General features: G+C 36.9%; 2 protein-coding genes across 3 annotated transcripts; both read left to right on the forward strand.

Annotated features, from left to right (window-relative positions):
* The first annotated feature begins 15,357 nt into the window (after positions 1-15,357).
* On the forward strand, positions 15,358-40,110 carry LOC114294287 (pseudouridine-5'-phosphate glycosidase). 2 transcript variants are annotated; one of them, XM_082906922.1, is made up of 13 exons: positions 15,363-15,662; positions 15,913-16,024; positions 18,599-18,709; positions 20,351-20,433; positions 24,179-24,238; positions 24,344-24,404; positions 35,473-35,579; positions 35,666-35,743; positions 36,376-36,421; positions 36,508-36,628; positions 36,720-36,805; positions 36,978-37,061; positions 39,898-40,110. In XM_082906922.1, the coding sequence occupies exons 1-13, from the start codon at positions 15,603-15,605 to the stop codon at positions 39,903-39,905; spliced, it is 1,017 nt and encodes a 338-aa protein (XP_082763048.1). In that variant the 5' UTR covers positions 15,363-15,602; the 3' UTR covers positions 39,906-40,110. The 2 variants fall into 2 exon arrangements, with proteins under 2 accessions (XP_028094211.2, XP_082763048.1); XM_028238410.2 differs by lacking the exon at positions 18,599-18,709 and having other exon boundaries at positions 15,358-15,662.
* Positions 40,111-70,415: 30,305 nt separating this feature from the next.
* LOC145806867 (uncharacterized) lies at positions 70,416-71,082 on the forward strand. The gene is made up of 3 exons (XM_082904701.1): positions 70,416-70,620; positions 70,710-70,798; positions 70,906-71,082. The coding sequence occupies exons 1-3, from the start codon at positions 70,416-70,418 to the stop codon at positions 71,080-71,082; spliced, it is 471 nt and encodes a 156-aa protein (XP_082760827.1).
* The last annotated feature ends 1,007 nt before the right edge of the window (positions 71,083-72,089 follow it).

The raw sequence follows: 72,089 nt of genomic DNA on the forward strand, positions 1-72,089 counted from the left end.
ATCTCTCAAGACCGTAGAGTCGGCCACTGACCCTTCCCACCCGACAACACATATATGAAATTCATGTCTTGGGAGAAAACTAACAAAACATTAGTAGCAATCTCTCCTTTTCTTGTCTCATACCTTGCTTGATGAACCAGAGGTACAAAACTTTAATATGTGCCACCAAGTGCCCCAATACAATTCTAAACAAACCAAATCAATAGACATTATACTAGTTATGATTTGTTTTTTGGTAAAAAAAAAATTTAATAAAAGAAATAAAAAAAAAAGTAATGCAATGTTACCAAATTGTTACAAAATCCATTAATTGGAAGCAATTCCACTTTAGATTGGTGCTTGCTTCAGTTATAGGATCTGGTGTGACGAGTAAGTTGGCTTGTAGGCGTAACATAGCCTTTAAGACATCATTGAAATATCAACTAACAGTCTCTCCAAACTTATAGAAATTGAACTTAACATTTTGTATTTTCAAGTGTTGTCCCAAGATGAAGAGGAAGAAGGCCACTTTCTTTTCTAAAGTGACGTGTTTTGAATGCCCTAACCTGCCTATTGTATGAACCATATTGCACAAGGTCATAAAACAAAGCCAATCCATATGAAGTTATTCAACACATGTTATGTCACTTTCTCTCACTAAACGGTTAATATGGTCCATTTGTTTTTGCAATCAATTGAGCCCTCTAATAAGATTATGGAGATACTTAGATAAATACCTCTTTAAAACAGTCTCAATGACAATAAAAATTATGGTGCATAAGGCATGTAATTCTTGCATTACAGCTTGCAAGTCTACGTATAATTCAAGCTCATCGTTATTCTCATCATCAAAATTATTGATATTCTTATCCATCTCTATATACAAGAAACCATTTAGAATTACAAATAAATTAAAGAAGGGAGAAAACATAACAAAAAATCATAAACAGTTACAGTAAACATGCATATGAAATAAACATGATGTCATTCAAACTACCAAATATTGGTTACTAGTTATTGTTGTTGCATCTATGTTCATTCTCATATAATTGCCATTACATGATCTATCTCTTAATTAATCATGAACTTCCTAATCTTTCTGGATCTACCTTCCCTCCCCTTTTTTTTATTTTTTCTTGGATTTGGGGATGGAATATGTCTATAATTTTCACAAAAGTAATTATACTCAACAAAATGCTCACAATCCACAAAAATTAAAACAATGAACAATAGAATTATGACTTTCAATTTATAATTTTTTACTCTCAACATTCTGCCACTGCTATAACAATTTATACTCAATTTAACCCATCTTCTTACTCAGAAACAATTATGTAAATTTTACTCAGAGATATCACGACATCAAGTAATCAATCCCACATGAAAATTTCTACTATAAGTTGTTCAGAATATATAAAAGCTTTCATGTGATAAGAGCTGTTTTGTATGAGATATTGCCTAATATTTTACTTTCAACATTTAGCCACTACTACTACTACTACTACTACTACTACTACTACAAATAAAATAAAATAACTACTACTACAAATAAAATAAAATAAAAACAGAGCATAAAAGAAGAAATTAGAGCATAAATTTTTCTTTTTGTTAAAAAAAAAAAAGAGCAAAAAAAGGGTTGTAAGAATTTTAAACAATATAATATTTCTTTTTTTCCATCTATCATAGATCCAAGGTATATAAAAAAATAAATAAATAAACAGAATAGTAAAGAAGCAGATGTAAATATATACAAAAAATGAAAAATATAAAAAACATACAGAGCACTAAACGAATATCTCTAAATCCACACAGAGCACTAAACAAAGAGCACTGAGCACAGAGAGCAACAACATACAACATAGCACTATGAAGATCACCCAACGGCCACAGAACATTGATGTAAATATAAAAAAATAAAAACGAATGACCAATAAAAACTAGAAAAAAAAATCTAAGCAAGCAAAAATAATCCTTCATATCAAAATGAAAAAATAATCCCTCATATGAAAAGGAAAAATAATCAGAGGGAAAAATAAACAATATCATACAAGAAAATCTCTAAATCCCTCATATTGAACAATCAAAATCAAAATAAAAAATAAATACCAAACAAAATCAAAGATGTAGAATATGTTTCAAACCTAAATGAAGATCGGAGATCGAAGATCTAAACTTGATGTGAAGGTTCAGTAGAAATTGCCTCTAGGGTTCTACCGTTGTGAAAGAACGAATGTAGAAAAGATTAAGAAAAAAAGATATTAAATAGTAGAGGGTCAAAACTTTAATTTTACTATCTAATTCCATGGGATGAGTTATCCCAAGTTTTGTGTCCCACACCCCTCACTGGATACAACAATCCAATATATTTGGGATTAATAGTCTAGATGGACTATTAGTCCGGTGCAACATTTTTGAACCAACCAATGGACTATTCCATCCACCGAATGGAGAGTTCTATCCCTTCAAACAAACGTGCCCTAACTATATTGTTCTAAGAAAAATAATGAAAACATGTGGAATAAAGCGAACAATCAGATAAAACTAACACCCTATATGATGGAATGATAAACTAACACCCTAGTATGCATGGATACCAAAATAAAAACTAAAAGCAGTACTGAAATTAATAAAAATGAGGAGTTTACTTGTTGGTTTGCTTAAACCAAAGAACGCGCGAAGATATAGTAAGAAAATGCGAGTTTCTTTCTTACAAGCCTCTATCAAGCTTGGATTTTTGAACGTGTTCGAGTTCTTCAAGCCTTAGAATGTTTCTAAGTGTTTTAGAGTTGTTGTGTGTGCTATTTTCGGAGTCAAGGCAAGGAGGGGAAGAGAGGGTGTTTTTGCTCTCAAATGCTCACAAAATGGCTTCAAATTCCTAACCCATTGAAATAGAGGGAGAGAGGCTTTATTTATAGGCTTAAGGAGGCGTGGGGGGAAAGCTAGGGCAACCCCGTTGCTTCCTATACTGCCTGCCATTGAAAATGAACCAAGAGTGAGTTTTCATATCTGTCTCTACTACACTTGAATGTGCACACGTACAACTATTGTGCGCACTTACTATTAACGTGCACACACACATTTTGCCTTGGTATGCATGCCATGCATGCATGCACAAGGACGGGGTCCCATGCCCTTGGCTTGCGTGTGGCTCAAGTAAACCCAAGTTGCTTTATGATTGATGCTTTTGATAAAAACATTCACTAATTTTGAAAAATATATTTAATCAAAGTACAACTGGGTCTATCTGTGTGTCTCTCTTTCTCGGGGTTAAAAAGTTAGTTTTTGACTAAAAAATGGTCTAGAGGTAAAATGGTCATTTTCACAAAAATTTGATTTTTGGCCAAAATAAATTTATATAGCAACACTAAACTACTTTAAATATTCCAAAGATGGAGCAATTAATGTTTCATCATCGGGAGACTTGCAAACGCTTAAAGTGATCCGTCATAATAGGGTGTCTACAGTTGCCCATCTTTGACAGAAATCAAGCAATCATGAAGTGATATGGAGTGAATGTCAAAGATTCGAGACTATCCCTGTTAACACGATCCTAAGGCTTAAAGCAGTGTCATACATTTATACAAGTGATTGAACTCACAGGTTGTTTACATATCCTTGATGCAAGGAATCAGATCAGTGTAGTTCGGGCCCGCTTGTGCAATAATTCATACGTGAGTGAGTGTGTGCAACAAGCACTCATACATTCATCCAAGCATGTAATTTTAAAAAAAAGAGAGCGGGCAATACTTTCCATACTCACCTTGTTGTGCAAAGCTTATGCCAAGTTCCTTTCCATTCCATTTCAAGTTGTGCTAGTCCTGCAAATTTTTCAAAGAAAGCCATTCCAAACAATAATACACAACCAGTGTGGTTATAACGATGCCATTATGATGCTAATGTATGCCATTCCATGAGCTAGTGTCAGACGAGGCACGGAGATTTATAAATTGGTGCCATTCTATGCTTGTGTCAAACGAGGCATAGGGGTTTATAAATTGGTGCCATTCTATGTTTGTATCAACGAGGTATGCGCGTTTATTGAATGCCATTCCATGCTCGTATCGACGAGACATGAGGGTTTATTGAGTGCCATTCCATGCTCGTATCGACGAGGCATGGGGATTTATTGGATGCCATTCAATGGCCCTGTTTGATAGGGATTATTTCCAGCTTATTTCAGTTTTTAGCTTAATTTAAGCTATTTTGATGTGTTTGGTTCAGCTTAACAATACAGCTTATAGCTTTTTGTAAGTCAAAAATTAACTTATTCTTTAAGTGGGGAAGGAGAAGCTTAATTTATAAGTCAAAAATCAGCTTATGTTCACAAGTATAAACTATAAGTTGTTAGGCTATAAGTTATAATCACTTTCCCACAGCTCTACCAAATGGGGCCAATACTCGTATTAAACGAGGCATGGGGGTTTAGTGGATACCTTTCCATACTCGTGTCAGATGAGGCATGAGGGTTTATAAATTGGTGTCATTCCATGCTCGTATCAACGAGACATGGATGTTTATTGAATGCCATTCCATGCTCATATTGATGAGGCATATGAGGTTTATCGGGTGTCATTCCATGCTCGTATTGACAAGGTTTTGGGGGTTTATCGAGTGTCATTCCATGTTCGTATCGATCTCGTGGATAGGGGGTCTATGTGTGCCCGACAGTTGACCTTTAGTCTAGTTCTATGAGTGCAATGTGAAGCGAAATAAAAACCTATATTTGGCAATTCCATTGGAAATCCCCTAATCACAATAAATGCCAAAAATGGACTACATCACCAGACTTAGAGTCACCACCTAATCTTTTCGAGAAAACTAGGAAACGCGTGACTCATACCCAAAGGACATGATCCGTCATAATCAAAGTGTCTCGGCTCGAGAACTTAGATATAAGGAAGGAATGCCATGAATTGAGCATCTCCACTCACCCCAATCAAATATTAGCCTCTACTATTTCATGATATGGGAATTATTAACACGACAAGATAATATAACCTAATTATTATTACTATCTTTACTATGTAGAGAAATAGATATAGAGCAAATCACCTATTTTGAAATGTTCTAATCTCTCGCTATTTTTTTAGAAAAAGGGTTAGAAAGATAGGAATCTAATGAAAAATTGAGACATCCGCCTCATGAAGAGATCAGAATCATTTTAACTTAGGCAATAAGACCTCCATACAATAAGCAATTAGAGAGATATAGCAAATAAGCTCATAGCCTCATAGTAGCATGGTATAAGCAATAAAAAGCAATCATAAGCAAGATACAAAGATAAAAGAGGCTCACCTAGTACTCCTCCATACTATGCTAAGAGCGTAAAGCGTTAAAAAGCAATGTGTGATCCTAGATGCCAAACTAAATGATATGCAAAAAAAGAGCATATAAATGCTCACCAAGCACTCCAACCAAGCAAAAGTGGAAAATAGGCTAAAACAAGAAATGTATGATCCTAGATACGATATCTAATGTAAAAAAAGTTTGCACACAATGAATCCTATGAGGCTTTGGACACTATCAAAATGACATTGATATCAACAAAGCATATAACACGTAATTTAATATAAAAATAATGGTCAAGCCTGGGTGCATATTCCTATGCTAATCATAGGATCATGATGACAGTAAAGTCAAGTCTAAGTGATCAAAAAGTAAAAGAGTGGAGAATAAGGGTAAGGAGAAGAGAGACCCATCACAACGCAAGCAACAGTGTAATGAATGGAAGCTAAGAAAATAACGAGACAAAAATAAAAGAAACTCCAATGAAGATGGAGAGCTTCTCTCCCTCTTACACATGGAAATGAGTATGAGCTACACAAATCCATGAGAAGTCATGGGAAAAGGGGAGATCCAACCCATTTTTGCGGAAGAAGCCATATCTGAGCTTCTACATCATCAAACCTAGCTAAAATGGTAAAAAAGGGAAAAACTCTAATGAGATGAGGCAAATTCTCATCTTTCTACTCATGAAAAAGAGCGTAAACCATTTGAATCCATGTAAGATAGGTTTGGGAAGAGAGAAACTTCATCTTCTTTTAGAGGAAACTATGCTTGGGTTTTTAACCCATAAAATCAAAGAGAAAGCAATTCGGGCTTGGCCAAAGCCGCTATACAGGCCTCTACTAACTACAGAAAAGAGGGGGGGGGAGAAGAGAGAGAGATCAAACTAAGCTAGCAGCAATTCCAACCGATCAATCCCAATAAATCTTCACAGAAAAAATAAACTTAAAATTAAAGTGGAAGTAGGGATTACCTCTAGAATAACAGAGATACGGCCCAAGCTGATCATAAACTTTGACCTAAGCACCCTCTGATCAATAAAGGTCTTTTAACTCCAAGTCATCTAAGCAAATATAGGTAGAAAGTAGTCTAAAATTCTCACCAAAATTCTCCCTCTTTATATATTTGACTTAAAATGTTAGAGGAAGTAATAGGGATTAAAGAATTAGCTCTTAGAAAGTCCAAAAATTAGAACCCTTTTCCCTCAAAATGGGTGGTGATTTTATAGGTATTTAGGACTTCGAATATGCGTATAGATCCCATAGATCCGGATGGCATATTCCAAGATCATTTGAACACCGCACAAGAAAACTGCTTGGCTGACGTAAAAGCAGGATATACCGGATAAGCCTTGCCTGGCCGGTGTAGAGTGGCTTAGCATATTTCCTTAGAAATTTTCCCGACAAAGTTGGAATGGCCCGGACGTGTATTCCTAGAGCAAAGTTGTTCGGCGTGTTGCCTAGAAAAAAGTTCGATAGAGTAGAAAAAGATTTGGGCACGCGTCAACAGGTCAAAAAGGTTCGGTGTGTTATAGAAAAGATGTTTAGTGAATCCGAGATTATCCGATTGGTTTTCTTGGAAGGTTTCCCCTATTTTTTTATTCATTCTGGCCTTCTAAGTTGTTTCTTTTGGGAAAACAGATCAAAGCATTTTCGAAAACATATTTCCTATATTTGCCAAAATGAATGAAAATGTATCAATTGCCTCAAAAACATTTTGAAAATAGGTTTGAGAGTATAGAAAATGATTTGGCCAAAATGGGTATAGGGCAAGTTTGGTTTTCTTTCCCACTCCTTACTTGTTATTTGGAGCGACCTTTTGTTTCTTTATCGGGAGCCTTGGGTAAAGCGCCCAAGTCTTAAGACTGGTCAAAAATAAGTTGTCTACAGTTTCCTTTCTTTGACAGAACTTGGCCCGTCATTTTATGACATAATTGAATGTCAAAGCCCGAAGACAACCCTTTTGACAAGTTCGTAAGACGTAGGTAAGATAAGGCATGTAATAATGTAGTTGGTTGAACCTGAAGGTTGCCTACGTATCTCTTTGCAAAAAATCAAACCAACGTAGTACATGGGCAGATGCAATGCAAAAATTCAAAAATCAATTGAAAAAATTTCTATAAATATTAGAGAAAATTGGCCATAAATCCAATCTGGGGATTACTTAAAATGTTTGGTCAACTAGGCATTTTTTTTAAAAAAAATTTAGTGAGAAGTACACTCTTTGTTGAATATTGTGGTGAGAAGTACATTTTGTTATTTTAAAGCACATTTTGTTTCCAATTTTTCCTTTTTAATTTTTATTAACACCTATTTATTGAAATTTTTATTCTATCTGTATGAAATTTTATCTGTTGAAATTCCTATCCTAATTTGTTCTTATCTATCCAAATTATTTTAATATTTTTAATGTATCTATTGAAATTCACCAAGCTTATTGAACTTATCTGTGAATCTATCTGTGTGAAATTTCTATATGTTGAAACGATTTGTCGAAATTTTATTTGTCTAAATTTTTATATGTACAAATTTTATATATTTAATTGGTCTACTCAAAATCTTTCTAGACTCTCACTCTTTCTCTCTCTAGATTTGTCTCTTTAAAGCTATACATTTTTCTTCATTTCCACTTCAACTTTCTTAGCAACTAAACAAAAGGTTTTATCTGTTCAATTAAAGGTAAGAGCACACCTATTTAGTTGTAGAGAAAATGTAAGAAACACCAAGAAACTACAATTTTGAAGCTTATATTCTATTGTTAAGAAAACAAATACAAGCTTAGTTAGCTTAAATTAATTTTAAGTCTTTTTAGTTTGTTTCTATTTGTAAAGAAAACAAAAACAAAGAATAAACTTCCATGCTGTATTTTCTTTAATTTTCCTTTGTTTTTCTCAGCAATCAAACGAATCAAGAACAAAGAACGTATATTTGATTTTACAAAAATAATACCCACAAACACAAATTACATGACACGAGATCGACAGGTCTGAGGGAAGGTGGTTAGGAATTGACGAATTTGAGAAGAGGCATGGGAAAGATGAATCTAAGAGAGGTGATAATGGCACATTTGAGAAAAAAAAGGTGGGGGAGTGATGAATCCGATGGAGGCGACGATAGATCTACAGAAGCTGGCACCAGAGGCGCTACTAGTGGTGGTGACATATCTACGACCTTTCAAACCCATCTAAAGTCGTTCAACTCTTCAAACTCTAAGGCCTCAACCAAGTTCTCTCTCTCCTAAACCCAGACCCAGACTTAGAACAAGAAGAAAGAAGAAGAAGCCACTCACCGTTCTGGAACTGAGTTAGATTAAAGGATTTACAGCCTTAGTCCATTAACAACCTGAATTCATCATTTATTAAATCATCGGCATGGTAGAGACAAACAGTGACAGGTTTTTTCTCTAGCCATGGGAGTCTAGTCTTGGATCGCCAATACCAACTCGTTGTCGTCGTCATAGCAATGTCTTGATCATCGGCGACATATGAGTTTGGACACAATAGTGGCGTCTTAATTGTCGACGACTAAGATGGCCGATCTGCGGTGGTAATGGAAGAGACAGAGATGAGAAAGAAAATGAAAGAGGGAAAGAGAGAGAAAATGCATTCGGGAAAATGTGAGGTTGAGGAGAAAGAAGAGAGTTGTATACGATAGATACATACTGTAGACACCCAATTTTTGACCGACCTCAAGACTTAGATGTCATCGTTTGTGCACTTGATGATTGTGCTTGTTTTGAGCGCCCAAAGTAACGCCTTGTCCTTGAGCCTCTAAACCCTTTTTGTTTTGTGCCTATTTTTTGGCCAAACCTTGGTGCTTTTTTCCTGGAAGAATGAGGGGCCTTGTCAGCCACTTTTTGGCCTTGTCGGCCACTTGTCTTCTTTGTCGACCACTTGAAGTGGTGAGTCGGCTAGGTGAGGTGGCCGACGGCCATTTTTCTCCTTTTTGAGATATTTCTTTGCCAGCTGTGCCAGCTGTTGTTCAATGAAGGCTATCTCCATACACGTGTATGGAGAGATTAATACAAGCCTTTGGCTTGAATTTCTATATATAGGGGGGTCTCTTCCCCATTTGAGGGGTTAGAAAATTTGAAGTAAAGTTTCTCCCTCTCTCTCTAGAATTCTCTCTCTCTCCTCTTGTTTTATGCTTGAAAGTTAGAATTCTCTACACATTTGCACACTAGCCCTTAACCAATTTGGACTACCTTGGAGCTGAGGCCTCTTGGAACCAATTTTGGGCTGTTGAAAGGTTATTTGAGCCTAAGAGAGTGGTTGTTTTGTGCTGTTCTTCAAGGGTATAAGGCTTACCTCATTTAAGCTCTTTGTACATACTTGTTTTGACATCTTTCTATGTTGTTTGGGGCCTAGTTTTCAACTACAAAAACTTTGATTTTTTGGGCCTTAACATGTTGGTTTGAAGCCATTTTGTGCTAAGGGGTTGTCTACCCTTTTTGTTACTTGTTTGCATGAGCTTTCGCACCATCTTTTAGCATGATAAAATCAAACTTTTTGGGCCTTTAAACCACTGAAATTCAGAGTTATTTCAATAGTAAAAAGCATGTTTTGAAGTCCAAAAATGGAGGGGTTAGCCTCTCCTCCTTGTGTCTCACTTATATGTCTAGTTAGCATCACATGATAGCATGTTTTTGTGGCTTAACTTAGCTTAATTCAAGCATGTTTTAGGCTCTAATTTGGCATGATTTAGCTCTGTTTTGGGCTGCTTTGGTCATATGAACCATGTTTTGCATGGTTGTAGTGCAAATGGCCTTCACTAGCTTAGCGTTTTAGGTCTCTAAACATGTTTTGCATGGAATGATTGCATGTTGTAGTGTCATTTTACATGTAATTTCAGTGCATATAGCTCTGTCATATGCTCATTTGCTTCACCCTTTCATTGTTTTTTAGAGTTGCTCTTGAGTCTTGTTTGCAAGCTAACATGTGAGCATATTTTTCTAGCTTTTTGTACTTCAATCTCAGCATGTTTTAGCCACTATTTTGGCAGGTTTTAACTCTATTTTGAGCTGGTTTGGTCAGTTGAGGCTTGTATTGCATGCCTATAGTGTTGTGATCTTTACTAGCTTAATGTTTTAGGCTCTTAAGCATGTATTGCATGTGTTGCTTACATGATTTTGTGTCATTTTACATGCCATTTCAGCACTGAAATGTCTGTAACCTATCTCTATTCTTCACTCTTTATTTTGTTTTGAAAGTGGCTTTGAGCCTCTTGTTGGCTTGAGTGTGGAATTGAGACCCTCATGCCTAATGGTTTATTTCCTTCGGGAGTTTATTACCAACAGCATGAGGCCTCTTTCATGCTCAAGGTACTTGAGGTTTAAGCCCTCCTTCCATTAGTGGACATTCACCTTTTGGACTTAATCGATTAAAGGACTAATCGGTAATGTAAAATGAGTAAATAAAGCATGACAAGTAAAACTTGAGCAAGTTAAGCATGTTGTGTTGCATTGCATGTGTTTGGATCAGACGTTAATCCGAACACAAGAAAAATGGGACGTTTTGTAACGCCCTCAAAATAATACATAAAACCCATCACTTTAGACATGCATTAATATAAGGAAACCAACCAGTTCTATTCATCAGAGTAATTCTTACAACTGTATTACATGTTAACAACAAAAGCAAATGTCCTATGGGCTTACAGCTTTCCAAGTTAACACTTGGTTACAAAAAAAGAGTGCTAACTCAATACATATTAAGCCCTTGGCTTGAATTTACATGTAATACATCAAAATAAACAACAAAAAAGAGTCTTCAACTCTCATCATCATCCAAGCTATGTCCTTGGAGGTGGCATACTACATGTACCTGAAAATAATGTCCCATATAGGGTGAGCCAACGCCCAGTAGAGATATGCTAAACATAGTATGAGCAATAACTAAGACATTTGTAATTGATAAATGTTCAATTTCCATAAACCAATTTATAACCCGTTTCCATTTCTTATCAGTTTCACAATTTACATCAACGGCTCAGAACCTGGCCAACCACTTATATGAGACAGTGACTCATATTAAACATTTCCCATTTTACAATAGATAAACATACTAGTTGTATCACATCTCAACAGATAAGCATACAAGCTGTATCCACATTTCAACAGATATGCATATTAGCTATATCAACACTTCCAATGATAAGCATATGAGCTGTATCAACACTTCCAAAGATAAGCATATGAGCTGTATCAACACATTTTCTGACAAGCATATGAGCTGTATCAGTGGAGTCCATCCCATATCTCCTCCCAAACAACATCCGGTTTAGAGGTCCATCCCCTATCTTCCCCTAAACCGTGGAGTACATCCCTTATCTCCTCCCACACACACAACGTATATACACAAAGGTCATATACACAATCAAACAATACATAACGTTAATGTATTCTATCAACCGTCATACTCTATGACATATCCAATTAATTAGTTTTAGTTTGCCTAATCACCATGCATTGTCTACAACGTTCAAAACTACCCTCCTCCGGTAGCCCAAGCAATTATTTCTAAACAGATAATAAAAGCTCCAACAGATAAAATATCAATGTTTTCGAAAGTGAGCGATTAATAAATCTAACTCCACTATTCTACCATATAATGAACCAATTTCATTATTTCCAACTCAATTCTGTATAGCTACGATTTTCCCAAATTAATTATACCAATTAATTTTAAACAACAAATTAAGGCTTTTACCCCAAACTCTCAATATCAACTCAAAGGTTCAAATATCACAAACCAACAACTATATCATCATTTTGAAACCCAAAATACATATTATGAGCCCAAAATCACAAAACCCTCTTTAACACATTTTGAAACCCTAAGTCCCAAAATCAACCATTTAAACAATAAGCTCAAAATCTAGGTTAAAACCCATAAGAGTGAGTAGGAATCCCTACCTCAAATTCGGAGCTCAAGGAAAGAAGGTGAAGAAACTCAACGTGCTCCAAAACTTAATATTTTTGGATCAATGCGTAGCCCTCGACGATCAACCCAACTCTTACAAAGGCCGAAGGAAAAGGAAACACTCTAACTAGATCAAACCCTAGAGAGAAGGGAGTTTCTAGAGAGAGGAACTCTCAAAATGGCTTTTTAGAAAGTAAGAGAGAGAGAGAGAAAGTAAAAAGTGAATTTAAAACGCCCAACTGCCAACTGATATACGACATTCCCGCTCGAGCAGAGAACACAACGCTCGAGCGTCAAGAACAAAAACTAGGTACGCTCGAGCGTAAGAAGACCCGCTCAAGCGCCAAGACACAAGAATAAAGCACATTCGCTCGAGCGCGAAAACCAATCCGCTTGAGCGTGGATTTCCTCCTCTCAGAACTCACACCAAAGAGTACTACCCGCTCGAGCGCTACCGCTCGAGCGTAAAAATCACACCTGCAGAAGTTTTGCAGGGACACGAAAAACTGGGAGCGTGCAATCTCCGCTCGAGCGCAAGAAGACCCACTCGAGCGGACCTCCAGAAAACTGGGCAACAAAGAATTGAAACCAAAGCCTAACCAACCTGTAACAACTCTGCCCAATACATCCTAAAACTCAATCAAGCGGAATTAAAGGATGACAACAAGATAGATACAACTACCAACTTTACGGAACCGAGTCCGGAATACAACAAAATAGTAAAGGGACAACTGGGATCGCTATAAATACTCAAAGTGATGAAATGTGCCACTTTTCTTAGTCGCCATTACCCTTGATCATGCATGATAGGGTGGTGGTCCTTCGAGTCTTATTTGTGCATTCATTAAGCTTTTACTAGCTTCGTTTTCTAGCCATCATGCATTGAAAATGCTTGGTTGGTGGCTTGAGAGCCAAGCGCTACACTCCTTTGAGTTGAAAAATGATAAGGAGGGTAGCAGTACACACATTTTCTTGAAAATGCATTGCTTTACCTCTGTTTGCTCTCTGTTGCAGCAAAAGCAGAAATTCAGAAAATGGGGTGGCTGACCGGCCACTTAAACTAGACGACCGGGCAGTTAAGGTGGCCGACAGCCACTTTTTGTGGCCGACCGGCCACCAGTGAATTCTTGTGCAAAAGTATTCCTGTGTTGGAGCAGAAGCAATCTGGAAATTGGTATAGTTTTTAGTAATCAAAGCGAGTGCAAACAGAGGCATCCGATGGCAAGGGAAGGGCATTTTCGGGAGGAAGCAACCGAGCATGCATGCATCACTCGTCCCTCGAGGCCATTTAAATCGCTTAGTTAGTTAGCGTAACTAATTATTCAACTCAAGTGTTGTATTTTAATTAGCTTAACATAGCTAGTTATTCAATTGTGTTGTAATAATTAGCTTAGTTTAGTGTAACTTAGCTTATTCATTCGGACCCTCTTTTGCGAAGGCGCAATGTTGTAATAAGTGTGCATGCGTGTGAGCATGTCTTCCAACCCCACGTCTTTCTCCCTTTTATTTATTTGCTTTTGATGGTTAGATTAGAGACATTTTCAATTAGCATACCTTATGCTTGCATGTTTGCATTCATTCATTTGTCTTGCATGTACCGAGGCTCGGCGCATCATTCAAACTGCATTGTCAATTCAATACTTATTTGAATACGAGTTTCAAAGCATGTTATCAAATTGTATCATATGCCATATTAGTAGCTGAGCCTATTAATTGCATTATTGCATGTGTTGCATTAGACATTTTGTATAGTTAGGATCATGCATTGTTTCTAACTAGTTTCTGTTTTGGCTTGGAGTATTCGGTGAGTCTTTACGCTTTAGCATACTTGCATGAGTGTGATTGTCATATTGCCATGTTTCGCATGCTTGCCATGAGGCTATGTGCTTAAATGCTAAACTACATGAATGCCTGTAGATGAAGGCTTGATTGTTTGAATTGGAACAATTTGACGAATGTGAGTTTTAAGCCCACTTTGCGAAGTGGCAAATCATGTTTTAAGCCCATCTTGTTTGGTGGCAAATTCGTTTTTTAGCTCACTTTAGGGGTGCAAATTCAAACCATTTTCGAAAATAAATATGAGTTGATTTGTTCCAATTCTTGCGATTTTGGTCTATACTTGTGTGTGCGTCACATAGTAAAGTTAACTAATAATCGGAATACGAACACATGAGGTCTATAAAACAATATATCAGGATTAGTAGAGACTGATTTTTTATTGGGCGAGCGGGGGTGCTCATTTCAGGACCTTCCCCTCTCGTACCCAAGTTTCCGAGCCGAGACAACTTTGGTGATGATGAACACATGGCCTTTGGCACGAGTCAGGGTTTCCTAAACTTTTCCAAAACAAAATATTTAGGTGGCGACTCTGTAATCTGGCAAAGCAGTCTAGTTTTAGCATTATTTGATTCAAAATCGATTTTCCAAAATGATTTGTCGGATTGGACTCTTGGGTGTTTATCAGTTTCACATTGCACTTTGTGAGACTAGATTCAGAACCGTGACATGAGTCCAAATTTTAAGACCAATTCGAGCTCTCCGAAAAGGCGCGCGAAAAAGTTGAGCTACACATACTTGTATAGTTCGATCATTTCGCAAAAACATGTCCCTATGAACTTAATAATTAAACGTGTGAACTTTTAGGCAAAATAAATCCAAATTTGGACATATAGGTTAGGCGCCCTAAATATTATATTTTTTAAGTATATATTAATTAGGCGTATTTAAAAAATTAATTTTTTTAAAAAATATTAAAAATTTTAAACACAAAAATAAAATATTCAAATTCTAAAATGTGGGCACAATTTTTTAAAACTGTGATTCCGCTAAGATCTCGCAACCACCACTCCCAATTTATCCCACATAATACAGGCGAAAGCAAATTACTACAGATTTGCTTCAAACACGACGAGAGACCATCCATACTCACAAATAAGATTGTAAATGAATAGTATTATTTACGAACATGTTCGACTCGATTTGTTAAGGACTTGACTTGACTCGACTCGTTTTGGGCTTGACTTCGTTTAGTAAATGAACTGAACCCGAACTCAAATATTAAGCTTATTTTGTAAAAGAGACAAATTCAAGTTCAAATAATTTTGATTCATTTATTTTTATTTAAATTATATAATATAAATAATATTTTAAAAAAATCTTATTTACCCGAACTCAAATCAATAACTCATCGAGTAAACTCAAAACTCAAATTCAATAAACAAGTTAACTCGCACTCAACAAAACTCGGGTCGGTTGGATTGCACCTATTCGCAGATCAGAAAGAGGTAATTGTCGATTCATAAACCTGTCGTAAACCTCAGGGAGGACAGTTGAGAGGTCAGTCTAATTTACCCACTATAATTTTTTCTCGTATTCGGTGAACTGCTTGGTGTTATTCTCCGAGTTATCAGAAAGGAAAATGGTTTCTTCGGCTCTCTCGAGGCTTGTCAACCTTCAAAGGCACTTTCAAGTTCCCAAGGTACTACTCTCTATACTATTTTCCGATGAAACTTGGAAGCAACTGAATTCTTTGAAATCAATTGGGACTTAAATTTGGCAATGGATGGTTTAGGCGTTTAGTGCGTTTAGCATCATGATATATCGATTGCAGTAATTCCAAGAAATTTGCTATGATTTATGTTAACCCTTTTGACCAAGAGATGTCGATTTCTTTTATTTTTTCTCCAATAAATTTACTATGATTTATGGTGTTTTTGTTTGTTTTATAGGGTAGTGACGACAATTTGTGCATTGGCATGGTAAAGTTAACCCCTGATGTTTCTGAAGCGTTATCGCGTGGAAGAGCTGTTGTTGCACTTGAATCCACCATAATATCACATGGTATGCTATGCTATGCTATGTTAAGCCACTCTGTATGCAATATATGGGTTCGTTTGGATGTGGGTTGGCTTTTTCGCTTTTTGGGATAGGATTTTAGACTTTTTTTTTTTTTGGACTTTTTTAAGAGAAAAAATAAAATATTATGGTTTAGATGTGATATGTTATCTTATTGGACTAAAAAAATCATTTTGTCTTTTTGTGACTAAAATAGTTAAAAAATTAAAAAATCTGGCATGCCAAACGAAGGCCATGTCTGTTCTATTGGTTAAGTTATTTAATTATTATTATTTTTCATATGGAAATATTGCTTTGGAATGAGCTAAAGAGACGCTTTCTTTGACTTGATTGAATCTTTAACGAAATTTTAAATTTTGGTAAGTTTATTTTTTTGAATGCAATCAATTTTATCCGTTTCTACCTAGTGATTTTCTGAGAAATGACAAGATATGGTGAGAAATGTAACTTTCTTATTTTATAAGTTTCATTTCTTACCAAAAGTGGTGAGATTTTGTGAGAAACAAATCTCATATCCCCATATCCCCATATCGCATGCTTTGCTTTTTTCTTCATCCAAACATGATAGTTAGAGAAAACACAACCATTTCTTCTCTTTTCTCACCTAGATGAGAGACTGCAATCATTTCTTTTCTTTTCTGACGCCACAATCCAAGCTTAATGGTCTAGTAGGGGTTTAGGCCATATTGTCCTCCTGCATTCTCAAAGGGTAAAAGTTTAAGCGTAATGAAAAAGTTTTCTAGAATGGGCATTCCTTTCCATTCCACTTTCATAGGGAATGTTCAAGCATAAGGTCATATTTGTTTGCTTGAACTTGTTACTGGTATAGACTGCCGTTTAATTTCATGTCATACTGGCAAGTGATTGACATTTTTAAATGTACCTCTAAATTATCACACTTGCTTAATTGTCTATTTGGGAGAACTCAAAAAGGTCAACCAAACATTGACCAACCTACTTAAACAACCTGAAGGCTTGGTCTAGTCTGAAGGAATAAAGAAGTCTCTTGTTCAGGGATGGCTCTACATATTGCTTAGGGTATTTAATTGAAGGAAAATTCTAATAACCGCCCTTAGGGCATTGGTTAAGATTGAAAAATGTGTTACATGTGTATTGAAATATGTGAAAAGTGTATAAATATAATATATATACATAAGTGTATAGAAATAAGTGAAAAGTATTTTAATTTTTTTGTCTTTACCCTTAATTGAATACCCTAAGCTCAATTTTTTCATTACATATATGAAATATATATAAGTGGTAGATTAATTTGAACTCGCGAATACTCTCGCAATGTTTTACGATTTACAAACGTGGTAAAAAAAGTGGACAATAATATTAAGATGACAGATTTGACATATGTACAATTTTTATGGTGAAAAGTAGCAAAATGTTTGTGGTGTGTTATGCCAATTGTAGTAAAGTTACAAATAGACAAATCTATGGTGTGCAGCACTAAAGCGAAAGTTACCAGCTATTGTGATTATGTGTATAAATGTTACAAATTGTTTGTGGTGAGAAATGTTACGAACCATTTTGGTGAGAAAAGCTATGAAGTGTTGTTTTGTTCGTTACAGATCGTTGTGGTTATGCTAAGTATGTTGTGGTAAGGTGCATATGGTATGCCATTTTTTAAGAGTACACACCGTCAATACAATAGATTTTACATTAGTCTCATTAATATTCAATTTTAAGATTGTTATGAAATAATTGATTGCATTCAATTTTATGGGTCATGCTAAAAACAAGTTCAATAGACTATTAATAAGGAAAGTAAAATGTCAAAAAACTTAAAATCATTTGAGCTTTTTACGCAATCCAAAATACTCTCACATTTTTTACATATATTTTTAACACTCTGTAATGCACTTTTTGTACATCGGTCATTAACAATTTTTATGTTAATAATTTATATAAGATCTCTTTATAATGAATACCCTGGGAAGAAATCCTATAGCTGCACTGATCATGTTACTACACGTGATGGAACCTAACCCAGCAGTTCATGAGTTCAATTGAATTGTGACTGGTGTTGCTCAGTCTAGGCTTGTTAGACAATCAAGATTGATGTGAAAAGTTTGTTTGAATTTCAAGTGAGCATGAACAAAATTTTGATAACCAAACTACAAGCTATTTGCAAGCAGCATGGTTATTATTAGCCCTAGCTCCTACTACTAAGTTGGCAGAATCCTTGCAACATGAGTGTTTCTGATTCAACCAAATATTTGGATGCTAATTTCTGGCATCCCATGAACATGAAACCATTCCAATAGTTTCAATGATATTCGCATAAAAATCTTGTCTTTGGTATCATCTGAAATGATAGTCTATTCCGTACTATGCACCTGTTTATGTTGGGGAAAGTGAAATTTCATGTCTCATTTTGAATATGGAGAACAATGTGGGACATGGTTTTAGTTTAATCATCAACTACATCATTTAATTTATGTTACAAATGGTGTTTGAAAGCCAATTTGATATGTAGATTGCTACCAGAAAGCCCATATATGACTTCTGTAATATTTGTCGTTCACTAGTGGGATTCGCTCTTATCTACAGGAATGCCCTATCCTCAAAATTTGGAAACAGCAAAGGAGGTGGAGGCAATTGTGAGGGAGAATGGAGCTGTCCCTGCAACAGTTGCTATTTTAGATGGTGTACCATGCGTAGGTGTTTATTTTGAACTTGTCATTTTCAACTTTTGCAGTTTTTAGTCTAGGAAAAAGAAACAGGACCCAACAAATATATATATAATTAAGAACTTGGGCCTTGCATCCCTTCAATTCATATTGGAGATAAAAGCTAGAGGGGAGGCAACATTGAACATCACTGGTCTGGAACAGGAGATTTTGTAAGCTAAAAGCATCAATTGAAGCTAGCTCTATTAGAAGATCTTCTGGTCCAAGAGAAGTCAACCTGAGAAATTTTTTGTGAATTGAAATTTGATGACTTCGACACTTGAGGCTCTGTTTAATGAACATGGATTTCCTGAGGGTTAAAGAGCTGAGAACAGCTGCTTCCACTATAAACAGATCCGCATTTAAGACTTGAAGCCATTAAATAGCTCTCCTTACATACTGAAGTTGTGAGACGAACCGAGATTCTCCTGTGAAAAATCCCTAGCTAATTTCTGCAAAGACAGAAAAAGCCTTGACTTCACGATTAAAAGCCCAAGGCCGAGTGTTATAAAATCCCCTTTGTAGGCTTTTTCCAAGCGGAGGGAAAAGAATAGAAGGAATGCAAGATTTCAGTTGTCCTGGCTAGGCTGAGAGATGTGTAGAATTTTCCTCAATGATGATAGACCTGCAAATTTTGTCATTTCTTCTGTTCTAGATAAACCAATAAACCGAGGCATAACGAAACAAGGCTGGAAGCAACAGAAAAAAGTTTACTGCTGAAACCAAACCTTATATCCACATTTATATGTACGCGTGTGTGTGCATTTGTGTGTGCATGCACTTGTGTATGCGACGTTTGGCCCCTCTTTTTACCATTTTTATTGAAATATATTGTGAGAAGAGAATAATGTTGATTTGAGAGTAATTCTTTCTTGGTTGGGAGTGCTTGACCAAGAAGTACATATGATGTGTGCCTGAGAAGGATTAGTATCAACCGTTGAAGGCATCTTACTAATTCAAGAATTATTAGCTTGATTGTCTCAGCATAGCAATTTTTATTTCAACTTTCTTGATCACTGGGACATTTAAGATACAGAATAAACAGTTGAAATAAAATGACTTGTTTTTCATTCTCTCTTGACTATGGTCTCTTATATATTTGACTTGTTTAAACAATACTTGTATGTAAGTTGCTCAATTCAGATGGTTTTACAGTAAGACAATAGGCTCTATTTTTAGTAAACAAATTTCTTATAGTTCACACTATACCATTTTACAAGCAGAAAAATTATGTTTAGAATCTATACTTCACATAACTCATGGGAAAATTATTTGGAGCAACTAATGTATGGTTATATAAGTAATGAAGTATTACATGCCAACACCAAAAGTGATTATCTAGGGTATGCTTAATTGGACCTGTTAGATGTTGGGCAGTGGTTTTCTTTCCCCTTTTGTTCCTGATGTGATGAAACTTTTTTTGGCCACTTGCAATACCTCACAAGATCCTGGCTGAGGTTGTGTATCGAATGACTCGTAGCATAACCGGCAGGTGGGCTTATCCCCATTCACCTTAGCCCTGAAGCTCCAATATAGATATGAAGCCATTGATTATCTAATTGATTGGGTTATACTATTCTCAGTTCTGTTGTGAGTATTATTCAAATCTCTGACATTGCAAAACTAATTGTAGGTTTGAGTGCAGAAGAACTTGAGAGGCTGGCTAATTTGGGAACCAAAGCTCGAAAGACGGCTCGCAGGGACATTGCACATGTTGTGAGTAGCACTCTGAAATTATCAACCAATGCTCTTGTGGAATGTACCAATGTATCTTTCACTATTTTTGTATCTCTGCATTTTGATTTGGATAGATTTAAGAGGCTCATATATCATATATTTGGTTAAAGCTTATTGGTCACCCCAGATACATGGTAATGCAGCATTCTTAAGGTATAGAAAATAATGTATAATTCCTCAAATAAGATTAAGTTGAATATGTATTCAATACTTTAGGTTAAGAGGAATTTCCTAAAAGGACTTCTGTTTGTGCAAACAAGTGCCATACCAGCTATTTCTTGGACACTTTGTGCTTGTCTATATGATAGCTATGGATTTTATTTCAAAGATCTTTGTAGACTCTTTATGCCCACTTTCCATCATGTCACTGATAAATTTAGGGTGTCAGGATACAGTTCTCTTTTAAAAGAGAAAAATGCAACCCTAAAAAAAAATAAAATTTAATGGCTTAAATAGTTTTTTAATTAATTTTTTTTATCATATTATTGCTTTGGACTTCGGATTGTGAGGAGAGTCATCATGATAATGTGTAACTGTGCACATACATACAAATTCAAACATATAGTACATACATTTTTCTGTTCATACATAGATACAGACATTATGTATTTACTACATTTTTGCAAAGCACTCACTTGTTAACACCTTAATCTCATGTTGTTTTTGTATTAGTGCGTTCAAGTCCATGTGACACAGATTTGACCATATTTAAATCGGATAAAAAAAGGTTTCACCTAAAATGAGAAAAAGTATTGTAGGAGGAGAGGGGCCATCATAATTGTGATATACACTCATGTGGATGCATGCAGTCATAGAGTTTTACATATTGTCTTGCCTCTACAATATTGGAGTCCTGATTTTTAATTATTCCGATGTTGATGTAGCATATAGTTTTGTGGTTATGTCCATGTAACGGACCTTTTCATGTTGCATCATGTTTCTCCAAGGATTAATCAGCCACAACCAATGGATCCACTGCTTTGATAACAACAAATGTATGAGATGAAGGCATTTATGTCTGAAACTCTTCTTTTTTTTTTTTTTTTTTTTTGAGAGGTTCTTCTGACCACCAAGCCTTTTGTATTTTGAGGCCTTTTTACAATACAACACACACTGATAGATTATAGAAGTTAGTTTACTTCTCTACGGTTTCTGATAAGAGAACATAATGGTCCTTACTAGAGAACCTCCTCTTGCCATGCATCTAGCTTTTTAAAAGCAATCTGTAAAGCAGGACTATGTAGCTGGAGGAAACATTGCAACATCAAGGCTACTTCATTTTTGCAGACAGTCTCAACCCGACTGTTAGTTTTGATGTTTTGACCTCAAAAGAATTTTAAGTTTGAACATGCCAATGAGTGCAGGTGTTGCAGAAGAATCATCAAGTTTATTAGCAATAGCTGGATCAAGTAGATCAAATGGCCAAAAAAAAAAAAAAAACTGAACATGGCCTAATTGGTCTTGTAACTCTTGTGGGCATTTTTAGAAAGCGAAAATATGTGACATCTACACAAAGTCTGGTGTTTGCTTTATGTAATAGTATAGATAGTATAGATACTAGTATATATTTTTCCTTAATAAACTTTCAGTAAGGAAAAATGTTCATAAATGTATAACATAGCTGGACCAGAAAGATTTCTGGATCCTGTAGTAATAAATATCCAAGAATATGCTGCATTAGGTCAGAATCCTCTGAACTAATCCAGCATATTCTTGAAGATTTGTTACTTCATGATTTCCGAAACCTGTCTAGTGTAAGGTTGTATGCTCCATCAACATTATTCATGATTTCATAAAACAATGCTGTTAAGGAATGTCTTGATTGTCCCTTGGCATTGAATCAGTCCATTAAGCCTTAGATAGCACATGGAATTTTTTTTTGGTGTATTTCACTTCATTTTGTTTTTGTTTTTTTTTTTGGTGATACGTTGCATATACAATAGCATCTAGTATATACTGTTTGCTGTTGCAATACATTGAAAATTTCCTCTCGGGTGTCTTGAACTCATGAAATACTTGTCTCAAGCTTCTTAGGTTTGTTGCCGCCATTTGCCTACATTCTAAAGGGTGACCTCTTTGCATTCAAATTCTACAGAATGACCTCTGCGGGACATTGAAACACATTCTTGTATCTTCAATGAATTTTGTGGTGGATGTCTTTGGTTAATTTTCTAGCTTCTACTATTAAGCTTAAATATTTGAAAAAATGAAATGGTCTAAAGGGCCCATGTAGGAGAAAATCATTTTCAGGTTACATGAGTGCAGACTGTTATTAATGTTGAACTGATGATTATGAAAATAACAGGGGCAACTAATGAAGAAAAAAGTAACTATGGTTGATACATAAAGTTGAAAGACTTAAAATGTAATTCCTGTAACTGTCCCATGCAACAACCTAAAACTGCATCTTCTTTCTGATGTTGATCAACTGCATTAAAGGTTCAGAGCTATGAAGTGTGGACACCTCTCCAAAGGTCACGTGCAGTTGTCCAACACGTATCGGACATGGACACGTGTCGGACATGCTGCGGATACGTTGGGACATATTGAGGACTATTTTTTTCAAAATTTTTTTTTTAATGTTTTTACTAAAATAGCATACCTAAAGTTGATAAAATTAAATATTTGACATAAAATACATATTAAATATTTAAAAATATGGCATATAATAAATATGTAAAATTATATGTTTTGCATGTGTCCCCAACGTGTCATGTTCTGTATTTTTTGAAAATTTGTGTATCCATGTGTCCGTGTCGTGTCACGTGTTCATATCTGTGTTTCTTAGTTTCAGAGCAATTAGTGCTGAATAACTCCTCTGTTGCTGCATTATTGACCTTAGTCACAAACACCGTTCAAAGAATTTCTACCTTGGCTTTTTAACCTGTGTTATGTTGGTGATTGCATATTGAAATGCTCTCATGTTAGTTTTTGAAGGTATTTCCACTATTCAGTTGCAGATTGACAAAATGAGGACTTATAGAACTAGGTTTTAAAGCTTGCTAGTTGCTACCTATAAGGTTTACATGAACTGAAAACACTAAACCTCTCTATTGAACTTGTAAAAAGTGAAATTTTCTCTGAACTTGAGGAACTTCTTATATCCAGATATATTGTGCATGAGTTGAGTGCTGATTAGTTGAGTGGTTCTCAATAGTATGTATGCACTTATTGTTCTCATGTGTGTACTGTCCTGCCACTCTTTAGCTTTGATGAGCCTTTTGAAGTTAATCTGTTATGTGTAGCATCAGACAGGTCTTGTTGAAGTACATAATATGTGTGTGCATATATGAATAACTAAATTGGTCAACATATTGCCATTAAACTTCTGCTGTACAAAACTACAATGCCTTGTTTGATTAATAGGATTAATAGTGAAAGGATTAATAATCCCATTAATTAGTGTAGGATTAGTTATCCAATTAAATTAGTGAGATAACTATTTATTTTGTATTCATTTTATTATTATTTTTTTTCTTTCATACTTGAAATTATGATCCCAGCCCCTCTCAATATTAAAAATTCGCCAATTTTATCAGATTGAATGTCACTGTACAATTAATCCGGTTAATAAAATTTGCAATAAAACATAGGATTGTGAGTTTATGGACAAACAATCCCGATCCTATGCTATAACCCTACTAATCAAACATGCTCTAACTGTATTAGCTTTTGTGGTTGTCAGTCCTTGATAGCTTGATGTGTGGGTTTACTTTCTTTTCAGGTGGCTACCAAAGGGGATGGTGCAACCACTGTTTCTGCCACTATGATTTTTGCTTCTATGGTGATTACTCTAATCTTTTGCGTTCTTCAATTTTCTTGTACAAATATACCATGGGCATAATTTTATCCTTCAGATAGGTTGTTTATCCTTACAAAATTTCTGCAGGTTGGCATCCCTGTATTTGTCACTGGGGGTATTGGCGGAGTGCATAGACATGGAGAGAACAGTAAGAACCAATATCCATATTATTGTAGGGGGTCTAAAATGAACAGTAATAATATTACTTAAAGAGGCAAAAATATGTTAATGGATCAATAATCTGGGAAGGTTGGAGAAAGAGTAGCCGGGTTAGAGTAGAGCAAGTGGTTCAAGAGAAGAATGTGGCAGTGGAGAAATGGGCAGCACCTCCCCAAATCCCTCAAAGTTCTCCTCAAGAGTTCTCCTAAGAATGTTGTCCTCTTGATCCTCTTCTGGAGTTCTCAAATCTTACGAAATTGGATCTATTTACAGGATTTTCCTTGGTACTAAGATTACCAAGTGGCCAAATAGGGTGATGACGTGTTCAAGAGGACATATGGAATATTCCATTCGTTGAACTACCAGGCTTTGGCAAACACGTCCCTCTACATGTGCCTTTTTGGTACGAACCTCAGCAACTGCCACTGTACTATCTGTTTGGCACAAAACCACATCAAGTACCTTTTTGGTGCGAACCTCAGCAAGTGCTGTTTTGGTACGGACTGTAGGAGGTGCACCTACCTCGGTGGCACTCTCTGCGATGGTACTTGCTGCGGCACCCGCCTTCTCAGTTCTGTTTTCCAAAGCCTGCATTCTTAGTATTCATGACTTGTTATTAGCCATACTTGTGTCTACCTTAGCAACTCCTTTACCCTTAGCTACCTAATCACAAACTCCCCAGCTTCTCAGGGCGAAGGCCACAGCTAAGTCTGCTATCAGTCATGTTATGCCTTAGTACCAAGCCTAAGGAGACTTCCTTGGTCTTGCTAATGCCACTAAGGCAAGTCCATGACCTAGGTGATGGAAAGGGAGTCCCTTGCTTTGAGGTTGCCCTACTCCCATCTTTGCAGGGTCGCCGTTGTATATTGGTATCTCGGCTTGCTATTAGCGCCGAGCTAGTAATGCTTTGAGGCCTGCTATCAACACCAAGCATTAGTTTCAATTTGCAAAGGGGAGGCCTGCCTCAAAGGTTGCTATCACGCTTGTGGAGTCTCCATTGGTAGGTAGTTGCGGCGGTTGTAGTTGCTACAACAACTCTTTCCCTCGGCAAGTGCAAATGGTGGCGCTGACAATACTGGAAATGGCGGCGTTGAGGTAAAGTGCCTTAACAGCTTGACTGCTGCAAGTGTTGCCTCGACAAGTAGTTTGCGGAGGGTTTGTAGTTGTTGCGGCTGCTCTTTCCTTCAGTAAATTCAAGTGGCGGCGTCGACAATATTTGAGATGGCGGCGCTGAGGTAAAGTGCCTCAACAACTTGACTGTTGCAAATGTTGCCTCTGCAACTTTCCTTAGCCATTTTGCTGCATGAAGCCTAGTTGGAACCTTGGCCGGTTGGACCTAGTTCGGCCCTCTAGTTAACCCGCTTCCCTTGGGTTTTAGCCCCTGCTCCTTTAATCACACTTGCTCATCTAATAGAGGTGACCTTAGCACTTAAGTTCATACTTAATTTCTCCCCCTCTACATTTGCCCGCTGTGCGTGTGGAGAGCATGTGTGTTGGCTTGGGTTTAGGCCAGCATCTTGCCGTGGCGGAGGCCCGGGGTAAGGCCAAGTCACAATCGACTTGTGGCGCTTGGAGCTATATCCTTTAAGGGAATAAAGTTGTGCCTTCACCACTACCTATGAGTTTTGGTGAGATGGTAAGTGCTGAGGTCCTATAATTGGTATCAGAGCAAGGCCTCAAGTTCAATTCCCCCCGATGCCATGCTGCTTGCGGGCATGTGTTGGGAAAGGGGGGAGTGGGGATTGTTGGCTTGGGTTTGGGCCAGCATCCTGTTGTGGCAGAGGTCCAAGGTAAGGTCGAGTTATAGTCGACTTGTGGCGCTTGGCATTGTTCCCTTTAAGGGAATAAAATTGCGTCTTCACCGCTACCTATTGGTTTTGGTGAGATGGTAAGTGTTGAGGTCCTACAATGTGTTTTCTGCGCTTGCATAATGTCAGGCTTCAAGTGAACCTCATCAGTAAAGAGCCTTGGCAGTTTAATCAGTGCAAGTTTAATTTTCCCATATAACTAGTTTCTGTATGAGAGTGGTTCAAGTAGCGGTGGCTGCTGCACCTTCTAAGGTTCACGCCTCACCGTTTAGGAAGAGACTTCGCAAGGTACTGTAACACTTAGAGTAATTTTTCTTTACTTAGTACTCCTTTGATTTTAGTTGTATAAGTGTGTCTTTCTTTGTCTAAGGTCTGTTCATCTCAGAGAGGGACAATGGTTGTGCTATTCCTTCATCAGGTTCAGGTGGCCCATCTAATATTGTGAGGCCTCACTGATCCCTTTGCCGAAGACTCGCAGGTTGGTGCTTTTAGACACTGAGGACGAACTAGTTGGCAAGGGCCAAGTCATGGAGGGAGACCGTGGCAATTTCCCCATTGAGGGTGATGGTGATGGTGATGGTGATGAGCAGCGCCAAGTTATAAGTTGTGGGTGATGAGATAGCTGCTGAGGATGTTCCAAACCCAGAGGTTCCGGACCCTATTGGCCTTGCCCTTATTCCAGATCCATTGTACACTCTGACAGCTCCTTTGTTGGTGGTGATGACTTTGTTCCTGAGACCCTTAAAGATGACCGTGGGTTATAGATATCAAAATGGAGGTTGTCTCTGGGGGTTCATCTCATTCTGCTGAATCTCCGTTGGTCCCATAGAGTGGAGTTGCTAAGACATGAGTTGTTGAGGGGACTGAAGACATAGCAGTTGGCCTTAGATAGTTGGGCGTTTTGCAAGTCTGCCCCCTGTGACTTGGTGGTACCGTGGCAAAGTCTTTTGTGCCTTGTGGGAGGGTCTCCTTCTTGAGCTATTGGGTATTTGCTGAGGCTAGCTCCATACTCATTTGCGTTTAGGCTTTGCATCCTAAAGCATTTAGTGCCTTCAATATCCCAAATCCAATGGTGCAAATAGCGTTGTTGGAGTCTCTTGCTGGCTGCATTTGTGACCTCGCTGCTAAGAGAATATTGACAACTTCAGGGAAGTTTGTGGAGACTTCTGAGCTGAACCTCGGCAGGTTCGAGGCAAACGACTTGAACTTGGCGTGGATGAAGACTAGGCTTGAGAAGCTTGATGGGTTGCTTGATCATGCTGATAACATTGCTATCATTGCCTCTTTGGAAGGGTTCATTAAGGACTACAAGTGCACACTTGAGCAGCACCGCATGAACTTGGTTCAGTTCAAGGAGAAGGACTCTACCCTCGCTGCTCGACTACCTCAAGATGTTGGTCTGATAGACTCTTTGTTGAAGGGTTTGATATGATATAGTTATTGCTATTCTTTTCTTCTTTGTAACTTCTTTTCAAACACTGCAATCATGTTCTGGAAGTTCAACTTATATGAAAAGTATGAATGTTTTGGTATTACTTTTGAGTTTCATTTCACTGTCTTCTTTACAATGCTTTACATAATTTAAGAAAAGATAGACAACTTTAGCATTTATTGGACCAACTCTAAATTCATATGCAACTCTCGCTAACTTGTAACACCCGCTGCTACTTGCCTTGGCAACTTTATAAGGGCAAACTTGGGAGTTGGTTGCCACCTCATCACTACATCCACTCCTTGTAGGGCTAGTTCTGAACTCTTCCGCAACCCTCACTAATATTGTAACATCTGCTGCTACTTACCTCGGCAACTTCATAAGGGTCTTCCCACTTGGGTGAAAACTTGGGAGTTGCCCCCTAATCACTGCGTTCACTCCTTGGTTATGGCCGCCGGTATTGTTCTTTTCTCAATGACGATGGCTATACTTTCTTCAATGATATCCATTTTTGCCCCTAGTGTAGCCAACGTGTCGGGAAAGAATAAACAAAATTTCTTCAAAGCAATTTCGCCAATAACTTGATTCTTGATGGTCTTCGAGGTCATAAGTACTATGTTGTGAATTGGATCATTCCTGATCACAACTTGGATTGGATGTGCCAAAATAGTACCACAACTTCTTAATAGTGCCTCCTAATCTTGGACAAATTAGGTTCCAATGGACTGAGGTGCAGAAGTACATCTAGTTTCTCAGGTTGCGAGACAATCATAGTAAGTGGCGAGGTAAGTGCTCTCTCTTCACTATATCAAAGGCCTGTTGGTGGTCTTGCAACCATTTAAACTCGTGATTCCCTTTCAGCACTGTGCCAAAGGAGAATGTCATTTCAGTAGGGGCTGAAATGAACTTCCAGAGATAAGACACTTTGCCTAGGAATTTTTCTAGGGTCTCCTAAACTTGTTATTCCTTTTCAGTAGTGTACCGAATGAGGAGGTTATTTCAGCAAGGGCTGAATGGAACTTTTTGAGGTAAGACTTTGCCTAGGAATAACTTTAGGGCCTGTGATTTCTTTTCGACAGTGTCCCAAAGGAGAAGGTCATTTCAGCAAGAGCTGGAATAAACCTCTTGAGGTTAGACACTTTGCTTAGGAATGTCTTCAGAGCCTCTAGGTCAGGATGATACTTCTTAGCATGTTGCTTCACTAGCTTGGAGTTAGGAAAGGTGTTGAGGTGAGAGGTGTTGTGGGATGAGTAAGGGCCAAATATCTCGTCGTATATCCAAGCAAAGACATTACTATACTGCTTCAAGAGTGCTATCAAGTCTTCCATAACAGCTGAAGCCATTGTATTGCTGATGAACACAGGCCTATTTTGCCATGGCAAGTTGCTGAGGTTGACCTCGCCTAGTACCTCGTCTTGAGGGTTTGGTCCATCCTATATGTATTCTGCAGCTACTTTGTTTGCCTTAACCAGCTCTTTTTCAGAGAATCTTCCCTGCACTTACTTGCCTCGGGGCCATCCTCCTAAGGTATGAAGTTTGGTCCCCTAGACCGTCAAAGATAATAAACTGTCTTGCCTCCCTCGCCAACTTTGACAATCTTTGGTGAAGGGCCTAATGACTTACTGCTTCTCTTGCGTCCACTGCTTGCTAGCACTTTATCTTGAATGTCGTCCCACCTCAACAACTTTACCTTGGCAACTTTGTCAACCTTTGGGGCTTCTTTAGTTTCGCAAGGCCTGGGCAGTGGACCAGTCATACTAAAGGGTTGTTTGGGGTGTCCTAAATAAGTGCACTTTTTGTCTTTTTGGACTAAAAAATTGAGGAAAAAAATATGGATGTTTGGGTTAACTTTTTGTCTTTTTATGGAAAAATGTGTATTAAAAGATTGTATAAATTAGTGTGTAGGAAAAAATTAGGATTGGGAGTTGTGCAGCAGTAATTTTTTACTTTTGGTGAATAGTGATAACTTTTTAACTTTTTGAGTAACTTTTTGACTTTTTGGCTTTTTGACAACTTGCCAAACTTGGCTTAAGGTTACAAGCTGCATCAATCAGAGCTAAAATGATAGGCAAACCATGATTTACCAGAAAGAGTTTGTAATCTCGTAAGGCGCCCTCCACACATATACTAACTAGGTGAGCCTCGTCCACTGGTTCGTGGCAATCAATGGCTTTGTCTTGAAATCGTTTGACATAGTCTAGGATGTCTTTGCCTTCTTTCTGGGTTTCTCGGCCAAGTGAGAAGGTTGTGACCTCTTGGACTTGAAAAAACTTTGTGTGAAACTTGTTCACCATCTCCTCCAGCTGTAAGCCCTCGCGGTAAGTGATTTGGAGAACTCCTAAAGATGCAGAGGGTAGTTAGTACTGTAATTGCCAAGAGTCCCAGTGAAGCGAACAACATGCTCTCCCCCGTTGCCTTGCCTCCTGTCGAACTTCACAAACTTAGGCACTGCATACCCAACTAGATAAGGCATGGCCAGTATCTCATGAGGGTATAGGGGTTTAACATCTAGATCTAGGAGTGATGGTAGTTGCTTCTTGCTCGAGCATAGCCTGGATGTTGTCTATGGTGACAAAGTGGTTCGGCTGGAAGGAACCAGTCTATGTCTGAGTAGCGGAACCTATAGTCGTACCGTTCACTCGAGGGATTGTCGGAAGGTTAGGCACTTGGATCGGAGCCTGGTTCTCAGGGAACTGGTTGATCTCAGCATTTGGAACTAGTGAGGATGGAGGGACTTGCGTCGGAGTTGGTATGGGTGCCAACATCAGAACAACATCGGTAAGGGTTTGCGAGGAAACTTAGATCTCCCTCTGGGCATCCTGAAGAGATTGTAAAGCCTCCACCACCACACTGTTTTTTGTGGCCCTCAGCATGTGTTGCTCTGTCAGACCCTTGTTGTTGAGGCTGCTAGTGAATCTCTTTTTTTGCCATTCTTTCTGGTGTAGTATGTAAACCACTACAAGTATTGACCATCAACAAATCTGCCTCCCCAGTAGAGTCGCCAAAATGTAGGGGGTCCAAAATGAACAATAATAATAATATTACGTAAAGAGGCAAAACTATGTTAATGGGTCAATAATTTGGCAAGGTTGGAGAATGAGTAGCCGAGTGAAGGTAGAGCAAGTGGTTCAAGAGAAGAATGTGGTAATGGAGAAATAGGCAGCACCTCCCCAAATCCCTCAAAGTTCTCCTTAGAGTCTTGTCCTCTTGATCCTCTTATTGAGTTCTCAAACCTTGGGAAAGTGGGTCTATTTATAGCCTTTTTCTTGGTACTAAGAGTACCATGTGGCCAAATAGGGTGATCACATGTGTCCAAGAGGATACATGGAATATTCCATTTCCTGAACCACCAGGCTTTGGTAGAGACACATGTCCCTTTGCATGTGCCTTTGTTGTACGAACTCAACGACTGCCACTGTACTATTTGTTTGGCACAAAACCTCTGCAAGTACCTTTTTGGTGCAAACTTTAGCGAGTGCCGTTTTGGTATGGACTATAGGACGTGCACCTACTGTGGTGGCATTCTTTGCAATGGTATTTGCTGCAGCATCTGCTTTCTCAGTTCGGTTTTCCAAAGCATGCTTTCTCAGGACTCATGACATCTATCAGTCATACTTGTGTCTACCTTAGAGACTCCTCTACCTGTAGCCACTTAAACCCAAACTCCCCACCTTCCCAGGGCGAAGGCCACAGCTAAGCCTGCCACCAGTCATGTTGTACCTTAGTACCAAGCCTAGGGGGGCTTCCTTGGTCCTGCTAGTATAATCGAGACAGGTCCATGACCTGGGTAATGGAAAGGGAGTCCCTTGCTTTGAGGTTGCCCTGCCCACATCTTCGTGAGGTCGCCGCGGTATACTAGTATCTTAGGGGCCTGCTATCAGCTCTAACTAGTAAGCTTTGGGGCTTGCTATCAGCGTTGAGTTAGTAATGCTTTGAGGTCTGCTATCAACACCAAGCATTAGTCTCTGTTTGCAGAGGGAAGGCCTCCCTCAAAGGCTACTATCACCCTTGTGGAGTCTCCCTTGGTAGGTAGTTGCGGCGATTGTAGTTGTTGCGACAACTTTTTTCATCAGCAAGTGGAAATGTCAACGCCGACAATACTGAAAATGGTGGCGTTGAGGTAAAGTGTCTCTGCAACTTGACTGTTGCAAGTGTTGCCTCGACAAGTAGTTTGCGGAGGGTTCATAGTTGCTGCGGTTGCTCTTTCCCTCAATAAATTCAAATGGCGGCGCCGACAATACTGGAAATGGCGGCGCTAAGGTAAAGTGCCTTAACAACTTAACTGCTGCAAGTGTTGCCTCCGCAACTTCCCTTGGCCATCTTGCTGCATGGAGCCTAGTCGGACCCTTGGCGGGTCGGACCTGGTTCGCCCCTCTAGTTGACTTGCTTCCTTTGGGTTTTAGCCTATGCTCCTTTAATCATACATGCTCGTCTAATAGAGGTGACCTCAACACTTAAGTCCATACTTAATTTCTGCCTCTCTACAATTATAATCATAGAAATATGTTTGTTGTCATGGTGGATTATGGATTTCACTTATGTTAGATAGAATGGCATGCGTACAGTGTAAAGATTGTAATTATAGTGCCACTTATAATATCCCTTAATTGCTGAAATTGAAGTTTTTGTTTAAATCACAGTTAATTTAATAGAGCGTCAACTTGACTTGATATCCACTACAGAAGTATGGGTTGTTGCAATGAACATAGTTGTTAAATCGATATTCGAATCCTGAATTGAAATCCTACTTTTATGAACTATGAATCAAATCGAATCATGAATCGTAGGAGTTGGAGATAATTTAAAAAGAAATTAAAAAAAATAAATACATGTAGACATGTTGAGATTAAAATAAATGTGAAAATGAAGAATTTAGACATATAGTCACAAAAAACTTGATGTGATCACATGGTCTCAGAAGTAAGGAGCCTAATTGGAAATTAGGATCAATCAACTCAACTCAACTCAACTCAATAAGCTTTCATTCGTGATCACTTGGGTTGAGCTACATGGATCTGTTTTCTTCTGTTGGCTCTATCCAAATGCAAATCTTCAGTCAAGTTCAATCCAATTATGTCCCTTCTCATCACCTCAACCCATGTCTATCTTGACATTTTTCTTGTTATTTTGGTTCATTGTACCTGGGGTATGTCACTCCTTTTTACCTGCACATTATTCGGTCAATAATACATGGCCTAACCACTGCAATAGATTTTCTCTCATTTTATCTCAGTGACGTAATTTTCAAGGGTGTATGTTTTCCTTAGCTTTTCTTATGAGGTCACTCATCCATCTCAATGTTTGTATTTTAGTGACATTCGTTTTTTGAAAATTTTGTTTCTTGTTGTAATGTAAACATATTGGCTATTGTTATTGAAAATTTATTTGTTTTTCCTTCCTTTCTGACACTAGCTACAATTCCATTGTAGATGGCCGTAATCACATCAACATATGTTTACATTAAGAAGAAAGTAGGTTCCATAGTAGATATCTCAAGCATAAAATGAAACTAATTCATGAAAATTATCTCTTGCCTTAATTTTGGCTTAATTATTCTTTTTAAATTTTTTATTTTATGACTCATAAGTGTAATACCACAGTATTCATTACACTTTCAATATCATTTTTATTCTCAAGATGGCACTAATGTGCTTTCTCTCCTTTCATCATGTACTCATAGTCTATAAAATCTTGTTAACAAATTAGTCAACTGAATTTCTCCTTCATCACTTGAACATTTCCAAGCTTTAATAGGAATTTCATCTAGTTCTACAACTTTTCCTATCTTCTTATTTTTCAAAGCCTTATTTAGCTCTTCTAACCCCTTTTTTTATTTTTTCCTTTCTTTCTTTTCTTTTTGGGGGAAAATCTGTGACATTATTGCCCAAGTTATTCTCCTAAACTTATGCTCCCAAAGCGATTTTCATTAAATAACTTCTGTAAATTACATCTCTATTGTTTCTTAAATTAAACTTATTTCCCTTCACTAGCACTCTCTCATCTTCTGCTTTCATGCACTTAACATTGTTAAGTCCACCCCTTTCTTTCTCTTATCCTTGCCCTTTCTTCTTCTTCTTCTTCTTCTTCTTCTTCTTCTTCTTCTTCCTCTTTTATTTATTTATTTATTCATTTTTTTGGATCTCTTATTTAACTTTAAATCTTCCTTTTTTTTTTTTTTGGAGATCTCTTATTTTACTTAAAATATAGGTCAGTGCAAGCCTTATATTTAGTGTGAATAGCATTCCTAATCTCTTTATTAGCTTTGTTTTAGCTAATTAATACTGTCTGGAACTTTAATTTATTTTTACATGCATGGATCATCCTCTTTTTGCTTTATTTACATTTTGAAACTTTCCATTCCACCACAAAATTTCATTAGTTGAAGGTCCACTCCCCTTGATTCTCCAAAATATCTTTTCTAATTGTTGTAACCTAACTAGCTGTCTCAAACTACATAATATTGGCTTTCTTATTTGAATTCTATCTTCCTTACTTGATCATTTATTCTTAAAGGGGACTAATTTTCACTTGTGATGTTCAACCTTCTAGTTTGTGTCCGTTTTTCCTTTCCGTTTCCTCCTTTAATACTCCACATCTAATACCACTAATCTGTATTATATAATTAGGTTCTGTCCTACTCTTTACTTTAGCAATCCTTGCATGTTCATCCATAAGCTTTTTTTACTAAGAAAGAAATTTATGAACATTTGTTTTACTTTCAATGAACCTCTTTTTGAAGTAAGTGTTTGCTAAGATTGTTCTGCCTTCATAATTTCTCTTTACAAGTAAAAGCCCCCACATGCCCTCTTATATCCCCCCAGTTCCTTCCCCTACATGGCCATTTAGATCCCACTCATTCCTATATTTGTCTTTTCCTCTATACCAAAGTTCATGTCCTGTTTCTCAATTTTCATACATGTCTTCGCAATCCTATTTTAGTTTTCCTTCTAATCATATTACTTAATAATTCCATTACATTGCAAGTGTATGTTCCATGTCCCAAGTTATTAAATTTATTTTATTCTCGTGATTACCTTCTTTACCTGCTAGCGCCTATCAAAGTGCAAAAACCCTAGCCTACTTCTCACCAAATCTTGATGCTAATTTGCGTTGCTTTAGGGGAATGCCTTAGATAATCCTTGCTCATTCATCATTGCACCCAGGCTCTAATGCGCAAGTAAGGAGTGCCGAACTAGAAAATTCTTAGGATTGATGCTCACGAGGTGTGACTATAAGTTTTTCTTTTTTGCTTTTGTAGTTTTTAAAGTGTGGCTACATGTTGGCTTTCTGCTTATTAGAACCTTCACAACATTTTTTCTTCTGGCTTGTGAATAAGAATAAGTTGGGACTGCATGTGTAAAAAATAAGACACGCCTTGTGAATAAGTTGGGCAACTAAAAATGTCTTAGCGTTCTCATCCCTCATGTTATGCATGCTTACTTGAGTGTGCATGGGTATGGCTGACCTGGGACACATAGTGGGATACTTCTAGATGTCACGTGGGTGACAGCTTGGCCTTTGTGACATGTTGCTCATGAAGAAAGTGGATGCTTATCATGTTACCTTGGATGGGGTTTTAAAAAGAACTTCACCAGCCTCCTTGTGTTTCTCAACCTATTGAGATACTCATAGACTACATTAATGGGTCATGTTGAGTGGCGGTAAGTCTCATTATAGAGCCCACAGAGAGCATTGTTTCAGCTGATTACTATGTATATAGTTTACACATTTCTTCAAGTAAAAGGTTAATTATAAGGATTTAAGGTCCAATAAATCTTTGCTATGACCTAAGTTCATTGTGCTTCCTTTTTTTACAGCAATGGATGTATCATCTGATCTTACAGAACTTGGAAGGACTCCTGTTGCAGTAATTTCTGCTGGTGTAAAATCAATATTAGATATTCCCAGAACCCTGGAGCATTTGGTATTTACAATTTATCTTCAAATATCATGGGAAACAACATTGATTTACTCAATATATGATGAATTGTTATTCCGTCAATGGTATAGGAAACTCAAGGAGTTTGTGTTGCTGCTTATAAAACTAATGAATTTCCGGCATTTTTCACGGAAACAAGTGGATGTAAGGTACATGCAATATATGACACCTTATCTTCTTATGCTTAACAGTTGCAATGATCTTCCTACTAATATTGAAAGATGATGAATCTAATTAACATAGTAACATGGTGTCGCAACTATGACACTACCTTTCACATTTGGCTACCATCGTAAATCTATTCAAACAAAGAAGAGGTTAGTGTGTCAATTTGGCGTGAGGGCTCATTAGTTAGATAGCATAACTGTTGATGTATGCGCTTGTTCTTGAAACTATCACATGGGATATGTGTGGTGGTAGTTAAATATTCCAACACATGGTTTATGAGGATTCTAAATCCCTCACAAAAAGTGGTAAATAGTCTTCTTTTTTGGCTCTATCATTTTAACATTACGAAAGAAGTTGACTTGATGTTATTGTATTTAAAAATTAGTTGTAAGATATATCAAATGATAATGATTCGAAAAAAGAACAAAGGAAAAAAAGAAAAGGGGGAAAAGAAGAAAAGAAAGAAACAAGAATGAATGATTTATGTAATGGAAGTGGATCGATGGTTTAATTCTTTTTTGAAATGATATTGTATTACATGTGAAAATGTCTCATGAATTTTCAATTCTTGGCTGCTGTTAACTGTAGTTGATTTATGTTGTAAACATCGCAGGCACCTTGCCGGGTAGACACACCAGAAGACTGTGCTCGGTTAATAGGCAAGTGTCAACACAATTTGTCTTTCCTCCTTGTATAAAGATATAGTGTACTTGCTTTTAATTTTTTAACTTGTTTTTGATTGCAGATGCAAACATGAAGCTCAAGCTTGGAACTGGTATTTTGATTGCAAATCCAATTCCAAAAGAACATGCTGCTTCAGGAAGTTTAATAGATTCTGCAATACAAAGAGCCCTCAGAGAAGCTAGGTAAAATAAATTTTCAATCATTGAAATTGTGAAGTGCCATATCGCTCTTTAATTGTTATTAATATTTTCTTGTCTGAGGTTGGAACCCCAGGGATAAGGGTATAACAGGCAATGCTGAAACTCCATTCTTGCTTGGTAGAGTGAATGAACTAACTGGAGGAGCCTCTTTGTCTTCAAGTATCCTTTGTCCTGATGCTCCAAAAACATGGTTACAGCTTTGAATTTTGCATATTCTTGTGAATTAATTAAGCCATGATGGAGACTTAATTTCAATTTTCTGAATCTTTAGTTGTCATCGGTAATCGATGTTCTTTGTTTTATTGAATAAATCTCCTTAATGAATCCATAGATATCGCTCTCGTGAAAAACAATGCTCTTCTTGGCGCTAAGATTTCTGTTTCTCTTGCTCAGATGCGAGAACGTGATGACAGAGGTGAGTTTTTGTCTTCCTAATTTGTTGGCAAAATTTTTACGGTACCATGTCCTCTACTAATTACATGACATGCTCAGTTTGGAGGAGCATATCACTAGAAGGAATCACCTTTCGGTCCACTTTAATCAACATAGTTGGATTATTCTTAGGCTATGTTTGGTTCATAGATTTGGGTATGAATTTGGTAAGAGAAAAGAAAAATATATGTGAAATATAGGTGAAATGTTATAATTTTTCTTTTATTTTCTAAATTTCTTTTCCAAATCTATAAATCAAACAGCCTTAGTGATTTTACTTTTAGAGTCTCTCCTAGCATTTATAAGGAAATGCTTGGTTGCGTTTGTTTTTTGTTTTTTATTTTTTAGTTTTCATTTCATTTTCTTTTTTTTAGAAATGGAAACAGTAAAAAAATTTGAAAACACCCGTCATTTTCATTTTTTGTGCAAAAACAGTTTTTGAAAGTAGCTTTTTGGTGTTTTCCTAAAAGGTCGGTTAATTTTCAGAATTTCTTTTGAAAATAGTTTTCGGAACTGTTCACTAGTCAAGTTTCCTATGATTTGCAGAAAAAAGGAAACAACCAAATATGCTCAAATTTTACTTTAGTTTCTCATATTTTTTACTTTCACTTGAATTTTATATGATGAGTGATGGGAGGAACTCATTAACAAAAAACATATGAAATTGGGATAATTACTGTTTGGCTTGCACATTAGTGAATGTTGTGCGATTCACAAGATTGGTTTTAGGTTATATTTTGATGATCCAAATCAAGGTTTTAAAAAGCGGCCGCAACCGTTACGTAACGGTTGTGGTAGTTACCGACACCCGTTACGGCCGCTTTTGCAGTGTGATTGAGATTCACAGGTGTATCGGCTGTAACGACTGCTATAGCGGTCGTAACAGTGCCGTAACGGCCTGTTACGCACCATTACGTAACGGTTCCGAATTGCTTCTTTCAAAAAAACACAAAAAAAAAAGTTGAAAATGGGGGGAGGAGAGATAGAGAGAGAAGAGGGAAGGTGGAGGAACAAGAGATAGAAAGAGAGAATAGGGAAGATGAAGAACATGTTATTGATTTGTTGAAGTTGTAAGACCTATGTTATTCTATTCAGCTATTATCACTCATCTATTTTGTTTGTGTCTATTTATATATTGTTTGAAAATAATAATAATAATAATAATAATAATAATAATAATAATAAGTGTGGTCATTATCTATTTGGCTTGATTAATATATATATATATATATTTAGAATTTTATTTATTCTCTTACTTTTATCATTATTTATCTTATATATAATAGTTAGTGATTATTTTTTGTAAAATATAAAGTCATTAATTATTAAAATAAAATGTAAAAACTCAATTTATAGTGATTTAAAAATATGAAATATATTAGCTCAAACTTAAAAATTTATAAAAATTGATCAATATTTATTTTAAAACCCAATAAATATAATCATGGAAAAAAAATGTGCGTATCGGTAAGTTTTTTTCAAATTGTGTGAAAAATAAAAAAATTCACGGTTCCGGTTACCGCAACCGTTACGCTACGGCCTTTACATTCCGCAACCGCAACCGCACTACTGCAACCGTTACGGCGACTGCAATCGTTTTTCAAAACCTTGATCCAAATTGTTATTTTTTAGGAAATATTGAGTAAATGATACCTGTAAAAAAATCAAATTAATCAGATATCGATAACTTTTTCATCAAAACACATTTGTATATATAAAAAAATAAGGAAAAATTACGTGTAGGCCAAAATAAGTGGACTTATTGTCTAATAGGTCTTATGATACTTAATGATATTTTTTATCAAATGCTATTAAAAAATGTCACTAATTGCTAATTTTCAGTGATAATTTAGAAATTTTGTGACGAAAAATATCACTAATTATAAGTTTTGGCGACAATTTAAAAAATTAATCACAAAAAAACGTTATTAGTTTTTAACTTTTAATGACAGTTTGAAAAATTCATCCAAAAAAAAAAAAAATCACTAATTGTAAGTTTTAGCGATAATTTATAAAAATCGTGACAAAAAGTCACTAATTATCAATTCTTAGGCCTCGTTTGGGAACAGGCTAATTTAGTAACTTTTTGATTATTTGGTTAAAAAGATAGGTAAAAAAAATTTGTATGTTTGGGATGACTTTTTGGCTAATTACGAAAAAATGTGCAAAAAGTAGAGAGAAAAGAGAATCTTTGACTTTTTGGTATGGGTTGTTGGCTTTTTAGCTAATTTAGTAACTTTTTGGCTAATTGTCTAAAATAGCCGCTTGCCAAACGAGGCCTTAGTAACATGCAAAAATCGTCATAATTTATTTTCAATAAGATTTGATGGAGTTAAGTCTAACTATTATGATCTATTAGTAGTTTACTCAAAAAATAAATATGTAAGTATTAAATTAAATACAAATACAAGTTGATGAAAGGTCTATCGGTATCTGATCTACTTGTGTTTTTACAAATATGTTCTACTGAATGTTTTTTAAAAATTAAACAGTTTAAATTATCAAAATAAAGTTCAAAATAATTTTCATGAGCCGTTCAACAGTCACTTGCATAGGAGTGACTCTAAATCCTTAAAATACTAGTTTGAGGAATTAATTGTTGCAAGGCAAAGAAGCAAAGTTAAATTCAGGTCCAAGTTAGTTTGTGAAAAATGTTATTTACCCTAAATTCTATGAGTCAATTGTACTCAAAATTTTGAGAATTATGTGAATATCCATTTTTTTGTCTTTTTTCTTTACGGATTAAATTATTCAACTCATCCCGCTTATACATTTTATTTTAAGCAATTGGTTTCATTTGTTTTTTTGTTTGTTTGCAGGTGCATAGGTCGTAGAATGTTAACAACTGTCAGATGTTGAATTCCTTGCATGAGAATCTTATTTTCTTATCTTTCATTTTCTTCTTGTGGGGATGTGTTGAAATAATAATACAGAAAAATAGAGAGATTGTTTCAGAAGGAAGGGCTCATATGAGAATTGTGCGTACATTAGACTGATAGATTTACATGCAAGCTGGTTGGTTAAAAAGTTAAGACTGCTTCTACTTGCACTATTACTTTACCTCTTTATACCTTTCATGGGAGATTTTTTTTTTTTTTTTTTTTTTTTTTTTCTTTCGTTTGAAATTATTTTTAAGGACAAAATATTAAAATTAAATATATTTTATTATCTCTTTATACCTTTTAGTCTTCGATCCCTATTCTTCTTCCTTTCTCAATTTTTCTCTTCTTTTACACATCTCTTTTCAAAAAGTGAAAATCATAGTATTTTGATCATACAAAAAAGCAATGGATGAAAAAAACGGTGGTGAAGAACCATTAAAAAAGTGAAATTGTGAGTTTTTTAATTTATTTGGTAGGTTTTTGTTTTGTTTTTCTAAATTATTCTTCGACTTTTGTTCGGTATTTCAAAATCGAACAAAATAAAATAGTTAGGCATCACATTGCCAAACAAAAAATATGTCTGGTAACCAACTGCCGAATAAAAATATATTTTCGATAATCCAAGACCGAATTTTTTAAATTTGTTTGGTCACTCATTACAGTGTATTTTCAGTTCCGTTTTTTTTTTTTTAATTATATATTTTTTATATATTTTTTTTTGGAAGGATTATACTTCTACTCAACAATGCAAGTATTGCATTATAGTGGACTCCAGTCATGAATTTATTATAGATGAGGTCTATTAAGTTTTTTTTATGAATATAATTTTTTTCTTATTTTTAATTTGTATTGAGTTTTATTAATAATTTGAGGAATAAATGTATTTATTATCTTTAGATTTTTTTGTAGTCATTAAACATTAATTAAATTACTTCTGACTTTGGGAAGAATACTGGATTTGTCATTATTATAAAGATATCAGATGCGGGAGGTAATGACAGAAAATCAAGACTTACACTTGAGCTGAATTCGAATGTAGTGCATTACGTGTAACTATTTAGTTCACAGGAAATGGTTGATGACCTTACCTCTTTATCTTATCCTATTTTGAATTTGACCCTGGATTTAATTATTGGATGACTATGCCTGACGTAGGCCATTTGATAGCATCATATTACCGAGTCGTTTTTTATCATTTATCCGCGCAACAGTGCTTGACGTTTCTATCACTTAGATCAGTACCGATTACAACACTTGATCAAAGAGATATCTACATAGGATTTGTAAATGGAAACCATTTCGTGCAGGTATAAACTACCAAGCCTATTTAGATCGTTACCATGTTTTATTTTATAATTCTACTTATTGATGTCTTTGTTATAAGTTTATTTGCAACCTGGTCATCCAGTACCTCCGATAGCAAATAATTAGATTCATTTTCATTATTCGTGTACTAGTGGATAGGAGAAAGCATATACTACCCGTATTCATCAATTTCGTATGCTTGTCAGCCCTGATGTAATAACTACCAAAACTATCGATATAAACGAATTGTGATAACATGTTTGATTGATGGATGCAAACAATAACAGATTTTATGAATTTTTTTATGGATGTTCGTATAATTGATATTTTTATAAATATTGTAAATCATAGTATTATAACGTAGCGGGAAAAACATTTAGATCATACCTTTAGGTGATAGAACCTCGTGGGTAAATCACGTGCTTCCAGAATCCGAACAATGAACCCAGCAGTGGAGTGATATTACAAAATGAGTATCACCCACACAAGTCACAGTGCAAAATAGCTTGATCATTGTTTAATGGGAGAGAGTCAGAGAGAGAGTCTGGGAAAAAGGTTATGGGTAAAAACCACATAACGTATCTTATACGTATCTGATATATCAATATATTATCTAAAATATATAATCAGAATATAACCACCAATATCTATCTATCTATCTATATCTATTGATATGATAGATATAGATATCCTGAATGATTATCCAAGTAAGTTCTGAATTCAAATTCAAACTTACATGGATAAGGTTTAAAAGGTTCAGGTTCAAAGGGTCATGCCACAAGGGTGCCCAATTTCTAACATCTTCCACTCGCACATGAGTTGGCATGGCACTGCTACATCTCTATCTCAATCTCCCCAAAAATGAACAATCTCATACTAGCCAATGCACCGTGCGACTGCTGAGAACACTTGTATGTGGGAGCTCTATACTAGAAACTCAAAATGAGCCAACATAGAGACATCAACCCAAAAGGAACAGAAATAGTGTCTCATATATCCCAGACCCATCTAATTACACCGGTCCAAAAAACATCTCTAATCCCTCAAAAAGAGCATGTTTGACCCTCTCAATTCTTGCAATATATTCACACTCAATTCGTCTCTTTCAATTCGTCTCTTATACAGAGCGATGTGAGTTACCGATAGTGAATATACAACAGTGGTGTAATACTAGATGATCTTCCCTTTGCCCTCATGTCATTTAGTTTAGGATTGACCGCTTTCCCAGTGATGTCCCTTAAGGCCGAATCATACATGACCGCAGGCAACATACCAAAGTAGCAGAACATCAACCCCTTACCTTATGAGATAGTCAAAAGTCACAAAAGGGTACATAAATGAAAGTCATATCAATAATGACATGTAAGACTCACACGGTGAGGAAACAGGGATCCATTTTCTCACCTCATTACTCGGTCGCCAAGCACATATAGTATGAATACATGTTACGGTGGAGTAACTCTTCCAAAAGAGTGACGTCATACTCGATACACCGTACAGATCTTAGTCTAGTCGCTTTCTAGCGCCTAACCCGAATTCTCTATTTGCTCGCCTTCTAAGTGCCAAATGAGATCTCGCATCTGGCTAATCATAAATGGAAAGTGCGTACTAACATCCATGTTTGGTCCTTAACACGACCTCATCTTGATTGTAACCAAGGCGACATACATAGTGGATAATTTTAAGCCTCTCTTAGCTCCAAATAAAAATAAAACACTAGTCTCATCCTTGCTCGCTCCCAAGCACCAAGGGCGATTGCTCGTGTGAGTGAGCCAATCTTGCCTGCTGACATCATCATCTGCTAATCATTATGGCACAAACCATAATAGTGTCAACATCCCATCATCTCAAAATAAGTGATCAATTTTTTTAAAAAAATTGACCACAGCTTGCGCAATTCTAGATTCCAAACATAAGCCTTATCAGCACCTCTTGCGATAAGTATATACAACGGAATCCACCATGTGCGTCTCACATGAAGTGATTCAAGATCACAATTCTAGATTCCAAACATAAGTCTTATCAGTACCTCTTGCGATAAGTATATACAACGGAATCCACCGTATGCGCCTCACATAAAGTGATTCAAGATCACTACCTCTTGTGCAATAACCTCTCTAAAGATATTTTGGTGACCAATTTGCGTTCATTCTGGATGCGCTCAACTAGCGCATTGAATCTTACAAGGAGCAGATTAATATACTACTAGTAAAGCATTCTGTCCACAGTCTAATGAGCAAGGTCAATGTCTAAACAACTTAGTTGACCATATACCAAAGATAACACTTATCATATCGAATACGCCCACATAGCGTACTTTAGGCTCCCATAACAAAGAAAAGATCAAGGAATATAGGTCATCTGTTTCTCCTAAAGACAATCCGAGGATTCACTCAATAGCTAAGGCTCTGGCTTTTACCGATAGGTAAGTCAATGGGTTTGCAATTTTGTATCTAGAATTGTTCTAGGATATTCCTTATGTAAGTCATTGGAGACAAAACAGGAATTCTCCCAAAACAATCCCTAAGGATCTGTAATACCCCTGTCCCGTAATATGTTAATTGGTCCTTAATAAGATGTGATTATGTGTTTGTTATGGTTTTGTATGCCATTATGTGAAAATATGTGGTTTTGAATTTCTATCTGTTCACAGTAGGAATATCTGTTTGATTTTACCACTTCGGAAATTAAATTGGAGGCCTTATCGGCCGCAGAACCCGAAATTGATTGCGCCATTGTGGTCGGCATAATTTTTAGAGCCTACGGTGAAATTTAATTAGAAATTGATTCGGGTCAGATTAAGTTGATTAAATTGATAATTTAGTGCCCAATTGTTTATTATTATTATTTTGGAATAGTGGGGTTTGATGCAAAAGGGCACTACACCCTCAATTCCTTCCCTTATGTGGCTTTGGCTGATTAAACTCTCTAGAGAGAGTGAGAGACCCGAAATTGAGAGAGAAAGGGGGAAATCATCTAAGTTTGCTCTTGAAGCTTTGGAGTCTTGAAGGCTAGCTCAAGAATTAACCATAGTTGTGAAGATTGAAGCTCCTAGGTGAGTGATCAACACCTAATTCATGAATTTGTGTATGTAATAATGTGAATTCGCAGAGGATATCTGATCAAGAACATGAATGGTGTTGAGTATGATGAAATTGAAGTTTATATGCACATGCATGCATAGAATTGCCATGAAAATGTATAATCTAGCATGTATTGAGTTAAACATGGAAATAAAGGTGTTAAATCTTACATGCAAGCATGTTTTTGTTGAGCTCCATGAGAATGAGCACCATTTGCATTATTTGGAATGAAAATGAAGTCAAGATTAGCATGCATGTTGAATAATTAAAGATAGGAGCTTTGGAAGGCATGAATGTGTATGATAGAATTGAGCTTGAATTAAATTGAGCCATGCATGTATTTGATTTATGAAATTGGGCTCCATGAAGATGTATTTTGGTGTTTATACCATGTTAGTACAAGTATATGTGAAATTGGAGCCACCAAAAGCATGGAACGACGGTTTGAATGTTGAAGGGAGCTCAAGAACACAATCTGGAAAACCCAGAATTTTGATGTCCGCTCGAGCGGGAAACCTGACGCTCGAGCGGAGAAATCGAGCTCCCAGCACTTTCTGCAGACATGGTTCCCGCTCGAGCGGGGAAGTTGACGCTCGAGCGGGGAGCTATGTAGACAGGCAGTCCGCTCGAGCGGCCGAGTTCACGCTCGAGCTGGAATTGAAGGCAACTAGTACTTTTGCAGACCTAAGGGTCCGCTCGAGCGGGGGAAGTCCACGCTCGAGCGGGGACCCTATTTTCTGAAATCCTGTTTTTGCATTTTGTGTTCTGTTTTCCGTTCTCTTTCACTTGCAAGCATTCTTAGGCTTATGTTAAGCATTGTAAATGAGCTAATGAGATAAGAATAAAGCCTAAAAGAGGAATATGTGAATTAAGGAACGGATTGAATTGTTAATGACCCCTTTCGTGTTCATGGAATGTGTAGGGTCAAGCTCCAGGGCGAATCCACAAGCCAATCACTGTGAGTAATATCAATATTTGAATGCTTGCGAATGTCCAATTGTTTAATCCCTTTTAAGCTTTATGAATTGCTAATTGGGTTTGTGGACGTAAGTCTGATATGGATGAATGAATGGACCAAAGGTCGTTTTGAAATGAATGATTGGACCAAAGGTCGTTTTGATGTGAATGAATGGACCAAAGGTCGTTTTGATGTGAACGAATGGACCAAAGGTCGTTTTGATGTGAACGAATGGACCAAAGGTCGTTTTGATGTGAATGAATGGACCAAAGGTCGTTTTGAAATGAATGAATGGACCAAAGGTCGTTTTGATGTGAATGAATGGACCAAAGGTCGTTTTGATGTGAATGAATGGACCAAAGGTCGTCCTGATATAAATGAATGGACCAAAGGTCGTCCTGATGTAAATGAATGGACCAAAGGTCGTTTTGACACATGTGAGTGGGCCAAAGGCCGTTTTGACATGAATGAGTAGGCCGAAAGCCGTTTCGATAAGCATAAATGGGCCGAAGGCCGTTTTGACAGAAATGAATGGGCCGAAGGCTGTTTTGACAGAAATAAATGGGCCGAAGGCCGTTTTGACATGAATGGAAATCTGAGTGGGCCAAAGGCCAGAATGGTTGGAACTACAGTCACTTGATTTGAATTTCGTATACTTATATATCTGTTAAGTAGAAATAGGAATTGGGCCTAAGGCCGTTTGGAACCTGTTGTTCTACATTGTTTACGTAATTTATGTATTTGATATTATTCACTGGGCTATCGCTCACGCTCATTCATGTGTTTGTAGGTGAGCCCGGAGAAGTCCAAACCCAGCCCCAGTGAAGTCTGTGAGGAACAACAGAGGTTTTTGGAGAGTCAGCCCTTGCGTCTCACGCACGAGACCCGTCTTCGCCCTTCCGTTATGTATTTATATCTTGTCATGGTGGCGAAGTTTTTGATTATGTCTGTATATAGTTTCATGGGTTGACTTAGTTGGACGATCCTGTCTGTATAGAATTTTATGCTACTACATTTCTGACGTGAGTTATTAACATGAGTTGGTATGGAATGTTATGATGTGCATATAAGCACGGCTCTATGGGCAAAGTTTTAAATTTTGCTTCCCTTTTGGCCCCTTTACTCTGATGTGTTAAGTCTGTTTTGGTCTGAGGCCGTAGGTAATCTTAGGATTACTGGCCGGTTACGTCCTTAACCCATGGGGGCGGGTTCGGGTCGTGACAAAGTGGTATCAGAGCACGAGTTAATAACTCACACACTTGTCCAAAAGAGCAATAAGCGTCTAGAAAAGATCTAGGATGCATTCACGTGATAAATATAAATCTGAAAGCATCAAGAATATGTTTAAGTGTTTCGGTATGAACAGTCATGTGCTATAATTTGTAAATTGCTTGCATGGTAAAGCTTTGGAATACGTATGCTCTCTGGTGTATGCATACTTGTGAATCTCTGTATTAAGTATAAAGCTATGTTTGATATAAATGAATGATTTCCTAAATTCTCCTTGAACATAATTGTGGTATCCTTAGCGGAGGCCCTCGCCCAGGGGATATAATACTGTGGCTTATGGTCATGAAGCCCTAGCCCGGGGGAAATAATACCGTGGCACAGGCCCTCGCCCGGGGGAAATAATACCGTGGCCTATGTATGAGATATGTTGATATGCTTGACCAACATGATATGTCACGCTAAAAGAAGTACCACACATGATTCGAATATAAGATATAAATTGCTACACTAACGTGTACAACAAGTTTGTTTTGTTATAATGCACATACATGAAAAGTTGTTTATGTGCATTCAATTCTGCCTACGGGTGTCTATTTGAAATATGAACATGATTTGAGTATAGAATTACTTAGCAAATGTTCAGCATGCGATATTTGATAAATATGCAATTATCTGTCACGTAAGTGATTAATTGCGTACGATATGTGAAAGGAGAATATAACAATGTGCCTATGTGCGAATGTACTCATGTGATTCTGTGTTTAATTTCGTATTGGGCATCCCAATATTTGGTAAAGTTTGATAAGAATTGTGTAGAGTATGGGCAAATTAAGGGCATACGGGTTGGAGGGTTCCTCCACAGCCCGACTTGATAGTCCGGAAAGAGTAGTACAAGAATTGGCAGAGATCTTGAGACAATAGCGTCAGTTGCCGCTACGGCAAGAACCTTTGCCACCACCAGTGTGAGAAACATCGAGGAGTTTGTTATCAGACTTCTGGGGCTCGTTATAGATATGGTAAAATGGACCATACAGCAAGGAACTGTCCCCGGAATGAACGAAATGTGAATAAATCCTCTGCCTTGGCTAAATCCGTACCAGTGGTAGGAATTGCTACTCAGGATGGAGTAATCACACTCATCCCAGAAAGCACTCAGAATGTTGCAACCATTATCCCAGGTATCTATACTGTTTTCAAATGAATGCTTATGTGTTGATTGATTCTGAATTAGTACGTTTGTACATCTTCGCTTGGGATATTATTTGATTCGGATCGACATATATTTCATGTCTGCTGCGTGTGTATCTAGATTGGTTAGACCCACATGATCGAGATTGTATTCATTGGAGGTATATGTCCCGTTTGGGAGATTTGTGAAATACGTTTTGGGATATTGATTGACTATGCACATGCACATATATCTATCTACACCTATGCTCAGGGTGATTTATTATGTTACCGTCTTCAATGACTAAACCACTGGGATTATGATTCTGAAATCGTGAGACCATATATTTTGATTGGTAGAAAGTTGACTGAGTGATGTGACTAATTTGGAACTTTTGCGTAACAATCCCATACTATGTGTACCCGAGGAACTTTGTATAATGTATTACTGTGCACCATGTTCTTGCATATAAGGCTTATTTGGGAACTGCTATACTGATTATGATACGTACCTCCTGATATGAACACTTGCATGCTTATGTAACTATACCTGAACTTATGTGGACAATACCGTATTGTACGTAATTTGAAACACTTTGATATGAACAGTTGTGAAGAATGACTCCGATTTGACTTTGAGAACTGATGAACTTAAGGCAGTTGAGAAACCATCAACCATGTACCTAAGCAAACGAAGTATGCCTTACAGAACCGAATGTGCCCTGTTTGAGAAAATTTTTATCTGATTCGATCCGATAGAACCTTTGCCTGATATTGTTCCGATGGAACCCTCATTTGATATAATTGATGGAGCCCTTGTTTGATCTAATCTGACAAGACCTTTGCTTGGGTTGATTGATAAGAACCTCTATCTAAGTTGATTCTGAAAAAGGGGGTTGAGAATTGTCTATAAATAAATAGCCAGATTATTCTTGGCAGAAAAACTGATAGGCCCAAAACTTGAATTCATTTGGGATACTTGACTTATTTGAAAGACCTTTTGTGGGCTGTCAACAGATTGATCTAACTATGAACACCGTTGAGAACCAATCCCCAGCTATTGAGGACATATGTGTTAAAAATGAACCGAATTGTACAAACCCCGTGATTAGGTGTTGTAAGGAGTGTTGTTCCATTTTGTTTGATTGACGTTATGGGAACCGATGACGGTAGATTGATTTGATTTCGAGCAGTACTGAACATTTGTCTTAGACTGATCAGAACATGTTTTGTAAGGGAGAGTGGTTGCTTCAATGTCACCAGATTTTGGGAAAATCAGGTTATAGTGAATGGCGTTGTGTTGCTTTGATGACATTCTTGGAGTGTCCTTTCGTGCTAAGGGACGTTAAGCCTATGTAGCACCTTTGATTGAGATACCTTTTGCCACCGACGGTTTCGTACGAGTGGGTTTGAATAATCAATTTGGAATCGGCCACCGACGGTCGCGAACGGGTGTGCTTCGATTCCGAGACGATTATTCCTTTGTTTTGTTCGGAATGTCATCCCTTGGTATTATGTAGATGTTTTTAACATCCAAGGAGCTTTGAAAAACCCTGATTGTCCGGAAATGCGCGAATTCAGTACGTCTTGGGAATAACCACCCAGTGTCATTATATTCTGTGAGTGGAACCTTGAGAATGTGTGAATTGTGTTTGGCATGCGATCGACTCCTTTGATAACGCCTTTGACATCATGGGGATTTACGTATATGAATTGCCTTATGCTTTTAACGACTACCAGATAAAGTAGAAAGACTCGATGGAACAGAGAATTGAATACTGAACTGAATTGTGAATTGCAAACTGTAAACTGTTGAATGAACTGAGAATACGTGTATTCTATTAGAGGTCGATTGCCTCAGTGTTGTTGTATTTTACAATTGGTACTATGGGGATATACGGACTATATGCGTTGTATGGGTAATTGCCCCGATACTACCTTTGTTGGTTAGGGAATCAGTGTCTGGATCCACTCTGAATTTCTGAAGACTTTTGATTGACCTTGGATAACTGTGATGAGTCACTGGACTGAATACCGAATCGGATTGTGAATTGTGGAATTATTGAAGAATGAATTGAACTTTCGTAACACGGAATAGACCGAACTTCTGTGATAAAGTTAGCTGACATTGAAATAAATATGTTGGTGACCTACCTTGAAGAGGTCAGTTGGTGAATATGTCTAAATATTTTTTTTTTTGGTGCCAACAGGTCGAAGTTGAATTTTAGATAGTGGCGGGACTACTTCAACCTCTCTCCATTTTGGAATGGAAATGGGAATATGTGACTACGAATTTCGTTGTAGGGCTACCTTGAGCACCCAAGGTATAAGTCCCATTTGGGCTGTTGTAGGTAAAATTATTGAAGTGTCCATTTCTCCCTATAAAATTTTGTATGATGCTTGTAGACTAGCCACTGTTTACATCGACAAGATCGCTCATTTACATGGGGTCCCAGTATCTATTGTTTAGACAGGAATTCTAAAATGTGTTTGAATTCTGAAAAGCCTTCAAGAGGCAATGGGGGCTCCGCTTCTGCTCTGTTATGTTTCCCAGACCCGGAGGTTCCCTTATGGGGCTGGTTATTCGTAACCTCACGTGTATATGTTCTGTTCTGTTCCGTTCTGTTTTGTTCTGTTAATGCTAATGAATGTATCACGTGAACTTAATCATGACTTATGACTCCTGTATATGATCTGGACAAATTATGAATTTGATATGAAACTGAATTATGATTCGGCGCTGTTTCCAATCCGCAAATTGATGTATGATCAGAAAGAACTTGTTAGATTTCTGGGAGATATACTCCAAATTTATGCAGTAGATTTTTCAGGGAATTTGAAAGATCTATCCATTGTTGGCAGACTTTGCCTACAACTACAGCCTACGCTCTAGTTTGGTGTGACACCATACAAGTCTTGTATGGAGGAAAAGTTGAGTCTTTGACTGATTGAGAGCGGAGTGTTGCTCGATTTTGAGACTAAGCAGCTAACTACCAAAAGGGTTGGAACCATTGAACAAAAAGTGTTCCGAATTGTGCCTGACTAAAGGTGAATTAAGTTTGGAGGACCAAACTTCCTAAAGGGGGGAAGACTGTAATACCCCTGTCCCGTAATATGTTAATTGGTCCTTAATAAGATGTGATTATGTGTTTGTTATGGTTTTGTATGCCATTATGTGAAAATATGTGGTTTTGAATTTCTATCTGTTCACAGTAGGAATATCTGTTTGATTTTACCACTTCGGAAATTAAATTGGAGGCCTTATCGGCCGCAGAACCCGAAATTGATTGCGCCATTGTGGTCGGCATAATTTTTAGAGCCTACGGTGAAATTTAATTAGAAATTGATTCGGGTCAGATTAAGTTGATTAAATTGATAATTTAGTGCCCAATTGTTTATTATTATTATTTTGGAATAGTGGGGTTTGATGCAAAAGGGCACTACACCCTCAATTCCTTCCCTTATGTGGCTTTGGCTGATTAAACTCTCTAGAGAGAGTGAGAGACCCGAAATTGAGAGAGAAAGGGGGAAATCATCTAAGTTTGCTCTTGAAGCTTTGGAGTCTTGAAGGCTAGCTCAAGAATTAACCATAGTTGTGAAGATTGAAGCTCCTAGGTGAGTGATCAACACCTAATTCATGAATTTGTGTATGTAATAATGTGAATTCGCAGAGGATATCTGATCAAGAACATGAATGGTGTTGAGTATGATGAAATTGAAGTTTATATGCACATGCATGCATAGAATTGCCATGAAAATGTATAATCTAGCATGTATTGAGTTAAACATGGAAATAAAGGTGTTAAATCTTACATGCAAGCATGTTTTTGTTGAGCTCCATGAGAATGAGCACCATTTGCATTATTTGGAATGAAAATGAAGTCAAGATTAGCATGCATGTTGAATAATTAAAGATAGGAGCTTTGGAAGGCATGAATGTGTATGATAGAATTGAGCTTGAATTAAATTGAGCCATGCATGTATTTGATTTATGAAATTGGGCTCCATGAAGATGTATTTTGGTGTTTATACCATGTTAGTACAAGTATATGTGAAATTGGAGCCACCAAAAGCATGGAACGACGGTTTGAATGTTGAAGGGAGCTCAAGAACACAATCTGGAAAACCCAGAATTTTGATGTCCGCTCGAGCGGGAAACCTGACGCTCGAGCGGAGAAATCGAGCTCCCAGCACTTTCTGCAGACATGGTTCCCGCTCGAGCGGGGAAGTTGACGCTCGAGCGGGGAGCTATGTAGACAGGCAGTCCGCTCGAGCGGCCGAGTTCACGCTCGAGCTGGAATTGAAGGCAACTAGTACTTTTGCAGACCTAAGGGTCCGCTCGAGCGGGGGAAGTCCACGCTCGAGCGGGGACCCTATTTTCTGAAATCCTGTTTTTGCATTTTGTGTTCTGTTTTCCGTTCTCTTTCACTTGCAAGCATTCTTAGGCTTATGTTAAGCATTGTAAATGAGCTAATGAGATAAGAATAAAGCCTAAAAGAGGAATATGTGAATTAAGGAACGGATTGAATTGTTAATGACCCCTTTCGTGTTCATGGAATGTGTAGGGTCAAGCTCCAGGGCGAATCCACAAGCCAATCACTGTGAGTAATATCAATATTTGAATGCTTGCGAATGTCCAATTGTTTAATCCCTTTTAAGCTTTATGAATTGCTAATTGGGTTTGTGGACGTAAGTCTGATATGGATGAATGAATGGACCAAAGGTCGTTTTGAAATGAATGATTGGACCAAAGGTCGTTTTGATGTGAATGAATGGACCAAAGGTCGTTTTGATGTGAACGAATGGACCAAAGGTCGTTTTGATGTGAACGAATGGACCAAAGGTCGTTTTGATGTGAATGAATGGACCAAAGGTCGTTTTGAAATGAATGAATGGACCAAAGGTCGTTTTGATGTGAATGAATGGACCAAAGGTCGTTTTGATGTGAATGAATGGACCAAAGGTCGTCCTGATATAAATGAATGGACCAAAGGTCGTCCTGATGTAAATGAATGGACCAAAGGTCGTTTTGACACATGTGAGTGGGCCAAAGGCCGTTTTGACATGAATGAGTAGGCCGAAAGCCGTTTCGATAAGCATAAATGGGCCGAAGGCCGTTTTGACAGAAATGAATGGGCCGAAGGCTGTTTTGACAGAAATAAATGGGCCGAAGGCCGTTTTGACATGAATGGAAATCTGAGTGGGCCAAAGGCCAGAATGGTTGGAACTACAGTCACTTGATTTGAATTTCGTATACTTATATATCTGTTAAGTAGAAATAGGAATTGGGCCTAAGGCCGTTTGGAACCTGTTGTTCTACATTGTTTACGTAATTTCTGTATTTGATATTATTCACTGGGCTATCGCTCACGCTCATTCATGTGTTTGTAGGTGAGCCCGGAGAAGTCCAAACCCAGCCCCAGTGAAGTCTGTGAGGAACAACAGAGGTTTTTGGAGAGTCAGCCCTTGCGTCTCACGCACGAGACCCGTCTTCGCCCTTCCGTTATGTATTTATATCTTGTCATGGTGGCGAAGTTTTTGATTATGTCTGTATATAGTTTCATGGGTTGACTTAGTTGGACGATCCTGTCTGTATAGAATTTTATGCTACTACATTTCTGACGTGAGTTATTAACATGAGTTGGTATGGAATGTTATGATGTGCATATAAGCACGGCTCTATGGGCAAAGTTTTAAATTTTGCTTCCCTTTTGGCCCCTTTACTCTGATGTGTTAAGTCTGTTTTGGTCTGAGGCCGTAGGTAATCTTAGGATTACTGGCCGGTTACGTCCTTAACCCATGGGGGCGGGTTCGGGTCGTGACAGGATCGTACATCCGAGCATATAAATTACATCACCCATGTCCATCATATCTAAAACAGAGGACTGCCCACCCTAAGTGGCGACAACTCTATAAATTCCTAGCTCATAATGACTAAGTAAGGAAAAACTTCTTTTGGACCATTGATCATGCCTCAGTGGTCTTCATCGATCATCGTTGGCCTATCATGACTTGACGAAATCTAAGAACCACTATTTGGATAACTGTTTTAGGCTGTAAAAGATTTATTGGAACTAGCAACCTTTTTGTGCTCCTAACTTTTCACCATAAAAGCAGAAGGTAAATCCCTACGGATCTACTTATCCAATTTTTTAACGAGAAAGTTGGGTCACAATGTCCACAAATCAATGTTTTGAACTTTTGTCAATCATAGCCTAAGTCAAAATAACCTCACTCCCCAGGAGGAAGTCTTCTCATGGTCTACACTTTCCTCAATGGTGCGACTTTTCAATATCTAGCGAGCCTTATGCCTCAACAATGACTATCCAAATTGCGTATAACCTCAGAACAGTTTCACGTCATAATGGAAAGTCAACCAAATTATAGAAATTGTTAATCCTCAAAGACTTTGTCTTAAACTGCGCAACATTGATCAACTTTCTAAAAACAGGGGACTAGAGCCTTTGGCATTATCCTAGGCTCTTTATCATCTTGCGGAGCAATCATGAATGTTTCCTTCTCAATCACCCAGTGATGACGTGGAAAATTTTCACATTCGCTACCACGCAACTAAGAATGTAAAGTATTCTTCTCTAATGGAGTAATCCATTAGTAGGCATATCGCTCCCACTGTCCCTAGGATATTGGAAATTTCTTTCCATTCTTAACTAGGCTACATAGAGCGCTATGCTTAGAATTCTCTATCTTATAGAGTTCGAAAAACTCTATTCACGTCACCTTTACTAAGAAAACTTTATGTGTCTTAGTTACACTCCCACAAAGATGTTTACCTATATGCACATGACCCGGAGGGTTTACATGATAGCATACAATAATGCGCCTCGTGACCCTATGTGTTTACAAGACAGCATACAATAATGCGCCACAGAACTCTAGGTCTTAACTTTGCAACCTTATGAGAAGTAAAAATAAAGATAAGCTGCTTAACGGTTACAGATCGCCCATAGATGGTTCTTCACTAACCCATTACATAAATGGAGTGTAAAAATTTGATATGGAGGGCATTTAGTTAGGGATATAGGCAACAAACTAAATTGCAATTCCCAATTGGGAAACATTTTGCGCCATCATCCACCTAACACTAAAAATACTTAATTCCTTATCTCTACTACACCATTGTGTTGTTGAGTATTAGGAATAATTAATTTTCTAAGTATCCATTTCTCTTCACAGAGTTTTTTCTAAAATAACTCAAATAGATACTCGCCACCTTGGTCAAAACTAAAAGTATGAAAGTTGTTATCTAATTGATCTCAACCTCATATGTGCAACATCAAAAATCATCTCAAAGCTTTTGACTTATGGGAGATCAAATAGTCTTGACTCAGATGCATATCGTAATCTATAAATGTGTCGAGATTGAGGCTTAGCTATCAAACCCTTACACATATCTAGTCACAAATATCATAGTGGACTAAATGCGCCAAAACAAATGACCTTCTACAGCTTTCCTACTTACTTGTGCACACCCATTGCGAACAAAGTTACACATTCACATGAGAGCAGGATGTCATAAGCGAGTGGGCCCGAGAATGCCTACTCAAACCATCGTGTCATCATCTCATTAATGTGACTAAGTATAATAAGCCATTGGTTCATGACCAATGTCATAAACTAATTCCAATCATCTTAATGTGTGAGTTCTCGAAGACAAGTTTTAAAGGTTTAGGCCCAACTAGGTAATGACTCACGACTAATTCATATTCACTAGGTCATAAAAGGATGTCATGGAGATATCAAGTGCGCCTAAGTCGCAAATTTAACTAGTAAGTGCTAATCCCCTGCACCTTCAAGTCAATTTTATTCTCCATACACTTTACTGCATCTAGTTGAAAGATGACGATACTCCCCTTGCCATAGCTATTTCTCGCTTCATAGTTACTTGTAATTAATTCTACTATCCACAAGAAGGAGAGAATAAGCTATCAACTATGACAGCTCCTGAAGTAACTTAAGCGCGAATTAGGCTAAAGAGTCTAATTCAACACAATGCTCTCACGAGCCATGCGTCAAATTCTTAGAGTCGTAACAACTTTGTCGGCCTTGACCTTTTCATTACTATGCTGCAACGTTTGCGCTTAATGGTAAACATTATTCAAAAACAAAACGTTAGCCTAGTAAAGGAATCACACAAAGAAGCACCCCATCATGTCTCACACTCAAGTGTGGAAACAATAAGTGTCCAGACTTAGACAAGTTGGCCATGCTAATAGATTTTGCAGCCACTAAGCGCTAATCTTTTCACTTAGTGTTAATAGATTTTGCAGCTTCTAAGCGCTAATCTTTTCACATAGTGTTAATAGATTTTGCAGCTTCTAAGTGTGTGACAACCCTCACCACTAATTAGTGCTAATCTCTGATTAAGCATGTTAACTGACTGAAATCCTGAACTGATTAATTGATTGTGTTAGTTTGATGCATTTCTATATGTTTGCCATTGAATTATCTGTTCGTGTTTTACATTTCAAACTGTAAATTGAAGGCCTTATCGGCGGCCGAATCTGAAATTGATTAGTGTTTTATGCTAATTAGGATTTATGTGATTTTATGGTATATTTAATTGAAATGTGATTTGGTATGATTAAATTGGATTAAATAGTGTTAAATCACATAAGTTAGACTTATTTACCCTTTTGCCACTTAGTGGCCTATCTCGACAACACTTTGAGACTTGTTTTTACAACACTTCATCAGCCATTTCCTAGAGCACAACCGACTAGAGAGAGAGAGGTAAGAGAAATTGAGTTCATCTAGGCATTTAGCTTGGAGACTTAAAGAAATTGAAGGTTGATTGCATAATTGAGCTCTCATTCTTGTAATTGAAGAACCTAGGTATGGAATTTGTCTTCTTAAGTGTGATTTAAGTTAATTCTTGCATGGCTTATTGTAATTTAGTCATCTAAGTCTAGAATTGGTTTACAATGTTGAATTGAGAGCTAGATCATGCATGCATGCTCTTATATTGAGGGTTTGAAGTTGTTTTCATGAAATTTGTTACATGCATGTTCATATCTTGAGTATAGTTCATGAAATCATCTTGTTTTTGAGGGAATTGGCTCATTGGAGCATGTATTAGAAGCTTTGAACTCATTAGAACACATGCATGTTATGTTTGATCATGTTCTTGAAGTTTTAAATGAATTTGTGTTTAATTGAACTACCTTTGGGCTTTGATTTCTCAAATTGATCTTTGAAACATGTCATATTATGAGTTTACAAGTGTTTTCCAGAAAATTGGCCCAAAAGGATCGAATTTGATACATTTAAAGTTGTTTTTGAGCTTAAGGTTCAAATCTGGAAATTCCAGATTTTGGACTCACGCTCGAGCGTACGCCTTGTGTTCATGCAGTCCGCTCGAGCGAAGAAAGTGGCGCTCGAGCGTGAAATGCGTGTATCCAGTACATTGCATGTGTTCACAGTCTGCTCGAGCGAAAGAGTTCACGCTCGAGCGAGGACTTGTGTGTCACGCTCGAGCGTAGATCGAGCGCTCGTCGAGCATGATTTTTGTGCATCCAGTATTTTTACTGTAGTTTACAGTTCGCTCGAGCGATGGAAGTCACGCTCGAGCGGAGCTCCTTTGTCTGCATGTCCATTCGAGCGTAGAAAGCCACGCTCGAGCGAGACCCCTGTTTTCTAAAAATTCTGAAAAATATTTTAAAGTGCATCTTTGCATCCTCATTTCATCCTAGGCATTCCTAGGCCTAGTTTAAGGCATCTTAATGAGGATATTGATGTAGAACCACACCGAGGCAAATTAGGGACTAAGTTATTGTTTTCCCAACTGTATAGCTTAGTGTGTGTTCGTTCTGTAACTGTGTAGAGTTGGCATCCGAGGACGCTCTAGCTTATCTATAGCCCAGAACTCTGTGAGTAACTATGTTGTAAAGATATGTTCAATTGAGATTATTTTCTGAATAAATGACTGTACTGCTTTGTGAAATGACACTGTTTACTGAATGAATGTTTGTTCTATTTGTGAACTGTATCCGTGGCATCCATAGCAATTTACTGTTACTGAACTGTTACTGCTACTGTTACAGAGATCTCTATTGGTTCCCATGTTGGAACCACTACTGTCTACTGATATGATGGCCATCATTGACTGCTCAGTCTGTTAAGACCTACTATACTGTTTTGCTATTGGATATACCACATATGACTATTATAGTTTCTGAATGACTGTTATGGCATGAATTATGAGCTACAAACTGAATGACTGATACACTGATAAATGACTATTTTCAATACTGAAAAGACATTCATTCATAACCTCTTTACATAACTGTTATTCACTGGGCTTTAACTTACTGTTTATATATATGTAGGTGTCCAAGCACCGGATTGGAGCTAGGGGCGTGGGGTTTAAGCTCCCGTTTTGTCAAGTCAACCAACGTGCCTCACTGTGAGGTTCCAAGTCCTTCAAGCTAGGGCTTTTTAGGGTGTTTTAGTTTTTCCCCTTTTTTGTATCTGGTTTTGTAACACTGTATAGACTGAATGATACTTGTACTGTACTGTTATGGTAGGGATTTGGTCCCTAACCTGTATGCCTGTAAATGATGTATGTACATACTGTTATGGTTCGAATATGTATATGTTTAAAAAGTCTTTTTGCATACAGATTGTCACAGCTCATTGGACATCTTTTAATTACTGTTTTGGCTTCTGCCAGCCCCTGTGCTCTGTATTACTGTTATTACTGTTAAGTAGGCCTTCGGTAATCACGGATTACTGGACGGTTACGGTGCTAAACCCATAGGGGCGGGTTTGGGTCGTGACAAAACGCTAATCTTTTCACTTAGTGTTAATAGATTTTGCAGCTTCTAAGCGCTAATCTTTTAACTTCACGTGATACTTTAATGCACACTATTATAGTGCGTGAAATTTTACTCCATTCATTCCCAATAATTGGGTAGAGAGCAAGACACTGCTCATACTGGCTACTCAACATACACTTAATGACTAATTTATTTAAGCTCGCATTTCTTGGATGACGTGACTCTTGAATGTTACTTCATCCAATGATGTAACATTATTTACAAGTCAAATTACAAAGTCAATTCGCGCAGCTCAATAGTCAACATCATATATAGATCTATTGAGGGCTTACTAATTTCATAACTCCAAAACTCGCCAACCAAAACTACGTAGCATGCCGCTAATCATAGCGCACACATTAGTTTTTATTATGCCAAACAAGGCAACAAAACCACGGCGACTTTGAGTCATGTTTCCTTACTTTGGCTTAATTAAGGTTTGACCTAAAGTCTCCAAGACTTTTGCTCATCTAAAGAATGGGATTGCATTGTTCACATTTGAACATCTCTATTAAGTCTAGGTCAACCAAATTAACTTCCATAAGCTAAATCAATTTAGAGAGAAATTCGCATTGAGATTAATTTGATTAGCATAATATAATTTTGCCACAAAAATCTAAATTAAATAGTGACAATATTACACAAGTCGCAAGATCAAAAATCTGCTATGCTCATAATCATCTCTTGAGCCACAGGTCACAATTATCCAAAATTTAATTTAATTCATGCGCAAATATTAGTTTTCGGGAGTAAATCTACAAAGATTTCTCTCAACCGAACAACCTCCCACTGATTATGGCATGTCTAAAAGCATGATAAAAAATTTTAATTCCATACAATAGCATCATAATGTAGATCCACAACCAACTCATGCTATGTCACAATTAATAATGGAATTTAAACAAATAACAATTAATCATGCTATTCTAATTGCAACATATTAGAAACTCTAGGAAAAAAACAACAATATGCTGTATTTAATATTCAAATCATGCCATAACAGAAAGTATATCACTTCTGAAATTTTCTGGAATTTTCTGAAATTTTAAATAACTAATAAACACACATAAAATTAGAAATAAATATTCTAGAATCTGGTAAAATGTAATAACCATACCAGTAAATAGTAAACTACAACAGTAGTCTACAATAAAAAATTCAGCCCCAGAAATTTAATCATGCAACGCCAGATGCATTTTAAAGCAGAAATAATGAATTATTATTTCAAGAAAAATATTTTTTACTTTCATAAAATTTTGAAAATTTTACAGAATATAGAAAATTTAATTCTGAGTCTAATGGTCTCAATCACCCTTAAAACAAAACTATAACGAATTACCTATGACCATTTAACGCGATTCAGAATTTAAAACAAAACAAACAGCGCCTTAGTACCAGCAGCCAAGCCAGCCAAGCCGCGGAGGAAAAATGGCGCGGCTCAGTGCGCGGCTCAGAGGCGGCTTAGCAAGCGGCTCAGCACGCGCGGACGGTGCGCGCGTGAAAACGCGGATAGTGTGCGCATGGTAGTGCATGAAAGCGCTTGAGAGCGGGTGGAGGTGCATGCCCACCGTTGACGGCGTCATCTAGCGCGTGAGGCACACGCACCGCCTTCCGGGGTATTTTCTGGTCCAATTTTGGTACTCCCGAACTCATTTTTCACAATAAAAACATTTATGGTCTCAAAAATAACGTTTAATGGCCATAAAAATAAGGTGTTTTACACTCTTAATCTAATGAGAGTGGACATCTTCCTCATTTATTAATATTCATGCATATATCATGTATATATATTTATATAAAAATATACACATATTTTAATGCATAAAAATAAGTACGAAAATACCCATATTGGTTCTGATACCAATGTAAATCATAGTATTATAACGCAGCAGGAAAAATATTTAGATCATACCTTTAGGTGATAGAACCTCGTGGATAAATCACGTGCTTCCAGAATCTGAATAACGAACCCAGCAGTGGAGTGATACTACAAAATGAGTATCACCCACACAAGTCACAGTGCAAAATGGCTTGATCATTGTTTAATAGGAGAGAGTCAGAGAGAGAGTCTGGGAAAAAGGTTATGGGTAAAAATCACATAACGTATCTGATATACGTATCTGATATATCAATATATTATCTAAAATATGTAATCAGATATATAACCACCAATATCTATCTATCTATCTATCCATATCTATTGATATGATAGATATAGATATCCTGAATGATTATCCAAATAAGTTCTGAATTCAAATTCAAACTTACATGGATAAGGTTCAAAAGGTTCAGGTTCAAAGGGTCATGCCACATGGGCGCCCAATTTCTAACAAATATTTTTATGGATACTTTTTATGTATGATTTTATAATGGATGCTTGAATGAAAAAGTAAATCTTTCAATGTACAGTAATAGGTGACTAGACAAATCTATTATAGTTTGACAATATGACACTAAAGTAATATAATTTCTATAGCAATGTATCAGCGAACAGACACTTCACAAGTGGCCCCGAACTAATTTCTTGTTATCATCCAATTGAACGGCAATATACTGCTCAGGAAAAAAAGTTTGTTTGGTAATATGGCACTAGATTAATTCAAATTCATTAGTGTATTATCGAACGGGCTCGACATAAATTTAAAAATCATTGTTTGGAAGGAAGTGACTATAAATGTATAGCAACAAAATGCTAGAAAAATCTATTTTTTTTGGGCAACATTACACTAGAGGAATGTAAATCGTTTAGCATCGTGTGACTGAATAGGCACTTCGTTGTGGGCTCCATTCACTGTCTCCCTTGCGTCTTTCTCTATTCTCTTACTTTCCCTCAAAAAACTATTGGTGCAACGAGATGGAAGGGTTTTGAAGAGTCTTACTATGGGGTTAATTTTGGTAATATGATAGGTGTAATGAGAATCACGTTTTTTTTAGTAGTGTAATGAGATGGAGGACGTAAAGAGATAAAGTAGTGGTGCAAGTAGAATTACTCAAAAGTTAATTGTTCTTAACATTTCAATTGTCCCTTGGTGGAGTTGGTAATCACATATGGATACTATTAAGTTGTGTTTGGATTATAAATTTGGATAAGAATTTGAAAAGGGAAAAGAAAATATTTCACCCATCCAAATCCATGATTCAAACACAGGAGTAAAATGTCATTTCATCTCATGTGATGTTTTAGATAATACTAATCACATTATCTTTATGTATGTATGCATCTTTCATAGAAGTGTTACGGACAAAGCTCTGGATGATTGGAAAAGATGAAAGCAGTTTCAATTGCTAACGACGTTACACTGAAATATGGTATCTGATTTTGACGTCATCTTTATATTAAAGGTTTATTGGGTTGGCCTTTAACATATTATTACAATTTTTGTTCGAAGTGAGTAAAATTTTTAATAATATGTTGAAATCAAACCTAATAGGACTAACCCTATTACAAAAGGTTATCAATTTAAAGCCACAAGTCACCATATGTTGTCATCTCTATGTCTAAGCATTTGTCATCATCTTCATGTTTATTATGTTAAGATTCATTGATTATCAAATTTATCTGATAATAACACCTTGTTTATCCTTGTCATGGATCCTCATCTTTGTCTATTATGATTATGTAGTCTATTGGCCATATTAATATGTGTGAGGAGGGTGGAGGAGAGGTGGTTGGTGGTGGTAGTATTTGAGAGAGAACGATGAAAACAAAATTTGGAATCCCAACCCTCTCATGAGTTTACAATTGTTTTTGCACCTTTCTATTCCTAGTGTAATTTAAAAATATTCCATCTTTTTGTAATATTTTACCCCAAAACTAGTTTTGTAATTTTTCCATTTTTACACAAATTTTGGTTAAATATTATGATGTGACTATTTTCTAAAAATTGAATAGAACTCTAACTTAGAGAGAAAAAAATTGAGAAAAGAGAGAAGGAGAAAGGGCTTTTGGAAAGGAAAAAAAAAAGATAAATGAAGGCATGGAAAGAATGATACTTTACCAAGAGAAAATAAAAGAAAATGAGAGAATTTTTGAAAAATAATAAAGTATGTCATAAAAAAGTAGTAGTTATTTGTTAGTTTTGGAATATTGCTCTCTACACTCTCATAGTAAGACACTTGTCTTGTTGTCTCTTCAAAAGAGACACAAAAGTGGTGAAGTCCACAATTTTTAACCAATAAAATTCAAATTGAGAAACTACAGGAATTTACCCTAAAGTAAAACATAATTTCCACAAAACAAGAGAGGTTGGAGGGTGGAGTAATGTGACTTGTGTCAACATTTTTAAAAGACTGCTCCTAATTGCTCCCAAAATTCTTCTTTAGACTTTCCATTTCTTTGAACTTCCATAGCAAATTTGCTCCCCTCCCTTTATTCTTTAAGCACTCTCCATAATACCAACCATACCCTTTGGACCACCCACATCTACAACTTCTTCCAATTGCCCTTAACCCCACCCCCACCTCCGGTGACCCTTCCATAACACTTTCTCCTCCAGTGACCATTCTTTGACCCCCCAACCCTCCTCCCACTCTAGTGACCCTTCTTCAGCCCCATGACTATCTTTTTTTCCTCTTTTCACCCATTGTTGTGTCCTTTTCTTTCCCTCATTTTCTCTAGTTGTGACCACCCCTGCTACCACTACCATTTCTTTTTTTCTTTTTCTTTTTCTTTTATTCTTTTTCACGCCAAAACCCCTGCCTCTTTGCTAACCTCCATTGTGAACCTCCATTTCTACTGTTAAACCCTAGATGCGAAAATGAGGAGGGGATTGGATGGTGGTGATTGGAGTTAGGGAAGAGAGAGAGAGATCACGATGGGTGGGGGTCATAGTGGAGAGAGGGGTTGAAGAAGGGATGAAGGTTGCGTGAGAGCCTAAGGAGGGATTAGGGGTGGCTATCAACATTGGAGAGGGTTGGAGGCTAGTGTTGGAGCATGGAGAGGGGTGGCTAAAGGTGGTGGTGACAATGGTAATGGCTAGGTAGGAAGATTAGAGTTAGGGTTTGGATGGTAGGGATGAGAGTAGATGTGATAGGCTGATGTAAGAAGATTGAATCATATAGTCCAAGTTTATGGACTTGTAAGGCGCTTCTTTTTAATGTTTAATTTGTTTATTTTTGAAATCTATGTGAGTAGATTATTTTCAAAAGAAATTAAATGGGGCACACCTGTAATTACATGATTTCATAAAAAAAAAAAAAAATGAAAGGTTTATTTTTAAAATCATATTTATCTATTTTTTTGAAAAAAATATATATAATAAAATAATCTAAATAAAAATAATAAAATTATTATTTTTTAAAAATCAGATTAATTTAATTTTTCTAGAATAGTTTATAGATAAGAACTTATAAGATGAACAAATTAAATTATTAGAATGCACCCTTAATAGGCACACGGATTTGGACAAAACCAATCTAGTCTATACAGTAAAATGGAGACAAGCTAGTCCATTTTACATACACGCTTTTTTATTTTCTTTTAAGGAGAGACTTACATATTAAACAATTTAAATCATCGATGTGAATTTTATAAAGAGCTCATGGCACCCAATAATACTCTTTAGTTGATTCTTTCATTTGAAAAGAAGCCTCTCCCTTCCCTTTGAGAAATTCTATTTCCACACACCTGATTAGCTCAGGACACACACATAATGAAATATTAATTTAATGGCAATTATATCCTAAATAAAAATTACCATAATAGACATCCAGCAACACTCGTAATATTATATAGAAAATTCTTTATACAAATTTTTTAGGAATAAATAAAATCTCAATATACACCTTTTGAATTAAAAAAATTAAATCCTAGTTTTTTTTTCCCATTGTTGTCACTTTGCTTGTTGCATACTCTATACTTCTCTATTGCTTGCAAATCAATCCTCTCAAAAATTTCTCATATTGCTTTAATCTCTAGGTTCGTACTCTATTATTTATATCGTTTAATTATTAGTTCCACAATTTTTACTTGATTTTGATATGGAAGAGTTACAAATCTATGAAAGTTCAAACTCAAGCAAAAATATATCTGATAACAACAAAATCAGTGATGAAAATGTTAGTTTTTTTTGTGTAGTATTTATTTATTTATTATTATTTTTGTTTTTGCGTTTTTTAGTTGGATAGTCAGTGTGGAATTTTATCAATATATTCGGAAATCAACTTCCAAAATACTATTTATATTTCGATATACAAGTTCTGAATTTTATATATTTTTCTATACTTAAATTCTGAGTATTTAAATTTATTTCGGTATTAAGTGCCAAATTTTTTTATTTTGTTTGTTTAATTATGTTTGTCTCTGTAGTGCCGAATTATTTTATTCTTTTCAGCCCTATAGTGCTGAATTGTTTTATAATTTTCACTTCTGTACAACTGAATGAAAATTGTTTTTCCTCCTTTTTCAGATGGCATACAGTGAAGAAACTAAGGTTCGATCAGATATTATGATGGATTGTACTAGTTATTTTACAGCTAAACATGTAACCTTTAACATGAAATTCGTAAGTTCATAATTTTTATTAGTTAGTTTGTTTAGTTTGTTCTTATGAAAGTTGTGTGACATTATGTATAGGTTTTCGACGACAAAGATGAATTGCTCATTTAGATACGTGATATTGGAAGGACAAATGGCTTTGTTATTATTATAAGAGCATCGGACTATGGTGGCAGACGCAAGAGACCAAGAATTTATCTTGCTTTATGAGTGGAGTGGGAAGTATAAATCACTTAAAAAGTTAAAAGATGACTCAAAAGACTTATTGAGACAAACTGGTACGAAGAAGTGCGAATGTCCATTTGATTTGAGGGCATACAAGTTGAAAACAAATGATGAATGGACATTAAATGTAGTTTGTAGACTATATAATCATCTAACTCTGGAGCATCTCTAAGGACATTCATATGCAGGAAGATTGTCAGCTAATGAAAAGTTGTTCTTAGTAGATATGTCAAAGAGCCTAGTAAGACCAAAAGAGATACTCATTACACTCAAACAGAGGGATGCCCTTAATATGAGTACAATGAAGACAGTTTACAATGTACGACATTGATGTAGGGTTCTACAGAAAGCTGGTAGATCCCAGATGTAACAACTGTTGGGTGAATTAGCAAAACATAAGTACATTGAGCGTCATCGATGTGAGGAAGGCTCTATGGCTGTCACAGACTTGTTTTGGGCATATCCAGTGAGTTTGGATTTGCTTCATATATTCCCTCGTGTGTTGATTATAGATTGCATACACAAGACGAATAGATATCGGCTTCCTCTTTTTGAAATTGTGGGAGTGACATCAACTCATATGACATTCTTCGTGGCTATAGCATACTTGCAAACTGAGCGAGTTGATAATTATGCATGGGCGTTACAAACATTGCATAATCTTATGGGCGATAGTGTTTTACCTGAAGTCATTGTCACAGATAGAGAGCTTGCTTTGATGAATGCCATTGACAGCACCTTTCCGAATGCTCGATATTTGTTATGTTGTTGGCATATTAATAAGAATGTATTGGCAAAATACAAAAAAATGTTTGAGCCAAAAGAAAAATGGGATAAGTTTAACACTGCATGAAACTATTTGGTATTGTCATCGACTGGAGAGGAATACAATGATCACTTTGCAATACTGCATAAGGATTTCAGTAACTATTCGGAGGCAATCAAGTATGTTATTGTGAGTTGGTTGAGTCTGTATTAAGAAAAATTCATTACGGTACATGCAAACATGTGTATACATTTTGGCAATGTTATAACCAATTGGTAATATTTGTTTTTTTTTTTTTTTAAATTTCTTATAAATCATGTTGTTATTTTTAATTATTATGCTTGACTATTTTTGTTTACATCTATATGAACAAGGTTGAGAGTGCTCATTCGAGATTGAAGAGGCAATTAGGTTCAAGTTAAATGACATTAGAGATTTCATTTGAAAAAATACATTGTCTCCATGAGTTGCAGCACATTCAAGTAAAAGCACCATTTGAGAAGAGTTTGACAACTGTGCAACATCAATTCAAACCTTCTCAATTTAGAGAGCTCCGAGGTAATGTGTTTATTTGTGCATTGGAGTACGTGTTGGTAGAGAGTAAGAGAGCAAATTCAATTGGAATTGATGTTGCAGCATGTGAGTGTGTTCTTAGGCACACACATGGTTTACCTTGTGCTCAAAAGATTACAGATTACATGAGACAAGGCCGTCCTATTCCACTCAGTAGCATACATGTACATTGGATGCGACTTACTATATGTGTGCATAATCTGAAGGTTGAGAAATTGGAATTGACTTGTATCCTAGAACTTGAGATGATTTTGAAGCGGTTCAATGAGTCTGATATTAACTCTGCCGGGGTTATTAACAACTCTGCTGGTCGCAAGCTCGGGTTAAGGAGGAGGGTTATGTGTTAAGTAGCCGATAGCCAACACGTAAAAAAAGCCGCTCGGATCTCTTATGACAATGAATCCTACTTTGAATTTTTTAAATGCTAGGTCGTTACTCTCAAGTGACGCGTTGCGCTTGCCTCCGGGTATTTCGAAAAGTGAGCAAGAGGCGCTGCATTGACGCCTGGGTGCGGTGGAAAATGGGCAAAAGTTCCTGCGTTTTCCTGGACGAGCGCGGATAAATAAGCTAGTCCATGACTATAGGTTTAGGGTAGCCACTTGGAATATAGGAACCTTAACTGGTAAGACGATGGAGTTGGTAGATGTTATGATTAGGAGGAGAGTTAGTATAGCTTGCATACAAGAAACTAAGTGGACAGGTGAGAAAGTTAGGGAAATTGAGGATACCGATTTTAAACTGTATTATAGTGGTAATGATAGATGCAGGAATGTGGTAGAAACCTTAATTGCCAAGGGTCTTGTGGAGAATATAGTGACAGTCATTAGGAAAGGGGATATGATTATGTTAGTTAAACTAGTTATTAGAGGGAATATAGTGAACGTTATTAGTGCATACGCCCCTCAAGTAGGATTGGATGACCAGACTAAGAGCGATTTTTGGAAGCAAATGGATGAGATCTTACAGGAGACACCCGTAGGAGAGAACCTGGTTATATGTGGAGATTTTAATGGTCATGTAGGCATAGATAAACTAGGCTATGAAAGGGTGCATGGTGGATACGGTTTTGGTGACAGAAATGAGGCTGGAGAGACTATCTTAGATTTTTCATTGGCTTCTGACCTGGTGGTGGCCAATACTATGTATAAGAAGAGGGAGGAACATTTGATAACCTTTAAGAGTGGGTCAATTAAGAGCCAAGTAAATTACTTCTTAGTGAGAAAAGTGGACTGCCTAAAATGCAATGACTGTAAGGTGATTCATGGAGAAAGCCTGACCTCTCAACATAGGATTTTGGTACTAGATTTATGTTTTAGAGGGTAATACCAGGCTAGGAAGGATGGTGGGCATCGTAGGACGAGATGGTAGGACCTAAAAAGGGATAAATTAGAAATATTTAAGAATAGAATGGATAAGGAATGTACTTGGGACTTGAAAGATGATGCTAACACTATATAGAACTCGATGGCCAATTATATGAGGAGAATTTCAAGGGAAGTGCTTGGAGAGTCGAAAGGAACAGGACCCAGGTCTAGGGAAACTCGGTGGTAGAGGGAAGAGGTTCAAGCAGTAGTTCAGGCAAAAAAAGAGTGCTTTAAAAAGTAGCAAAATGATAGAACTGGAGAAAACCTTAAGAGCTATAGATTGGCTAATAAGGAGGTCAACAAAGTAGTGAGAGAGGCTCAGTTGAAAGCTTATGATGACCTATACACTAGACTAGATAGTAAGGAGGGATAGAAGAGGGTACACAAACTTGCTAAGATATGGGAGAGGAAAATAAGAGATTTTAATCAAGTTAAGTGCATCAAGAGTAAGGATTCTAACGTATTGGTGAGGGATGAAGAGATTAAGGAAAGATAGAAGAACTATTTTGAGAAACTATTAAATGAGGAATATGGAGGTACGGCAATAAAGGAAGAAATAATTAGTAATACGATAATCCAAGACTATAGGTTCTATCGCAGGATTAGGAACTTTGAAGTGGAGATTGCACTTAAGAAGATAAAATCAAATAAGGCTTTAGGACCAGATGATATCCCTATTGAAGCTTGGAAGTGTTTGGATAAAAAAGGGATTGCTTGGTTGACTAGGTTGTTTAGCAAAATTTTGTTGACTAGGAACATGCCAGATGAGTGAAGGAAGAGTATTTTAGTGTCAATCTATAATAATAAAGGAGATGTCCAGAATTGCAACAACTATAGAGGAATTAAGCTAATATGTCATATAATGAAAGCATGGGAGAGGGTGATAGAACGCCGATTGCGAGATATAATAGAGGCGCCAGAGAATCAATTCAGGTTTATGCCTGACAGGTCGACAATGGAAGCGATATATCTTCTGAGGAGAGTTATAGAAAAGTATAGAGAAAAGAAAAAAGATATTCATATGGTGTTTATCGACCTTGAGAAAGCATATGATAGAGTGCCCCAAGATATAATATGGTGGGTGTTAGCGAAGAAAGGGGTGACAAAAGGTTACATTGATGTGATTAGGGACATGTATGAAGGGGTGGTGGCCACTATTAGATCGCCTGCTAGAGAGACAAATGAATTTCCTATCACTGTAGGGCTACACCAAGGATCTACCTTAAGTCCTTATCTTTTTGCTTTAGTTATGGATGAGTTGACGAGAAATATCCAAGATGACGTGCCATGGTGTATGCTTTTTGCAGACGATATAGTGCTAGTGGATGAAACTAGAGAAGGAGTTGGAGATTTGGAGAAAAGCTCTTGAATCTAAAGGATTCCGGATAAGAAGAACTAAGAAAGAGTACATGGAGTGTAAATTTAGTAACAATAACAATGAAAGCAGAGGAGAAGTGAAGATTGAGAACCAAAAACTACCTAAGAGTGAACATTTTCGTTATTTAGGGTCGATTATCACAACAGTAGGGTAGATTGATGCGGATGTGGCCCATAGGATTAAGGCGGGATGGTGTAAGTGGAGAAGTGCGTCTGGGGTACTGTGCAATAGACGAATACACACTAGGCTTAAAGGTAAGTTCTATAGAATGACTATTAGACCAGTGATGTTGTATGGGACGGAGTGTTAGGCAACCAAGAAACAACATATAGATAAGATGAGTGTGTCTGAGATGGGAATGCTAAGGTGGATGTGTGGCAAGATTAGACAAGACATAATTAGGAATTAGTGTATTCGGGAATGAGTAGGAGTAGCATCGATAAAAGATAAGTTGAGAAAGGATCGTTTAAGATGGTTTGGTCATATCCAACGGAGACCAACAGAGGCAGTAGTGAAGAGATGCGATGCTGTAACGGTAGATGGAAGTGTTAGGGGATAGGGTAGGCCTAGATTAACATTGGTTAGCGTTATAAATAGAGATATGGATCTACTTAATTTGACTGATGAAATGGCTTTTGATTGGGCCGCATGGAGAAGAAGGATTCATGTAGCCGACCCCATTTGATGGGACTTAAGGCTTGGTTTGGTTTGGTTTGGTTTGGTTTGGTTTTAATGAGTCTGATATTGGCATGCAATTGGATATGTTGAAGAAGTTGAGGGAATTACAAATCTAGCGAGCACTTTTCTTATTGAGCTTGATGTGAAGCCTAATCCACGTTGAGGACATAAAAAAATTGATATATCTTGTCGTCGTGACCCGTGTGCGTTTGAGTTGGTTGACAATGGCCATGATAGCCAGAGCACATTAGCTTCTAGTCAGTCAAAAAAAAAAAGAGCTTCGAAAGTGCATGAGAAGAAGCAGAATATGAAGACAAACACATATCATACAAGAATAAGTTTACTGAGTGCATTTGCTAGTGACTTCCCGCCTATGTTAATACCATTCATAAAGTTAATGAATGATGTAAATGGTGATGAGAATTGTGGTTTTAAAGAAATTGCGAGTTTACTTGGTTTTGGAGAGAATGACTGGGTGCAAGTTAGGCCTGATATGCTACTTGAATTGAATAATCATAGAGATGAATATGTTGTACTATACGGGTTACATGAGAGGGTTAATGAGCTAACACACATCCTTTCATATTTTGAAGATAGCCCAAGTTTTGATCGTTGGATGACTATACTTGACCTAGGGCATCTTATTGCATCATTTTATAATGTAGTCTTATACCATTTGTCATTGCAACAGCGTCTCACTTTCTTACTTTTGAGATCACACCTGTAACCCTAGCTGATCGTCGCGAGATTGCCATTAAATTTGTCAATGGAAATCATTTTGTGTAGATATAAGTTATGAAATATTCGAACATTGTTGTTTAGTATTTGTGTAATTGCAAATTTGATGGATTTGGTAAAGATGTGTAATTTTTTGGATGTATGTGCAGGTATTTTTGGAGGCCGGTCATCCAATTCCTCCAATTGTTGTGCTTTGGCGAGTTCACCATCACCTTGGTGCATCAGAATTGGAGAATGCATATGTTAGCCACATTCAAAAATTCAAAGACAACATAGGACCTAATGTAGCTAGTCGAGAGACATTTGATATAGTTGACATAGATTGATGTATTAGAAAGCAGTCATGAGAGGTTTAGGACATTAGTTTTTATAATTTACTAGCATAGAGTAACGAGATGGATATCATTTTGTCATTGAATTTTGTAATGGTCATTTTTTTTAATACAATATCATATGAGTTATAGTTGTCTTATTTATAGAATGGATGTCATATTATTTTTACATTGTCTGAACATAAAACATAATGAAAATAATATTAACCAAGTGCAATTACTATTAAAGATTATTCATATTAAACAACAAGTATCTAAGAAGAAATAGTAATATTAACTAGTAGTTCAATCCATCCACATCATCACAAAATACATGTCACCTTACACATAATCTAAAGATAATAATAATATTTGTCTCCTTATACATCCACCAACACCATCACAAATTACTTGTGCTGACATTATGAACTACTATCAACTATACAACCGAGGAGTGTAATGTGCTCCAAAACGATATGCAGTAGAAGAGCTGAGTGCAGATTGACCCTGAGCGGATGTGTTGGGCGCAGCATCACTAATGTGTTGATCTTGAAGAAGCTGTTCAATTGCATCAATTGCGTAGTAAAGTCTATCAGGATGTTGAACATTGTACTCATAGCCAGCCTCAACGAAAGGATGAGTAATCTGATATATCTGTGACATACGTTGCATTACGAGAACAAATACAACATTATATACAAACCTATAATAGTTTACATATATAATTTATAATGTAAACGGGAAAAAAAAAAGTACTAGTGCGTCTTGGCTAGGATACTGATAATGATGAATATTTGGGTCCACCTGATAACAACACGCTGAGTTTTGAACATACAAATGGGTAATGGTTTGGTACCAATCCATATAACCAGGAACACAATCCCAAGGTTGTCGTACTGGTGTACTCCTCCTCCAATCAGATAACACATGGTTATCCCATGCCTCCCAAATAATGTCCAAGTATGCATACACAACATTGTGGCGTGGAGCTGTGGCTCCTCAAGAGGTACGCATAGGGCTAA

This window comes from Camellia sinensis, chromosome 14, assembly GCF_055761805.1.
Source record: "Camellia sinensis isolate YWXY chromosome 14, ASM5576180v1, whole genome shotgun sequence".
NCBI classification, from domain to species: domain Eukaryota; kingdom Viridiplantae; phylum Streptophyta; class Magnoliopsida; order Ericales; family Theaceae; genus Camellia; species Camellia sinensis.

Excerpts from the sequence above, each read along its gene's own strand:
- LOC114294287 (XM_082906922.1), top strand. The coding sequence starts at position 15,603 with ATGGTTTCTTCGGCTCTCTCGAGGCTTGTCAACCTTCAAAGGCACTTT. Across the intron at positions 24,239-24,343 it reads CTATGATTTTTGCTTCTATG|GTTGGCATCCCTGTATTTGT; the intron begins GTGATTACTCTA and ends AAATTTCTGCAG. Across the intron at positions 36,629-36,719 it reads AGAGCCCTCAGAGAAGCTAG|GGATAAGGGTATAACAGGCA; the intron begins GTAAAATAAATT and ends TTGGAACCCCAG.
- LOC145806867 (XM_082904701.1), top strand. The coding sequence starts at position 70,416 with ATGAATGATGTAAATGGTGATGAGAATTGTGGTTTTAAAGAAATTGCG. Across the intron at positions 70,621-70,709 it reads ATATTTTGAAGATAGCCCAA|CGTCTCACTTTCTTACTTTT; the intron begins GTTTTGATCGTT and ends TCATTGCAACAG. Across the intron at positions 70,799-70,905 it reads TTGTCAATGGAAATCATTTT|GTATTTTTGGAGGCCGGTCA; the intron begins GTGTAGATATAA and ends ATGTATGTGCAG.